The sequence below is a fragment of the Microcebus murinus genome, chromosome 2 (assembly GCF_040939455.1).
Source record: "Microcebus murinus isolate Inina chromosome 2, M.murinus_Inina_mat1.0, whole genome shotgun sequence".
NCBI lineage: Eukaryota > Metazoa > Chordata > Mammalia > Primates > Cheirogaleidae > Microcebus > Microcebus murinus.
This window is the reverse complement of record NC_134105.1, coordinates 21,975,200-22,041,577: the sequence shown is the minus strand read 5'-3', so window position 1 is coordinate 22,041,577 and position 66,378 is coordinate 21,975,200. Positions and strand designations below refer to the sequence as shown.

General features: G+C 50.2%; 1 protein-coding gene and 1 pseudogene across 1 annotated transcript; one reads left to right on the top strand and one right to left on the bottom strand.

Moving 5' to 3' along the window:
• Positions 1-30,533: 30,533 nt before the first annotated feature.
• LOC142862962 (lipoyl synthase, mitochondrial pseudogene) lies at positions 30,534-31,923 on the top strand (annotated as a pseudogene).
• A 14,950-nt stretch (positions 31,924-46,873) lies between these two features.
• On the bottom strand, positions 46,874-66,024 carry SERINC2 (serine incorporator 2). The gene is made up of 10 exons (XM_012765471.2): positions 65,873-66,024; positions 56,226-56,387; positions 55,039-55,232; positions 54,507-54,586; positions 53,971-54,108; positions 53,389-53,558; positions 50,883-50,973; positions 50,442-50,583; positions 48,229-48,438; positions 46,874-47,404 (listed from the first exon to the last, which is right to left on the bottom strand). The coding sequence occupies exons 1-10, from the start codon at positions 65,909-65,911 to the stop codon at positions 47,269-47,271; spliced, it is 1,362 nt and encodes a 453-aa protein (XP_012620925.2). The 5' UTR covers positions 65,912-66,024; the 3' UTR covers positions 46,874-47,268.
• Positions 66,025-66,378: the final 354 nt, after the last annotated feature.

Sequence of the window (66,378 nt, the reverse complement as noted above, 5' to 3'; positions counted from 1 at the left end):
CGTGAAGATATGCACACAGCACAAGAACCTGGAGGAAGGTTCGTGGAGGTTCGTGGAGGTCAAGGCAGCCTCAAAAGGAGATGATGTTTGAGCCGGGACCTTGCAGGAGAAGGCAGCCGTTCCCAGAGCCCAGGGGAGGGGATCCAAGAAACTGATCGGCATGAGCAAGAGCCCCGAGGCTTGGCACTAGCTGGTCTGTCTGAGAAGCAGAGAAGGGCCCAGAGCCGCCAGACTGCGGTGAGCGAGGTGGGCAGAGGAGCAAGATGAGGCTGGGAGGAGTAGGGGCCGGCTCGTGCAGGTGTCAGTGGGAGCTTGAACTGTCTTCTGATCACTGAGATTTAAACATGAGACTTAAGTCATCTGAAGTCCAAGAGCAAAAGCCCATGCTGGCTGCACTGAAAGAACAGACAATTATAGCGTGGAGGCAGATTCAGAGAGGCCAGTATAGGCAATGCTGATACCGGGCTAGAGAGGCTGAGGCTTGAATGAAGCTGATGCAGTGGCCATGAGAAGAGCTGTTTGAGACATATTCTGCAGGGGGGATTGACAAGACTGCTGAGGATCAGACTTGGTGGGCGAGAGAGGAGAAATCAAGGAAAGCGTCTGGGTTTCTAGCCTAGTGGGCTAAAGATGGCTGCGATCCTCTGCTTCTCCGCCCAGAAGTGGCCGAGACGCTTCTCCTCCCCTCGAGTCTGGGTGGCTTGGGGACTGCTCTGACCAGTAGAGCTCTCGTGACCCGTGCTCTCACAGTTTCCAGCTTGGACTGGGAAGGAGGAAGGAGGACTGAGGAGGGGAGGCCCCCATGCCGGATGGAGCAGCCAACCCCACCGTGCAGGAGCGGGCAGGGAAGTGGGGGGCGGGCCAGGGGAGGGCAGTGGCAGGAAGAGAGTGTTCAAGAAGGAAGGAGAGGTGACCTTCGTGGACAGCTGCGGAAAGGTTGAGTAAGATGGGGACAGAGAAACATGTGCTAGATTTGGCAACAAGGAAGCTGGGGCAACCTTGGCGGAGGCTGGATTTGAACAGATGGATCAGCAAACGGGAGCCGGTGACTCAAGGAGCACAACCAAACCAAAGGCAACTGTTCAGAAAGTTTTAGTGCAAAGGGAAGCAGAGAAATAGGGCATTGGCTGGAAGGGGGGAGGTCAACCGTGTAAAGTACAAGCCTGTGTTTCTGTGCTGATGGGGACGGCCTGTGGAAGTTGATGACGCAGAGAGAGGGGGTCTTTGACATGGGGAGAGGGTACCGAGCCAGCGCAGAGGAGGCTGGAGCTGGCCTCTGAGAGGAGCAGGGACAGCTGTCCGAGAGACAGGAGAAAGAAGAGAGGAGTTTGTAGAATCAGCCGTGCAAAGATAAGGGACCTTCCCAAGGCCTGTGAGCAAGTGGCAGCCAAAGCAAGGTGGGAAGTGAGGAGTGGATGAGGCTTGGGGTGTGAAAGGAAGGGGTGTGAAATAGTTGTCACTATCAAGCCCCCTGGGGAATCAGAGTAGGATTGCAGGATTTATGGCAGTGCAGGGTGACCATTGGAAGTTGCTGACCGTGAATTCGGAATGATCTCAGCCAGACAGTCTGATAGCGTATTATCTACTACACATAGCATGTGCCAAGCATGGGCCTTACCCCAGCTAACCTGCTCTCTCCACTTTACAGATGAGCAAGGCAAGACTCAGAAACACAGCTGTCAGGGACAGAGCAGGACCTCAATCCCAAGCCTGAGGGCCCGGCACACTGCTTCAGCTGCGGCCGCGGACCAAGTCTGCTCACACCCGGTAGGGTCTGTGGTTGTTCGTTGTGGGTGGAAGTGGGAAAATAAAGAAAAGAGAAACACGACTTTCCCTTTTCTGTCGTATTTCTGGATCACTGGTTTTTGAGCCAGTTGAGCACAGAGGGCCCCTGACTGCTGTTCCCTCGTGAAGTCTGTTTTCTGAGTGGGGACACTGTTCCTCCTCCTCCTCCTCTGTCTCCAGATCGTAGCTTCTTTCAAACTCTGTGCTCGGAGTGCTAGGATATCGAGGCCAACAGCTTCCCCTCATCTCTTAATTATTTGCCCTCCTTCAATTCAGCTTCGCTTTCCCTAAAGAAAGCTCTCCCAGGGGTAATGAGCTTGGCACTATCACCAGCAACATCTTAGAAAGCGGACCGCCCTTGAGTGCCTGTTTACAGAAACAGCTCCAGTCTCACTTGACACTTCCAGGAAGTCTTGATCTTTTCAGCCAGGAATACTAAACACAGGGGTCTCGGAAAGTGCAAGAGGCTCTTGCATGGCTGCAAGCACATTTCACACTTTCCCCTTTTGATCCCTAAGCAGATAAGACCCCAATAGATGGGTGAATACCAATGAAACAGGAAGAATCACTTTTAAGAGCTGGATCCTCAGGGGACAAATACAGTGGGCTGACCTTAATAGTTGTACTGAGTTGCGTGGAAGCCCCAAAAAAGACATGTCCATGTCCTGATCCCCAGAACCCGTGAACGTGACCTTATTTGGAAAAAGAGTCCTTGCAGATCTTGAGATGAAGAGATAATCCTGGATTACCTGGGTGGGTCCTAAATCCAGGGACAAGGGTCCTTATAAAGTATCCCAGAGGACACAGACAGAAGAGGGGGAGGCGCTGTGGCCACAGATGCAGAGATTGGAGTTCCGCGGCCACAAGTCAAGGAGCTCCTGGAGCCAGCAGGAGCCGGAAGACGCAAGGAAGAGACTGGGAGAACAGCCCCGCTGACACCTTGGTTTCGGACTTCTGGCCTCCAGAACTGCAGGAAAATAAACCCCTGTTGTGTTAAGCAGCCAAGTTTGCAGCGGTCTGTTACAGCGGCCCCAGACAACTGACGCAGGGAGGATTCACGAGGCCCCAGGACCCTGTGTCAATTGGAACGTCCCCAAATCAAGGCTGTGTGTGGGTCAAGCCAGCAAAAGCAGAACAAACTGGCCCGGACGCTGTCACATCATCTCAAAGTGGTACAGTCACTCTGCAGAGACAGCGTGGTAGCGAGCTAGGTGCCAGGTTCATGGCGGGTCATCACACAGGAGCCCAGGAAAGCAGGTTCACAGCCTGGCTCCTCACCCAGCAACCATGCAGACTGGGGCGAGTTTCTTAAACTCTGTACCTCAGTTTCTCCATGTGTACAATGAGGGCAGTAATATAGTTGTGAGGATTATATGGACTCATACATGCACTAGCACTTGGAATCAACAATACCGACATTTCACAAGTACAAAGTAAAAGTGCCCCCTATTATTAAACTAACCCAAATCAAAACAGAAACAAATGAACCCAGGATCGTCAAGTAGACACAAATACATGCAAGCTGAGCACACCAGTTAAAACTAGCTGAAGCTAGTGCGAACCGGCTCAAACCTCTTGGGTCGACCCGTACTAAAACCAGATTAAATCAGTCAAAACAGGATTAGAATAGTCCGTCTGAAATCAGTTACACGCACGCCTGCACATCTGAGGGGTCTCTGTCCTCTCAGCTCGAATGGTCACCAACAGCCCCTCCTCTCCCCCCAGTGAACAGCAACGTGCAGCAGGGGCCCCCGCCACGCCCGATATGGGGAAACACAACTGCTGCTAAAAGCAGCACTCGAATTCCTTATGTCGGGTCAAGGCTCAAATATCAGAGGCCAACTTCACGCTAATTAAACAAGAGCGGGGGTATGGGGTCCGAGACCCTGAGGAGCTCATGAAACCCAGGGGCGAGAAGTGCAGTCAGAGCCCACACACGGCAGCTGCTGCCACCACAGCTGCGGGAAGGTCGGAGCCCCAGGCCTCCCTCTCTGGGAAAGGAAGCGACTCCCTCAAGGCCAGGAGTGGAGGAACACCAGGAATGCGTTCGTGTCACTCTGTGCCTCCTGGTGGGAGAGACACCAGGCTGGGTGGGCAGCAAACCTTCCTAGTAACAGTCAGAACGTGGGAAGGTAGGGAGAGTCCCGGGCACAGAGTCTGCCGTCTCTCCACGTGGCTGCCTGGACACAAACGTACTTGGGCAGAGAGAGGCGTGCAGGGCAAGGGCCTGGCTGGGAGCCCAGGGCCCTCAGTCCTGGCTCTGCCTCTCTTGACATGCCCTGTGACCTTCTGCAAGTCGCCACCAAGTCTGGGCTTGGCCAACCCGTATCTGAAATGAAGGTGTCCTCCGTGGTCGCCGAGAGTTTGAAACGTGTAAATCAGAGAGAGCTCATTCAGTCCAACCTCTCATTTGCAACTGAAGGGACAGAGACACAGGGAGGGGGAGGGAGAGGGGGAGGGGGAGGGTGTGGGGGGGAGAGAGGGGGCCACAGTCCCACAGTACAAGAGAAGCAGAGGGAGCTGTCGTTATCATTTATCACCACCCCACACAGTGTGCCTGAGAAACTCCCTCTGCCTGGATGGAATGTTCTTTCCCACGTCCAGCCAGCGCAAATGCCGTGAGTGTCTGCTTAGGGCTGGCACTTCTGTGGGCTGGACACTGGCTGTGGAATATCTCATTTAATCCCCCCACAACCCTGTGAGATTTTATCATCCCCATTTCACAGGTGGGAAAACTGAGTCTCAGAGAGATGATTCCCTCAGACACAGCTATCTGAACCTTGTTTCTAGTTGCCCTAGAGCAGCAGGGGGATGGGGGGGGTGCCAGAGGTCAAGGGTTCCATGAAAGACATACCCCAGAATCAACCTGTGGTGGCACGGGAGTGAGCTCAGGCCAGAAGCTGAGAGGCCAGTACCCCACTGATTCATTTTAAATCAATCATTTTTATTTGATTTTCAAAATTCATTAGTATATTCTCAGGGTTCAAAAACATATATAAAAAGCATACAGGAAAAAGCCTCACTCTGACCTCTGTCCCACGTTTGCCCGGTTCTGACTCCTCGTCCCCTCCCTCCTGTAGGTCACCACTTTTTATTAGCATCACATGCACCCTTTCATGGCTTCTTTACACAAGTACAAAAATATTATACACTCTTAATGCCGATTTTCACGAAAAAGGTAAGAAGCTACCTATACTACCATGCAGTACCTTTTTTTTTTTACTAATCACGCATCTTAGAGATCTTTATCAGTAATTAGAGAGCTTCCTGATTCTTGTATGTCACTGCATAATATTTTACTATATAGATTAAAATAATTCATTTAACCAGTTTCGTACTGGCGGACATGTGAGTTGTTTCTAGTGCAGAGTTTGTTTGTTTTGGGGGTTTTATTTCTGGGGGGGTAGTATCATAAACAGTGCTGCAATAAATATTCATGTACATACTCTGTCTCCTGTGTGTGCAAGTATATTTACAGGATAAATTCCCGAACTCGGATTGCTGAGTTGAAGGTATTGTATTAGTTTTCTACTGCCGCATAGCAGATGACCACAAACTCAGCAGCTTAAAACAACACCCACCAATTAGCTCACGGTCTGCAGGTCAGAAGTTAGCAGCTGGCTGGGTTCTCTGTTCAGGGTGAAACCAAGATGTCTGCAAGGCTTAACTGTCATTTGGAGGCTCTGGGGGAAAATTTATTTCCAAGCTCATTGCTACTGTTGGAAGAACTTCTTGGTTCCTTGTGGTTCCAGAACCAAGTTTCTGGTTTCCTATGGGCAGCCAGCGGGGGGCCTCCCTGAGCTCCTAGAAGACGTACATAGTCCTTACCACGTGGCTGCCTCCAACTTCAAGCCAGAAATGGCACAATGGATCCCACCCATGCTTTGAATCTTTGACTTCTACCAGAGAAAGCTTGCTGCTTTCAAAGCCTCACCTGATGAGGTTCAGACCACCCAGCGCAATCTTCCTACCTTGAGTCAACTGACTTTGGACCTGACTTAGATCTGCACAATCCCTTTTGCCATATCCGGAACATAATCATTGAGTTCGTGTTCTCATCATATTCACAGGGTGCATGTACACACAAGGACGGGATCACAGAAGGGTGAAGGCCAGTGAAGGTCACCTTAGAATTCTGCCTAACACAGGCGTTTCAAAAAATTTGGTAGCTATTGTCATCTCGTCCCCCATAGGGCTAGTGCTGAAGGAGCTCCCCGACCCCAGCGGTAACACACATGCCTGCTTCTCCACATGCTGCCTAAAGAACCTTATGAAACTTTTAGATTTCTGCCAATGTGATAGGTGAAAAATGGAATCTCAATTGTATTTTAAATTTGTGATCATCTTCTTATGAATAAGAGGCTGAGCTTTTCTTCAAAAGCATAAGAACCATTTATATATTTTTTCCTGTATGGCTTCTGGTGTTGGGGCACAGAAAGGTCTAACTCCAAAGCTAGTCAGAAACTCCCCTGTTTTCTTCTGGTGCTTTTATAGTTTCGTTTCTATTTATCCACCGGTTCTTGGAGCTGGAAGCTTCTTTTGTCATTTTCTCAGCAGTGAGGTGACAGAATCACCCTTCTGTGATCCCATCCTTGCGTGTACGTGGACCCTGTGAATATGATGAGAACAGGAACTCAATGATGATATTCCATTATGTGGCGGAAGGGGTTTTGCAGATGTGAGTCAGTTGACCTAAAGGTGGGGAGATTACCCTGGGTAATCAGTGAGTGCAAAGCTGGGCCCCCCAAAGCCCGGGGTTGGGTGGAGGAAGGAGCTGCCCGGTGGGGCCCTCGGGGTGCTGGGTGTGACCTCCCGCCCTGCCGGAGTCCCAGCCCGCAGGCCTTCCACTTCCGGCTCTCCAGCACTCGCGGGACCCTGGGCTGGGCAGACCTGGAGTTGAGGGGACCCCGCCGCCCGAGGAGCTTCCGGTCTGGAGGGCGAGGCAAGCACGGGGCCGGACCGGACTGGGAGCCGCGAGAGACTCAGAACCGGGGCTGGCCACACGAGGGCTGGGAGGTAGGACTCTGACGGGGTGCTGGGAGGCTCCAAGGAGGAGGCGGCATCTGAGCTGAGCCTTCAGAAAGAGGCACAATGCGATGACAGCGATGGGAAGGTGAGGCACTTCTGTGCGGGGGACAGCGGGGGCAAAGACGAGGAGGTGGGGAAATCTGCCAGAGACCCAGCCCGGAGAGGAGAGGACTGGGCGGACCGCAGGTCCTCAGGGGTAGGGACATGGCGTCGCTTATCTCTGCGCCCCCTCCCCTGCGCCAGAGGAGGCATCAGCCAGAGTCTGACGAATGAAACGGAGCGGAAGGGACACGGGAGTTGGAGTAATAGGCTAAATCATTTTCTCTTTACTCTGACAGAAGCAAAGACCTCCGTGAAGAAACAGCGCTGGGCCGGGCCGGCGCCTCAGAACCCGGCGCTCTCTGCGCACCACTGCCCCCTTGCGGCCGGCCTGGGAATTGCCTGTGACTGGCCTCACATCCGTTCCACCGGCTCTGACACCCGGGGCCCGCAGCCTCGCCTCTCTGAGCCACAGTTTCTGTCTCTGTAAAACAGAGTCTGGCACCTGGCAGACCTCTCTCTTCTGGTAATGCCAGGCGAAGAGATCAGTTCTCTTGTGGAAAACATCTAAAAATGCTCGGTGAGAAGTTACCAGAACAAAACTAAAGGAAAGGCCGGGCGCAGTGGCTCACGCCTGTAATCCTAACACTCTGGGAGGCCGAGGCGGGAGGCCAGCTCAAGGCCAGGAGTTCGAGACCAGCCGGAGCAAGAGCGAGACCCCATCTCTACTCTAAATAGAAATAAATTAGCCAAACAACTAAAAAATAGAAAAAATTAGCCAGGCATGGTGGTGCATGCCTGTAGTCCCAGCTACCTGGGAGGCTGAGGCAGGAGGATCCCTTGAGCCCAGGAGTTTGAGGTTGCTGTGAGCTAGGCTGACGCCACGGCACTCTAGCCCAGGCAACAAAGTGAGACTCTGTCTTAAAAAAAGAGAAAATACAATAGAAGGAACAGAGCATAAGATATGAGGGACACAGAAGGTTTAACGTTTGTATCATTGTAATTCCAGAAGGTGAGAAAAGAGAGAATTGGGGAAGAGGCAATATTTGAAATGACATGGCTGATAATTTTCTAAATCTGTTGAAATACATTAACCCTCAAATCCAGGAAGTTTAGTAAACCCAAACCCAGGCTAAAAACAAAGAAAACCACATTTAAATATAATTGTCCGCATCACTCGGAAGTAAAAAAAAAAGAAACACAAAGTAAAAAGAAATTATAAAATAAATAAATAAATATCATTGTCACAGCTGAAAACTGAGACAGAGAAAATTTTAAAAGCAGCTAGATACGAGCCATTATCTTTACAGCAACAACAGGACTGATGCATTTCAACAGAAACTATGGGATCCAAAAGATAATTTTTTTTTTTTGGGAGGGCACAAGATGGACAAAAGATAATTTTTAAAGTTCAAAACAAAAACCTGCTAAACTAGAATTCTATACCAAGAAAAAAAATCCTTAAGAATTAAGGTGAAACAAAGACATTTCTGTACAAAGGAAAGGCTGAGAAAGGGCTTGCTAACATACCTTAATATTTCTTATAGAAATAGTTCTCATAGAAATATTAAAGGAAATTCTTGGGGCTGAAGTAAAATGATCCCAGATGAAAGCACAGACCTTCTGGAAGTAATAAAGGGCACTGAAAAAATACATGGATAAACATGAAATTAATAAAACAATAACAGGAATGTCTTGTAGGGTTTATAACATATGTAGAAGAAAAATTTATAATAATAGCACAAGGGTGGAAGGAGAGTGAATGGAACTGAACTGTTGTAAGGTTCTTGCATGGTCAAAACAGTGGGGAACATATCAGCTTCATACTACACTAAGCCTGTAATACTGTAATAGGTCAAAGATGCATATTTAGATCACTAGCGTAATCACCAAGAAAATTTAGCAAAAATGTATGAATGGATTCTAATAGAGGGAAGAAATGAAATGAAAACAATTTGATTATCCAAAAGAAGAAAACAATGGAAAATTAAATGAGCAAATAACAGATGAGACAGAAAAATAACAAGATGGTAGACCTAAATACAACTATATCAGTAATTACATTAAATATACATAGCTTAAACAAACTGACTAAAAGACAGATATTGTTAGAATGGTTTTTTTTAAAAAAACCAATTATATTTCATTTTTAAGAAACACAATTTGAATATAAAAAACAGATGAAATAAAAGGATAAGAAATGATATAATATTCAAGCACTAATTTTTAAATAGTTGGTGTCAATACATTAATATCAAATAAAATAGACTTAAGAGGCCGGGCGCGGTGGCTCACACCTGTAATCCTAGCACTCTGGGAGGCCAAGGCGGGTGGATTGCTCGAGGTCAGGAGTTCGAAACCAGCCTGAGCAAGAGCGAGACCCTGTCTCTACTATAAATGGAAAGAAATTAATTGGCCAACTAATATATATAGAAAAAATTAGCTGGGCATGGTGGTGCATGCCTGTAGTCCCAGCTACTCGGGAGGCTGAGGCAGGAGGATCCCTTGAGCCCAGGAGTTTGAGGTTGCTGTGAGCTAGGCTGATGCCACGGCACTCACTCTAGCCTGGGCAACAAAGCAAGACTCTGTCTCAAAAATAAAATAAAATAAAATAAAATAAAATAAAATAGGCTTAAGACAAGAAGTATTACTAGAGACAAAGATGGACATTGTCTAACAATAAAAGATCTATTCAATAGGAAGATATAATAATTTTAAATTTGTATGCACCAAATAACACAGCTTAAAAATATATAAAGCAAGAGTTGTTGAGGCTAAAAGGAGAAATAGACAAATGCACAACTACAGTCGGAGATTTTAACACACTTTCTTGGAAACTCAATCAAACAAAAAAAATCAGCAAGGATACAGACGATTTGAACAAAGTAGTTAGCCGACTTGACTCAGTTGACACATATTGACTATATATACAGAATACACATGATTTTCAAATTCATATGAATGATTTACCAAAATTGGCCACACTCTGGGTCATAAAGCAAGTCTCAACAAATTTCAAAGGATTGAAATCACACAGACTATGTTACTGATCACAATTCGATTAAGCTAGAAAATAATAAAAGAAAAATACTAAACAAAAAAATCACCAAATGCTTGGAAATTAAACAACATACTGCTAAATAATTCATTAGTCAAAGAAGTCAGAAGAGAAATTAGAAAATATATTGAATTGAGTGATAAGATTATAAAAATTTATAAATGCAGATAAGCAGTGCTTATAGAGAAATGTATAGGTTGAAATGACATTAGGAAGGAAGAAAGATAAAAGAAACGAAAGACTAAAAGAAGAAGAGCGAATTAAACCCAGGGTAAGTAGAGAAAAGGAAGTTATGAAGAATAGAAAGCAAGCGGTCGCCATGGAGCTGACGGGCAGCAGCAGCAGCTACCGGTGTCCTGTGGGGCCTAGGTGACACCTACCCTTTCCGGCTGGCCGTTGTGGGGAGTGGCCCAGAGGAAAAATTATCTGCTTACATACTAAGGCTGGAGCCTTTGTCACAGAAGCTGATATGGAGAGGAGCAATTGAGAGAGACGTTGTGAATCAGGCCCGCTTAGACCAAATCGTTGCTGGGGCAGTCCACAGAACAGTTCGCAGACAGTTTGATCTGCCAGAGGATGGCCCAGCCCCTGGCTTCTTGCAGTTACTGGCACGGATAAAGGATGGGGAGGCAGTTGAGGATGAGGAGGAGGCCCTTTTCCAGGCAGGATTAGGAGAGCATTTCACCTGAACCTCAGGAAACCAGGAAGGGATGTCTGTCAGTGAGTGGAGCATGAAAGTGGAAGAGTCTGTATACTCCAGTGACAGACATTAACCAATCCCTACCTGTGCTGCCAAGTAACCTAATTTTTGTGCAGTTCTCGGTATAAACCCTTTGTCATTTCTGTCCCTATTTAATGTCTCCTAAGTGTGTCACTGACTAGGAAGGGTGTAGTTCTGCACTGCTATTTATTTAAAACCGCTATTATCTATTTAAATTAGTCCCTGTGAATTTTTTATCATGCAAAATTGTACAAAGGGTCTGTCACTACATATGTGTAGTACTCTGAGAGGACACGGAAGACTCAGGTGCATATGCTGACCAGATCTCATGAGGTGTCAGCTTGTTTGGTAACAGGTGCAAGTGTAACATGTCACATGTGATGATGTTACAGCAATAGTTTTTAGGTGTATATCGCCCTGCATTTATGATGAAGATCATGAGCAGTGGTTAAATGCTATATACACACCTGATTGTGTATATAGTAAACCGTGTGGAAACGACCCTTCCACACCCCCACACCCTGCCAAAAAACCTACTAAATTTAAAAGTGAATTAATCAAGGTCACAGGATATAAAGGTAATATACAAAAATCAATTTTTTGTATGTAAGCCATAATCAATGGAAAATGAAATTTTAAAAAACACTATTTATAATAGTAAATATAGAGTATTGGGTTTTTGATCAAGGTGCCAAGTCAATTCCATGGGGAAAGAAAAGACTTTTAATGCACGGTGCTGAAGCCACTGGGTATCCAGATGGAAAAGTGTAAATCTCAACACTTTTTTCTATAGATAAAAATTAATTTTCCATGGATAATAAACCCAAATGAAAAAGCTAGAACTATAAAGCTTCTAGAAGAAAACACAGAGAGTATCTTTATAACCTTGGGATCTGCAAAAGTTCCTAAGAACCCAAAAAGCACTATTCATAAAGGAAAAAAATTATAAATTAGACTTCCTGAAAAATTACAAACTTGTTTTCTTAAGAGACACCTTTAAGAAAATGAATAGGCACAGACTTGGAAAAAAACATTCACAATACTTATCTCTAACAAAGGACTTGTATTCAGACGATATAAAGAGTTAATGCAGGCCGGGCGCGGTGGCTCAAGCCTGTAATCCTAGCACTCTGGGAGGCCGAGGCGGGCGGATTGCTCGAGGTCAGGAGTTCGAAACCAGCCTGAGCAAGAGCGAGACCCCATCTCTACTATAAATAGAAAGAAATTAATTGGCCAACTAATATATATATAAAATTAGCCGGGCGTGGTGGCACATGCCTGTAGTCCCAGCTACTCGGGAGGCTGAGGCAGAAGGATCACTTGAGCCCAGGAGTTTGAGGATGCTGTGAGCTAGGCTGACGCCACGGCACTCACTCTAGCCTGTGCAACAAAGCGAGACTCTGTCTCAAAAAAAAAAAAAAAAAAAAAAAAAAAAAGAGTTAATGCAAATATACAAGTTGAGAAAGAGAACATGATAATCCAATTAGAAATGGATTAGAAATGACAAAAAAAGGCAATCTAATTAGAAATGACAAAAGATGGTGGTAGCCTTACACTGGTGGTCCCCAGGGAACTATGATCCCAGTATGCATGCCCTTGGGTGGTCCCTTCCCACCTGACTCTGGGTTTGGGCATGTGATTTGTCTTGGCTTGTGGGGCATTAGCTTAGCATGATGGAGCGAAAGAACTTCCCGATGTGCTTGGTTCAGATCACAGAATAGTGAGCAAATAAATCGCTTTGTGTTAAGCCACTCATTTCTGTGGTGGCATGTTACACAGTAACAGATAAGTGAAACAAGACTTGGACAAACATTTCACAAAAGAAGCTATACGGGCCAGGCACAGTGGCTCACGCCTGTAATCCTAGCACTCTGGGAGGCCGAGGAGGGAGGATTGCTCAAGGTCAGGAGTTCGAAACCAGCCTGAGTGAGACCCCCCATCTCTACTATAAAGAAATTAATTGGGGCCGGGCGCTGTGGCTCACGCCTGTAATCCTAGCTCTTGGGAGGCCGAGGCGGGCGGATTGCTCAAGGTCAGGAGTTCAAAACCAGCCTGAGCAAGAGCGAGACCCCGTCTCTACTATAAATAGAAAGAAATTAATTGGCCAACTGATATATATATATAAAAAATTAGCCGGGCATGGTGGCGCATACCTGTAGTCCCAGCTACTCGGGAGGCTGAGGCAGGAGGATCGCTTGAGCCCAGGAGTTTGAGGTTGCTGTGAGCTAGGCTGACGCCACGGCACTCACTCTAGCCTGGACAACAAAGTGAGACTCTGGGCCGGGCGCTGTGGCTCACGCCTGTAATCCTAGCTCTTGGGAGGCCGAGGCGGGCGGATTGCTCAAGGTCAGGAGTTCAAAACCAGCCTGAGCAAGAGCGAGACCCCGTCTCTACTATAAATAGAAAGAAATTAATTGGCCAACTGATATATATATAAAAAAAAAAAAAATTAGCCGGGCATGGTGGCGCATGCCTGTAGTCCCAGCTACTCGGGAGGCTGAGGCAGAAGGATCACTCGAGCCCAGGAGTTTGAGGTTGCTGTGAGCTAGGCTGACGCCACGGCACTCACTCTAGCCTGGACAACAAAGCGAGACTCTGTCTCAAAAAAAAAAAAAAAAAAAAAAAAAAAAAAAAAAAAAAAAACAAAGTGAGACTCTGTCTCAAAAAAAAAAAAAAAAAAAAAAAGAAATTAATTGGGCCGGGCGCTGTGGCTCACGCCTGTAATCCTAGCTCTTGGGAGGCCGAGGCGGGCGGATTGCTCAAGGTCAGGAGTTCAAAACCAGCCTGAGCAAGAGCGAGACCCCGTCTCTACTATAAATAGAAAGAAATTAATTGGCCAACTAATATATATATTAAAAAAATTAGCCGGGCATGGTGGCTCATGCCTGTAGTCCCAGCTACCCGGGAGGCTGAGGCAGAAGGATCACTGGAGCCCAGGAGTTTGAGGTTGCTGTGAGCTAGGCTGACGCCACGGCACTCACTCTAGCCTGGACAACAAAGTGAGACTCTGTCTCAAAAAAAAAAAAAAGAAATTAATTGGCCAACTAAAACTATATAGAAAAAATTAGCCGGGCATGGTGGCGCATGCCTGTAGTCCCAGCTACTCAGGAGGCTGAGGCAGTAGGGTTGCTTTAGCCCAGGAGTTTGAGGTTGCTGTGAGCTAGGCTGATGCCACGGCACTCACTCTAGCCTGGGCAACAAAGTGAGACTCTGTCTCAAAAAAAAAAAGGAAGAAGAAGAAGAAGATATACGAATGGCCAATAAACGCATGAAAAGGTGTTCACCATCATTAGTTGTTAGGAAACTTCAAATTAACTTCAAATTAAAACTATAGTGAAATAGCATTTCATGTCACTAGAATGGCTAAACTTTTTTAAAAAAGGATTAATAATACTAACTAAATATTGTTGAAGATTTGGAGTAACTAGAACTTTCATACATTGCTGGTGGGACTATAAATAAGTATACCACCTCCAAAAACTGTTTAACAGATTCTTAGCAAGTTAAACACTTATCTACTCTATGAACTAGCAATCCCAGTCCAGCTATTTCCCCAGCATATCTGGGCTGATTTCCAATCTGGGGCAAGAAATGTACAAGATGAGAAAGAGACCACGATAATATGAACCTCCTGTTGATGACCATGCATCACCTGTAAGAGCAGGCTTGTCAAAAATAAACCAAACAGGAATCTGAGCAACCTCTAGATCCAACTACCAGTAAGGAGAGAGGAACATCCTACATACACCATGGGGATGCGATTACCAGGTTATGGGAAACTCTGTAAGACAAGTGATCTGGTTTCACTAACGTATGAATCATAAGTAACAAATGGAAAGGGAACCAAAGATTAGACGAGATTTAAAGACATGTTAAAACAAAACAAACTGACAAAGACCAGACAAAGCAAAAGCACATGAAAACACAACCATACCAATAAAACGCAGGCAAAGCCAAAGTCAGGACAATGTTTGCTCTTGGGGGTGGCAGGGCAGGGGTTACGAGTGGGAGGGGCACACGGGAAGTGTCTAGGGTGAGTGGCAAGGTTCTGCCTTCACACCTAGGTGGCAGTTGCGGGGGTGTTTGCCGTGATGGTTCATTAGTTTGTACAAATATTTGCTTTATGTGGTTTTTTGCATTTGTAGTTAATCATTTAAAAAAAAAAGATTAAAAAAAACAGAATCATGCAGATGACTTATGAAATATGCAGATTCCTAGGGTTCAACTCCCAGAGATTCAGTGTACCTGCGTGACGACTCCAAACGGCCACCTTTAAGAAACTCCTAGATGTTTAGATGTAGCAGTCCAAGGATGCGTTTTGAGAAACATTAGTGAAGGTATTGAGGACCAGGGAAAGATTTTGTGCAGAGGAAAGACAGGCTGAGTTTTCACTTTAGAAAGATCCGTCCCAGGCCCTGGCATGCATCTGTAGTCCCAGGACTTTGGAGGCCAAGGCAGGCGGGTGGCTTGAGCCCGAGAGTTTGAGGCTGCGGTGAGCTACGATCACACCACTGCACTGCGGCCTGGGCAACAGAACAAAATCCTGTCTCTAAAAAAATAACATAAAATAAAATCCCTCTGGGCAGTGTGAAGGACTGATTGGAAGACCCTGAAGGCTGATTCACAGAGTCAGAAAAGAGATGACAAAGGCCTGGCAATTAGGGCAGTGGCCTTGGAGGTGGGATGAGATGCAGATTCCAGAGTTGTTACAGAGGTGCAATTTCAAAAAATGTTTCCAAACACCAAATAGATGATAATCTTTGGGATTTGGGTATGAGAAATTAGAATTCCAGGAAATTCTCAGGAATTCCTTAAAAACAAAAACAATATTTTATGTGTTTTGAAAAATGATTTGACCATAATAAAAAATAGTGAACATTTTTTCTGTGACAGGGTTACACTAAAAAATTCAGAGGGTTTTTTTTTTTTTTTTAGACAGAGTCTTACTCTGTTGCCCAGGCTAGCTCACAGCTATCCTGGATAGTTACTCTGTTGCCCGGGCTAGTTGGTGTCAGCCTAGCCCACAGCAACCTCAAACTCCTGGGCTCCAGCAGTCCTCCTGCCTCAGCCTCCCAAGTAGCTGGGACTATAGGCATGCACCACTATGCCCGGTTAATTTTTTCTATATATTTTTAGTTGTCCAATTAATTTCTTGCTATTTTTAGTAGAGATGGGGTCTCGCTCTTGCTCAAGCTGGTTTCGAACTCCTGACCTTGAGCAATCTGCCCGCCTCGCCTTGGCCTCCCAGAGTGCTAGGATTGCAGGTGTGAGCCACCTCGCCCAGTCTAGAGATTTTTGATTTAATGCATCATTTTTATTACATGAGCCAATATATTATGACAAGATGATATATTTCAGTAACTTGTAAAAATGACCTCTACCTTATAACAGATATTTGATAATAGAAAACATTAAAAGAAGAAAACAACTCAAAGTCAATGCCAAATAACAGTCATTTAAAATTGGAACCATGATATCACCAATGTTTATTATTTAGAAGTTACTCTTTTTTTTTTTTTTTTGAGACAGAGTCTCACTCTGTTGCCTGGGCTAGAGTGCTGTGGTGTCAGCCTAGCTCACAGCAACCTCAATCTCCTGGGCTCAAGCAATCCTTCTGCCTCAGCCTCCCAAGTAGCTGGGACTACAGGCATGCGCCACCATGCCCAACTAATTTTTTTCTATATATTTTTAGTTGGCCAATTAATTTCTTTCTATTTTTAGTAGAGACGGGGTCTTGCTCTTGCTCAGGCTGGTCCTGAACTCCTGAGTTCAAGTGATCCTTCTGCCTTGGCCTCCCAGAATGCTAGGATTACAGGCATGAGCCACCACACCCGGTCTAGAAGTTATTCTTAAAATGAAAATTTAAAACACATAAAGTATTAATCACCCCATCCAATAGTCTTGATCTTTGTGTTTGGAATAAATACTTCAGATGCAGAAAATTTTATTTCATTTTGCAGTAAGGCTAGTTGAATTGGTAACAATGTGTCTAAACACAGCTTCAAGCTGGGTATTAGGGTACATGTTGCTTCCTATAACTCCTTTTTTTTTTAGAAGAGTCTCACTCTGTGCCCGGGTTAGAGCACCCTGGCATCAGCCTAGCTCACAGTAACCTCAAACTCCTGGGCTCAAGAGATCTTCCTGCCTCAGCCCCCCGAGTAGCAGGGACTACAGGTAGGCACCATCAAGCCCAGCTAATTTTTTCAATTTTTAGTAGAGATGGGGGTCTCACTCTTGCTTGGGCTGGTCTCGAACTCCTGAGCTCAGAGCACTCCTCCTGCCGCCTCTGCCTCCCAGAGTGCTAAGATTACAGGCGTGAGCCACCACACCCGGCCCTATAACTCCTTTTTTTAAGGATGAAAATATTTTGCTTTACAAAAAACCAGAGCCTATAGCAAATATTTATACACTGGAAAAAACAAGCTAACATAATTGTGTAGCATTTGAGTAGCGTGTTAAAATTGCCAAATTAGGGACTTATTTTGCTTCCTCAACTTATTTCTTGGAACACCACGCAGGATTTGAATGAAGCATATTCATACTGTGTATGTAAGCTTATAAATATTCATCTTATTTGCAAAAATGGCTCACCATTAGCAGCAGACAGGGCCACGAACACATATGTAAACCACATGGCAACAGCTACAAGCAAGACTGATTTCCATCTCCACCCATTCCTCCTACCTGCTCCTGCACCTGACCCAGTCCTGGAAATGTTGACCTTCACCATTGACTGCACACGCTGTCAACGGGTTCCTTCGAACGAGTAACATCTCTATATTGACCATTAAGTTTTCATTTTCACAAGAGAGTAATCATAGTGTTTCCTACCCGAGAGGTTGGTGTCACACAAGTCAAGAGAGGAGAGAGTTCCAAGGAGGGAGTGGTCGGCCGTGTGGGGGACTGGGAGGAGCCTGTAGACTGACTGAGGGCAGTGGCACGACCCTTGGAGAGAACATTCTACGTGGATCTCCACGGATCTCCACACTTTACACAGATAGCTGTGGGTTGAGGTGTGCGCTCCACCTCTCTGGCCACCTTCCTGTTCCTGGAACCTGCCAAAACCTTTCAGCACCCCAGGGCCTTCAGGCAGCTGCTCTCTCTCCCTGGGGTGTCTTTCCCTAACCCTCCCACTACCTCCAGGTTTTCCTCTCCAGGGTCATCTCCCAATCACCCTCTCCAGGTACTCTCTGAATTCTTTGTGTTGGCACCCAACACAATCTATCGTTTTTATCTCTCGTTGATCTCCTCTGTCCCGCATGGGAATGTCAGCTCTACAAGAGCAGTGATCTCTCCTCTGTCTTATCTCCTGCAGAATCCCAGCACCTGGATCAGTGTCTGGCACATAGTAGGTGTTCAAGAAATATTTACCGAATGAATGACTCAATGGATGGAGTAGGCAAGTGTAGATGACTCCTGGAAGCCACCTGTCTGGATTCCCATGTTCTGATTTGACAAAGGGGGATAAGAACGCCGGCCCAGCCCTTCCAATCAGGCACAGTTAGACCTGGACAGTGAGCAAACCCTACGGGTTTCAACTGGGTGCAACACTGAGAGTGGCCAGTGGGTGGCAGTAGGTCACTATGGTTGAACCCAGGTGAGGCCTGGACCAAGCAGCGTGCAAAATATTTATTTTATTTATTTTTTATTTTATTTTATTTTATTTATTTGTTTATTTATTTATTTATTTTGAGACAAAGTCTCGCTCTGTTGCCCGGGATAGAGTGCTGTGGGTCTAGCTAACTCACAGTAACCTCAAACTCCTGGGCTCGAGCGATCCTCCTGCCTCAGCCTCCCAAGTAGCTGGGACTACAGGCATGTGCCACCATGGCCGGCTAATTTTTTCTATATGTCTTTAGTTGTCCAGATAATTTCTTTCTAGTTTTAGTAGATACAGGGTCTCACTCTTGCTCAGGCTAGTCTCGAACTCCTGACCTTGAGTGAGCCTCCTGCCTGGGCCTCCCAGAGTGCTAGAATTACAGGGGTGAGCCACCACGCCTGACCTTATTTATTTTATTTTTTATTTTATTTAATTTTATTTTTGAGACAGAGTCTCACTCTGTTGCATGGGCTAGAGTGCCAGGGCATCAGCCTACCTCACTGCAACCTCAAACTCCTGGGCTCAAGCGATCCTCCTGCCTCAGCTTCCTGAATAGCTGGTGCTACAGGCATGAACCACCATGCCTGGCTAATTTTTTCTTTTTTTTTTTCTGAAACAGAGTCTCACTCTGTTGCCCAGGCTAGGTTGCCTGGTGTCAACCTAGCTCACAGCAACCTCAAACTCCTGGGCTCAAGCAATCCTTCTGCCTCAGCCTCCCAAGTAGCTGGGACTACAGGTATGCACCACCATGCCTGACTAACTTTTTCTATATAGTTTTAGTTGGTCAATTAATTTCTTTCTATTTTTTAGTAGAGACAAGGTCTCTCTCTTGCTCAGGCTGGTTTCCAACTCCTGATCTTGAGTGATCTACCCGCCTCGGCCTCCCAGAGTGCTAGGATTACAGGCATGAGCCACCACACCCGGCCCAATTTTTTCTACTTTTAGTAGAGATGGGGTCTCACACTTGTTCAGGCTGGTCTTGAACTCCTGAGCTCAAGCAACCCTTCTGCCTCAGCCTCCCAGAGTGCTGGGATTTTACAGGCATGAGTCACAGCACTTGGCCCTAGGGTGCAAAATATTTAGGTCACTAAATATGAAGTGTCCAATTTTGAATCAAAAGTGTCATTTATTATATCTCAAACAAGAAGCAGTAAACTTAATCAAAGTATGCACCTAAACTCTTGACATAGTTTTACTATCTCAATTGTAGCTTATTTATGCCAGCAGCTAAGAAGCTTGGAAAGTGGGTGGTGATGAAATTGTGAAAGGCGTTTTCCACAGCTTGTTGAGAATTGAATATTTTTCCTTGCAAGAAGTGGTCCAAAGCCTGGAAGAAGTGGCAGTGAGCTGATGCAAAGTCTGGTGAATACGGTGTATGACAGAGTTTCCAAGTCCAGCTTCCGTAATTTGAGCAGCGTTGTTTTTGCGACATATGGTTGTACATTGTCTTGCAAGAGGATTGGCCTGTCTCTATTGACCAATCTCAGTTGCTTAATCACAAGCATCCTCACCATTTCATCCATTTGGTTGCAGTAGACATCCTCTACAATGGATTGACCAGGTTTCCTGAAACTATAGTGGATAATACCAGTGCTGGACCACCAAACAGACACCGTTAGCTTTTTCTGATGATTATACTTGGTTTTGGACTGTGTTTCTGCACTTCCTCTTTATCCAAGCATTGTGCCGAATGCTTGAGATTGTCAAAAAGAACCTGTTTTTCATCACACATAACAATATGGTGTAGAAATGTTCACCTTTATGTCATGACAGCAAAAAAAGGCAAGCTGCAAGACAATTTCTCTTCTGACACTCGTTTGACTCATGGTACCCATCTATCCAGCTTCTTTAACTTGCCCATTTGCTTCAAATGATCCAATATTGTTGGAATAGTAACGTCAAACCTTTCTGCTAATTCTCAAGTAGGTTGAGATGGATTCATGTCCCCTACAGTTTTCAGCTCATCATTAGGTAGATACCTTGGTCTCAGGTTGCCCAGGTGGCTCGTTTTCAAGATAAAAGTTACCAGAACAGAACTTCTCAAACCAGATGTACTGTGCGTTCATTAGCCACATCCTTCCCAAACCCTTCATTGTTATTTCGAGCTGTCTGCGCTGCGTTGGTTCCATGACACGGAACTCATATTTGAAAATAATTTTTGGCTTATCCATGGCTCCACAAAAATTGCTCTTAAAAAAATCCAAAAGATAATCACAAGCCAAAGTATGCATTTGAAAGACTGAGGATGTACCTTCACAAAAGTAAAACAAGAAGTGTCAAAATGAAATGTGTTCCTGCTGGCGCATTCCCGGATGAAAGGAGCTCAGGGGTGACGCGGTGAGCTTGACCCAGAAGAAAAGTCTAGGCCAGTGGGACTCAGGAGGACACGAAAAGATGGGGACACAGCGTTGTTGCACTGTCTGACTTAGTCCTCTCAACAACCTTGCCAGAGGATACTAACATCATCCTCACTCCATAGATGGGGAAACTGAGGCTCGGACCACACTGCTAATATGTGGTGGAGCCTGAATTTATCCCAGGCCTGTATAACCCCAAAACCAGTGCTCTTACCCACTAGAGGAGGCACCGATAGTTCACGGAAACTCTCTCTGGAACAACACAGGGAACAAAAGGACTTCCAGGTACCGGTCAGTGCAGGGCGCCGGACATAGCCTGCCGGGGGCACTCGCAGGGACACTGCAAATCTCCCAGCCCTACCCACCCCCCACTGTAGGGTTAGGAGCAGGAGGGTGGGGTCAGCTGCCCCGAACAGCCACCCTGTGCTTCAGGCCCAGTTCAGGAGAAAAACAAAAGTCGCCTCACCTGTTCAGAAGCACCTGGATCCCTGCTTCCCGCATGTTGCTCTGCTCCACCTGCTGCCCCCAAGCTTCCCTGGGTGGGTGCATGGAGGTGTCTGGAGCTCCTCCATGCCAGCCACTTCCCAGGCCTGAGCTGCTGCCCCCAGTAGGCCCCTGGGAAAAGGCTGTGCCAGTTGAGGGTGTTGTTTGGCTGTGCCAAAGGCTGTGCCAGTTGAGGGTGTTGAGCCCCCGGTCAGACAGGGAGGGGACCCCACGCAGGGGCTGTAGGGAGGCTGGGCTGGTGGGGAAGAGACAACCGAGGAGAGAACCCCAAAGCCAGCTGCAAACGACCAAGCTGAGTAGGGCCTTGATGGGGCCCCGGGGCTGCCTGATTTTGCCCCAGCAAGAACATCCACACCTCAGAGCTGCCAGAGCTGCCCAGGCAACCTTGGACTTACCTGGGAAGAGGCTGTGGCAGGTCAACCCCATAGGCAGAGGCCAGTGTCAAAGTTCACTCAGACACTTTGGGCTCTGCTGGGGCCAGTGGGGATTGCAGGATATAACCAAGCCTGGGACCTCTGAAGCTTGGCCACCAGCTCTCCTAGCCAAGCCTGGTGAGAGGCCCTCAGTGCCCTGTCTCTCACCCCACCCCAGACACCTGAGTTGGGGGCCCATGGCGTAGCAGACGGTGGCCACCAGGAAGCCATTGACGGCGTAGCTCATGGAGGACGTGTAGGCCCCATGGAGGGAAGATGAGCCATTGCTCACGTCCAGCTCGGACAGCCACAAGAAGAGCCGGTCCAGGGTGTCACGTGTGGGGCCATAGAGGGTGCAGGGGAAGAGCAGCTCTGCCCAGAGCTCCCGCAGTGACGTGGGGAAGAGGAATCAGAGGAGCCCCACCCACTCCCTAGGCCGGCAGGGCAAGCCCTCGGGCACGGGGAAGCACCGGCCAGGATGTGTCGTTCACCCTCAGTAACGGATTATCAAGTGGCTGCTATGCGCCAGGCACTGTGCTTGGCATTTGGGATACACACTGAACTAAACAAGGACCTTGCCCTCAGGGAGCTTATATTCCAGTGACACATTCCAGCCCTGCCAATCCACACGTGCAGACACACATGGGATCCCAGTTTACCCGTCTACAAAATGGGAAGACTTTATTCAATAGTCACTCGGAGTAGTAGGTCTCAAAGTTAGCCACACATTGGAATTGCTGGGGAGTTTTAACAAAGGACCGACGCCAAAGTCTCAACCCCTGAGAAACTCTGATTTAAGCGGCCAGGACGTGGTAGGGGTGGTTCAAATCTTCCCAGCTGATTCTCACGTGAAGCAAAGTTTGAGAAGCTCTACTTTCAAAGTCTCTCGCATCTCCAACCTGCAAGGATTCTGGAAACACAAATGCACACATAGTGCATACAGAGAGATGCACGTGGAAACGCCCACTGCCAAACAGATGCACACGCCCACCTACACAGCCCCGTGTACCTGCACGCCCACCTACCTGCACAGGTATAAATCAGCAGGCCATACAAGGGAAGGAATGCACGCATACAGAGGAGCGCACGCAGGTCCTTGTGTACACGTGTGGTACACTAATCTGCAGAACCATCGATAACCTGAGATCCTTCCCTTCTCCCTGCCTCTCAGGGCAGGGGGCCGGACTCGGTGGTCTCCGGGTTTGGGAGGTGCTGGAGCCACACAAGGGCCCCTTAAACTCATTGATACCTTCACCACGACGGCCACCCTGGAGGCTGGCTCCCTGAGGAGGGTGCGGAGGCGCCGTGGCGGCCCTCGCTGAGCTATCACACCAGACTCCGGTGGCCTCCTGGGAGCGGCCAGAGGACAGGACTGAGCGTGCCTGGCCAGCTCTCACCACTGGCCCTCAACGCCTGAGCTCCAGCACCCGTGGGAGAGGCCAGAGCCTCTGCACAGCACTGGACAACTCCTGCTACCTGCTCGCCCACCAGAGCACTCACAACTAACAGACGGAGGCGATAGCTCAGGCGTCATTCTAACTCTGCACACGTATTCATTTATTTAATCCTCTCAGTGACACTCAGAGTAGGTACAACCCACTCTACAGTCTATCCTAAGCCTGCCTAGCTGCTTACACTGCCTCGCCCGTCCCTTCCCTCCAAAACCACAGTGAAGGTTCTCGCTCACTTGTCCCCTTCTCCTCCTGCCTCCCGGGGACCTGGTGCTTCCCCACGTGGCCCTGGGGGCGGTGCCATGCCTCCGGTTTCTAGGAACTGTGAGTATAAACGTCTTCCTTCATGACAGTCATTTCTGTGTCTGCGTGTCTTACCACGCCTGATTGAAACAAGTCCTGGGTACATTTTAACACTGCGCCAACTCTGACAAGCACAGAGCACTGCGCGACCCTCACCTCCCCTACCCTAAACACTCTGCCTCTGTTGATGCCGCTGAAGTAAGAGCGTGGCGGCTGGCTCCCTCCACCGCACTCTGACGCCCCAGGTCCTGTGGACACGACCTACTGCCACGCCAGTTTCTTCACAGCCACTCCTAGTCTGTCCTCAGAACATTGCTTCTTGAATCTAAACTCGGGATTTTACACTAATTTCTGTTAACATTTGGAGCATTTCAGCTACCACCTGTGAGGTTTTTCAGCAGCGAAAGAAACAGAGAGACTAAGAGTGGGGCCAAACCACGTGGCTTTATTTAGCACTCCTGGGTGAGGTTCTGGGGTCCCAAGAGAGGAGGCCCAAGAAGTCACATCCATTTCAAGAGGATGAGGCCTTTTATACCATTTGGGCCAGGCTAGGGAACTTTGGCGGGAAGAGCTGGGGTGACCTTTGGTGGTCATTGAGAAATAGGAGGGGCTGGCGGTATTTATGGAATCCAGGAGCCAAAACTGTCTTATCCAGGTGGATATCTAAGAGTGGTTGTTTTCAGTGGGGTCTGGTAGTTTGTCCTTGGTGGGTGAGCCTTTTCTTTTTTCTGATCTAGGGAGGGGGGCCCACCACCAGCCTTGTACCACCTAGATGCCTGGATCTTTCTGAACATTGATTTTATCCCCCGCACCCCCCTCCCTGGTCTTTCCCGGTGTTGGTGCTTTCTTCTCCCCTCTCTCCTGCAGCCACAGCAAATTCAAGTGCACCTGCGTTCAGGTCAGATGGACCCGGGGCCAGCTGTGCCACTGACCAGCTGTGCTGCCTTGGACAAATCACCTCCCCTCTCTGAGCCTCAATATCTCCACTGTTAGAAGGGAGGGACCTACAACCACCTCGCAGGACTGTTGAGGAGAAATGAGATGAAATATGAACTGCACACATACTTAATGCTAAGTGATGGGCAGCTTTTGTCATGGTAGACATAAAAAATAATGAGCCTCAGACACTATAACTTAGACTTTAATGAAATGATGGCTGAACTCAGATGCTTTGCATCACAACACTCTTTAACGACGCTCTGTGAAGAAATGAGAGCAGTTGACATAGAGCCTTTGGGATTACAAAGCTGTGGGCCTGTCATTTGTCAAAAGGGTGAGGAAGGAGACCAAAGTGATTTGCAAATATTCCTATGTCAGTTTCCATAAAGCCACAAAGAGTGAAGAGCAGCGACCCAGTGGGTTAGAGCTGGTTCTATTCTCTATTTCATCAAGATGCTGAGTTTGGTCAGTTTGCTTTGTGAGAACTGCAATCCCACCCTACTCACATTCACGCAAAATAATTAACAATTGAAAAACTCTCCAGCGGTGGTCAATCTCAATTATCAAAAGGTTAGCTGTTATCCTGTGGATGTTACCCTTGACCTTCGGGTATGATAGTAACAACATTGCCTTTGTATATTTGTCACATGCACCCATTGGTTCGGTAGTTATAAGAATTTGTACCTCTTGCACCTGCCCACCTGCTCAAAGAATTTACTGGCTTTAGTTATAAGGTGCACACTAGCACAGTGGTGTTTGGGACCTCATGGGCTGTGTTCTGTGATTTCACCTCCATAAATGCAGTATAAATTCACTGGACACTCAGGAAAAATGATACCATTTGTCTCAGTTCTCTACCTGCCAGCCTATTTGAGAACAAGAAAATAGGGACACTTAAAGGTTCATTCCTCTACCCAAGTCTAATCTTGTTTCCTGCTAACTAGGCACCCAGGGGTGGAGCCCAACCCTCTGCCTGTCCTCTCCACCCAGGGCCTGGGGACGCCTGGACAGTGGCCTCCCCGTCCAGCGCTATCCAGGCACACCCACTGGGCTCCAACACGGCCTTCCTGGCAATGTGTTGCCAGTGGTTTTGCAGACAGACTCCACATAGAAGCAGCCAGGCTCTGAGATCACCTTGACGCCACTGCCCTCGGGGAAGTCCTGGAGGCATTGACCACTCTCACCATCTGTGGGGACAGACCCAGACCCTACTCTGGCCAGTCCCTATGCAAGGGGCTTGACCTGCATGGGTTCCCTTCCTCCCTATGAGGTATTATCACCCCCCTTTACTGGGGAGGAAACAGGCAGAAACAGTTGCCCAGAGAGGGGAAGTGACTTCCCCAAAAGCACACAGCAAGTATATAGGTTATAACACCCTGGGAAATGTGAAGTTGGAAATATTTAAATCAATACATGGCCAACAAAGATGGAGCTGGGTGTGGCAGCTCATGCCTGCAATCCCAGCAATTTGGGAGGCCGAGGAAGGAGGATTGCTTAAGGCTAGGAGTTTGAGACCAGCCTGGGCAACATAGTGAGATACCATCTTACAAAAAATTTAAACATTATCTAGGCATGGTGGTGCACACCAGTAGCCACACTGTGTGCGGCTGTGGGCAAGTTAGTGGACCACTCTGACCTTCAGTTTCTCCATCTGAAAAAAGGGATTTGGGGTGGTGCCTCAAGGGGCAGTGATGAGGATTAGGGTATATTAAGCTAATATGTCTCTAAAATGTCTCACTATCACTGTATTTTTATTTGCAGTTTTTTCTTTGTGAATTTTCCCTGCCAGATTGTGATGGCTTAAAGACAGGAACTGTTAATGAACCCCCTGGGGGGTTTACTGTTGCTCTCTGCACAGAAAAGCCAATTACTGAGACAACAAGATTGTCAAAGAAAAAAGGATTTATTGCAGGAGACACATCAACTGGGAGGTGGGATTTGAGGTGGTGCCTCAAATCCACCTCCCCAACCACCATGGTCAGGGGTTTTTCTGGAGGCGAAATGAATAATGCATGAGGGGAGTGGGCATCATTATGTGTTTGGGGTGGGGCGCAGGGCACGCAAGCACAGTAAGAAATCACACTAGTATGTACAACCCATGATGGAAGAATGGCGGATGGTCCCTCCCAGGGCGGGGATTTTAGTGGGATAAGGAGCTAGGTGTCAACACTGGCCGTTCTTTCAGCCTGTGTGCAGGTGGGACAAGGGGAACAGACTGCCCAGGGGGTCCGTGGGCAGGATCTGCGGGAGGCTGTTGCTTGTCTTGTCTTCTCTGGACAAACAGGTGCTTTAAGACTGTCGTTATGGCTGCAGGGAGGTTCTGTGTTTCTGGGAAAGCAACTCAAAGTAATGCGTTAGTATAACAAAGCCAGAAAGTTCTGGTCATCAAATCTTACTGAGAGCTATTTCCTGTCTACCTTGAAACTGCAGTTGCTAACTTATCAGTGTTGAGGTCAAACTCACTGCTGAGGTACCACCGATTCAAGGCCACTTAGAGCAGCCAGCTCTAGGCACAATGCAAAAACTGAAAACTCATTTGAAACATAAGGGAACTAAAAACACTATAAAGAAAACATTTTCTTGCTTATGGAGCCAATTACAAGACCACGTCTTCCACATTTCTGGGCCCCCAACACCTAGTGTAAAACTTGGCACAGAATTCACTTCTGTAAATATTTGTAAGATGAATAAATAAATGGATGTCACAGGTAATCCATGTGAGAGCTGGGATTTAGACCAAGGTGTGTCTGACTGCACACCCTGTAGGATCCAGAACAGGAACAGCAGTGGGGCAGGACTGACGGCCCAGGAACAGAGCTGAGAATAGAGACCAGAACATGTCACCAATCACCAGGGAAGGAAGGGGTTACAGACAAGTGGTGCTGGGACAACAGGTGAGCAGTTGGGAAAGTAAAGTCTATTTGGAACCTCACTTTTCACTAAAATAAATGTGACATGGTTTAAAGAGTTAAATATATATTTTTAAACAAGCTATTAAAAAATCTTAAAAAAAAATAAATTCTTTTATTTTTTTTTTTTTTCTGAGACAGAGTCTCACTCTGTACCTGGGCAAGAGTGCCATGCCGTCAGCCTAGCTCACAGCAACCTCAAACTCCTGGGCTCAAGTGATCCTCCTGCCTCGACCTCCAGAGTAGCTGGGACTACAGGCATGTGCCACCACATCCGGCTAATTTTTCTATTTTCAGTAGAGATAGGGTTGTCTCACTCTTGCTCAGGCTGGTCTCGAACTCCTGAACTGTAGAGATCCTCCCGCCTCTGCTTCTCAGAGTGCTAGGATTACAGGCGTGAGCCACCGTGCCTGGCCAGGCCCAACATTTCTGATTCTCATGTTGGGTTAATGAATATTTATGAAATCCCTATAAATTATGCATTGTAAAACGCCACTCGTAACAACCCCATGAAGCACCGGTCATCATCTCTCTTTTACAGATGAGGAAACAAAAGCTCAAAGGTATTTTAAAAAAACAAATTCCCAAGGTTCCTAGGATTCGAACACAGGTTTGTCTGATTCCAGAGCTCAGGCCTTTCCCACCGGCAGCCAACTCATTAAATAGTATTTATAACAACAGAAAGTGAGTATTGTTATGCCTGCTTTACAGATGGAAACCTGAAGCTGAGAGAAGGGCAGCAGCTCACCCAATCCAAATTATCAATCCTTCCAGAACTCACAAAAGTCATCTCAAAAGGCGGCCTCAGATCCGGGTCCGACGTAGACCAAACCCAACAGCCGATCTCAAGAGAACACATGGCGTCTGTCCCTGCCGGTGCCCCCGTTCTACCATGCACCTCATCCCAGAGGACTCCCCGGTCCCATCCACCCCCTCCCTTCACCCCTCTTTGTTCCAAACCTTTGCAGACATTTTTCCTTTTTTCTGAAACCCTCTCCCCTCAGCCCAGCCAGCTGCTGTGCGTCTCCCAGGTTCAGCTGGAACAGCACAGCGTGGTAGTCATTACCGCTGTCCCTCGGCTGTTTCCGAGTCTCCTCCTGAGCACATGATAAAATTACATTTCCCCACTGCGGCCGTCCGTCTAAGCTAAATTATGCTGCAGACACAAACAATCCCCAGATCATATTGCCTATAACTACAGAGATGATTTCTCTCTCATGCTATGTTCCGTGGTGGGTCGGTTTGACTCGGTTCCATCATTTCCCGGGCCCAGGCTGCGGGAGCAGCCCCTCCTGGCACCTTTCTACTCAAAGACCAGTAGTCAGTGCAAGTCACGTGGCTAAGCCTGATGCCAAGGGGAGAGGATTGTAGTCTTTCCACAGGGAGGGACAGCACACGTTTTGGAAATAAAACAGTCTATCATACTCTTCCCTTTGAAATCAGATAAGGCCATGTGACTGGCTCCGACTAATGCAATGTGAGCAAAAGTGATATGTTGGCCGGGCGCGGTGGCTCACGCCTGTAATCCTAGCACTCTGGGAGGCCGAGGCGGGCGGATTGCACAAGGTCAGGAGTTCAAAACCAGCCTGAGCAAGAGCGAGACCCCGTCTCTACCATAAATAGAAAGAAATAATTTGGCCAACTAATATATATAGAAAAAATTAGCCGGGCATGGTGGCGCATGCCTGTAGTCCCAGCTACTGGGGAGACTGAGGCAAGTAGGATTGCTTGAGCCCAGGAGATTAAGGTTGCTGTGAGCTAGGCTGATGCCATGGCACTCACTCTAGCCTGGACAACAAAGCGAGACTCTGTCTCAAAAAACAACAACAAAAAAACAACGTTACTTCTAGCAAGAAGATGTAGGAGCCACATGCTCTCTCGCCCTTTGCAGGAGCAAGCAGCAGAAGGTGGCTACTCCCTCAACCCTGGCCCTAGAGTGGGGACAGCACGGTGCAGAGCCTTGAGCCTTCCCTTCATGGACATGTCATTCGAGTTCACTGCAACCTTCTTGGTCTAAGTACTGAAACGTGAGGGCTGCTTGTCACTGCGGCAGGCCAGCTCAGGACACACCTCCTTTGAGAGAGTCCACTTTACTTACAGGGGACAGTGGCAGGTGCTCAGAACTGGACCCAGCACTGGCCAGTCAGAAAGCTCCCAGAGCACTGGCTTTTAAGGAGGATGACAACACCGTAAGGACTATAACAAGGTTAAGAACATGGTATTGGCAGAACTTCTCTCAGGGAAAATGCTCTATGTGGTTCATTTATTCATTCCTTCATTCAGAAAATATTTATTGAGCACTTACTACGGGCCTGGAGTAGTGTAAACACAGGGGATATGAGAGTGACAAACCAAAGGGTCCTCATGGAATGTTTGGAAAGGAAACGCTAAGTCACTTGGGGGAGGAGTGAGCCCCCAGGCCATGCCTGAGCCTGGGTTAGGGACTTTGGCTCTGCCACATGGGACACAAATGTGGGGGGTAGCTGGACTGTTCCCAACAGAAGGGGGACGGCTGCAGGAACCCCAGGGAAGGTGGGGAACAAGGGCACCTGGTGTCACAATGGTCTCCATGCACTGGACATGTGGAAAATAATAAATAACAAAAGGAAAAATAGGGACAAAGGCTGGCTTCTGAAGTTTGCTCTAGTTTCCTTCAGGTCTTTATCTTCATGGGCTAAAAACACTAGCCCAGCCTTCTTGATCTCAGATCCCCTATTTGAAGCTGATTTTTTAAAATTTCCTTTTAATAATGATATTAGTCATTTCATTGTCATAAATCACTTTAGTGGTGAACTTCAGTTTTCTAGATGCTTTGGAAATACACAATATTCCAATATTACCTCAGTGTTGTAAAACCCTGCCCACCTCAAATCACTCAAGAATGGCAGACAAGGCCCGGCCCGGTGGCTCACGCCTGTAATCCTAGCGCTCTGGGAGGCCGAGGCAGGAGGATTGCTTGAACTCAGGAGTTTGAGACCAGCCTGAGCAAAAATGAGACCCCATCTCTACTCTAAATAGAAAGAAATTAGCCAAACAACTAAAAATAGAAAAAAATTAGCTGGGCACAGTGGTGGCGCATGCCTGTAGTCCCAGCCACCTGGGAGACTGAAGCAGGAGGATCCCTTGAGCCCAGGAGTTTGAGGTTGCTGTGAGCTAGGCTGACGCCACGGTACTCTAGCCCAGGCAAGAGAGTGAGACTCTGTCTCAAAAAAAAAAAAAAAAAAAGAATGGCAGAAAAGATAGCCAATATTCAGAATAAGAAAAATATACTGTGTTATAATATGTGGTTGAATTATAACATATAGCATATATAATTCATATAACACAATATGAAATTCCTCCTTGAATGTTTATGTAAAACTCCTTCAATAGTATATGCCATTTAAAAAATACTATTTGGATTTCACTAAAAAACACAATTTTAGGATCTGTCCTTTCCCGGGACTTAGTGTTCCCTCATCCTTTCGACCCTGCTAGGCCTGAAGAGATGTCTCTACGCTGCAGGGACACCGCCCGCACCCTGGGGCCTTGGGTGAGCGGCGGGGTATTTGGAAGATATTTGTATAGCCCAGTCAGACCATTAAGTTCCTTGCCAGATGAAAAAAAGGAATTTTTACGGAATGGACCAGACCTTCAAGATTTTGTGTCTGGTGATCTTGCAGACAAGAACACTTGGGATGAGTACAAAGGAAACTTAAAACGCCAGAAAGGAGAAAGGTTAAGGCTACCTCCATGGCTAAAGACAGAGATTCCCATGGGAAGAAATTACAATAAACTGAAAAATACTTTGCGAAATTTAAATCTTCATACAGTATGTGAGGAAGCTCGATGTCCCAATATTGGAGAGTGTTGGGGAGGTGGAGAATATGCCACTGCCACAGCCACAATCATGCTGATGGGTGATACATGTACAAGAGGTTGCAGATTTTGTTCTGTTAAGACTGCAAGAAATCCACCTCCACTGGATGCCAGTGAGCCCTACAATACTGCAAAAGCAATTGCAGAGTGGGGTCTGGATTATGTTGTCCTAACATCTGTGGATCGAGATGATTTGCCTGATGGGGGAGCTGAACACATTGCAAAGACTGGATCATACTTAAAGGAAAGGAATCAAAAAATCCTTGTGGAATGTCTCACCCCTGATTTTGGAGGAGACCTTAAAGCAATAGAAAAGGTTGCTCTGTCAGGATTAGATGTGTATGCACATAATGTAGAAACAGTTCCAGAACTACAGAGGAAAGTTCGTGATCCCCGGGCCAATTTTGACCAGTCTCTACGTGTACTGAAACATGCCAAGGAGGTTCAGCCTGATGTTATTTCTAAAACATCTATAATGTTGGGTCTAGGTGAGAATGATGAGCAAGTATATGCAACAATGAAAGCACTTCGTGAGGCAGACGTGGACTGTTTGACTTTAGGACAATATATGCAGCCAACAAAGCGCCACCTTAAGGTTGAAGAGTATATTACTCCTGAAAAGTTCAAATACTGGGAGAAAGTAGGAAATGAACTTGGATTCCATTATACTGCAAGTGGCCCTTTGGTACATTCTTCATATAAAGCGGGTGAATTTTTCCTGAAAAATCTAGTGGCTAAGAGAAAAACAAAAGCCCTCTAAAATTTAGACAAGACTTTCAAGATCACAGAAATTTTAACATTGGATTCCAGCTGGCATCAGAGGCGGTGCCATAATGTCCAGATTTCAGTGGATGTACCGCAACACTTTTTGCTTTAAGACAAATGTCAGTAATCTGTATGTATTTATGTATAGTAATTCCCTTAGCTTTTAGCATACCTTTGTCCCAATAAACAGTTGCTGCTAAAAAAACAAAACAACAACAAAAAAAACAACACAATTTTAAAGTCTCTTGGGATTTTGTCCCTTTTCTTTTCCAAGACTTTAACCCTCTGTAATAATGATTACCTTTAATGTTTTCATTAAAGTATCCTCTGATTTTATTTTAGTTTTTGGTGTTAACCTGTCAGTGCTAGCCCTTCGAGGTAAAATGTTTTCTGCAGAAGAACTGGTTACTATAATTCTCACAATACAAAATGCAAGATTTGAAAACATTTGAATGTCTAGTAACACTTGAATTATTTGGAGTCACCCTGTTGCCCAGGCTGGAGGGTGGTGGTGCGGAAGCCTGGGCTCAAGACAACCTCCTGAGTAGGTGGGATGACAGGTGCGCCCCACCACGCCTGGCTAATTTTTAAAAACAATTTTTTGTAGAGACGGGGTTTCATTATGTTGCCCAAGCTATGAACAACTTGGGACTCACAAATCTGCCTGGGGCACACGGAGTCCCCACATTCAACTTGGCCAACAAAGAGGCAGGTTTCAAGGTGAAGTTCATCACCACTCACGAAGTATTTATTCTTGCCGAGGCTGTTCTGCTTGCATCTAATCAGGCTTATAGACAGACATCCTAATTCATAGGAAATACAGGAGATGGAGGGGCAAATTAACTGATATCAAGTGGAAATAATCAGGCCAATTCAGAACATGTGACAGCTCGCAATTCAACCCTCTCAGCCTCACAGGAGGAAGTGGGAGGGAAAACCATTAAAGAGAATTCAAACACATAACAATTACCTACAATGTGTGGTTCGAAATTAGAGCATAGTTTGAAAACATCAGCTCTAGAAGACATTTTAGGAGAAATTGAGGAAATTTGCATAGGAACTATGTCTTACATGATATTAGGGAATTCTGTTACTTTTTTAAAGGTAGAATAAAGATATTGTGGATATAGGAATGTGTTCTTGTTTTCAGAGATGCCTGCTGAAATAATTAGGAGTTTTATGACAGGATGTCCTTACTTTGAAATGTTCTAGGAAAAAAAATTTAGATAGATAGATGATGAAATATGGCAAAATGTTAATGAAAATTTACCTTCGTGTTTTTGCTTTTCTATCTGCTTGAAATTGTCATGGCAGAACATTAAAACATTTTTAAAGCCTGTAATCTTAGGAATGGATCCAAGTAAGTATCTTTAATAATTCGTAAGTATCTTTAATAATTCGCTTGTGTGATGATGCCTTCCCAAGCAAATGAACATTTCTGACACTTTGAAACATCTCGCCCAGGTTGCTGTCATCCTGTGGACACCAATCATGGTGTTTCTATGTTGGGGAAACTTTGCTCAGAAGACTGTCACTTGACCATGAGACAATGTACATTTTTAAATGGTTACTCATAGCCTGGGGAACATAATGAGATCTCATCTCTACAAGAAAAAATGTTTTAAAAATTAGCTGGGCATGGTTGCACATGCCTGTTGTCCCAGCCACCCCGGAGGCTGAGATAGGAGGACCCCTTGAGCCCAGGAGTTTGAGGTTGCAGTGAGCTATGATGATGCCACTGCACTCTAGCATGGGCAACAGAGCGAGATGCTGTCTCAGAAAGCAACATAAAATAAAATGAAATAGTTACCTTACTTGCATTTTAAAACCTCAACTTATAAAAGTGTGGTTCCTCAAGTTGTTCACAATTTAAAAGCATTTTTTTGTTGTTGTTAAGGGAGCCTCTTCTTTCAGCCAAAAACATTCCTCAGCTTCTCTGTAACTCCCCTTACCTCCAAGATCTTCAGCATTTTGCAAATTTCTCTTGCCAAATCAAGACTTAAAAAAAAAAAAAGCCCTCTTTTGAGACCCAACATTTTTTTTACACTGACATATGGAAGGCTCTCTGTAAACATTTTGCCTGATCATGGGACGGGGGAGTCTTTGGAGGTATGGAGATAGTCTTCCACCCCTCCATGACCAACCGTCCCCTGGGGAAGTAGCCAGAAACCAGGACACGGTCTCGCTCTGCCAGTCTCCTCACTCCCCAACCAGGGGTCCATGACAGTTGTCCCCCTGCCATAGCCAGGTCCGTTGCCCTTTCAGGGAAAGTACCTGTCTGTGGTTTGAAGACCTGTTGTTCACAAGGAGATGCCACTTCTTCTTCTACAGGATGGCTGTTATCAAAAATAAATGAATAAATAAACAAAATAAACAGAAAATAGCAAGTGTTGGTGAAGATGTGGAGAAATTGGAATCCACGGCCATTGCTGGTGGGAATGTAAAATGCTACAGCTGCTGTGGAAAACATTATGGCACTTCCTCGGAAAATTAAACCATAGGACCCAGCAACCCCATTCCTAAGTATATTCCCAAAGAGCTGAAAGCAGGGACTCACACAGATTATGAGAACGCCAGCGTTCAGAGCACAGGCACACCAGCCAACAGTGGGAACAGCCCCGAGTTCCACCAACATGTGAACACGTAAATAAAATGCGGTGAAGAGGGACAGTGGAAGATTATTCAGCCTTAGAAGGAGATGGAGTAGGCGCACCTGGGTCCTCCTTTGTGAAGTGACAGTTGAGGAGACTCTGGTGCTCATCATGGCCAATGACAAGCCCGAGGAAGAAGTCAAGACAGGACAACGATCACACGCATGAGAAGGTGGCAGGAGGATGGCTCTGCGGTGCAGTTTAAGACTAAGAGGCACACACCTCTTAGAAAACTAAGGGGAACCTACTGTGAATGACAGGGTTTGTCAGTGAGGCGGATCAAATTCTGTTTTGTTTTGTTTTGTTTTTTTGAGACAGAGTCTCCCTCTGTCACCCCAGGTTGAGTTCTGTGGTGTCACCTAGTTCACAGCAATCTCGCATTCCTCAAGGGATCAAGGGCTCCTCCTGCCTCAACCTCCTAAGTAGCTGGGACTACAGGCGTGTGCACCACAATGCCCGGCTAACTTTTCTGTTTTTAGTACAGACAGGGTCTCTCTCTTGCTCACCCTGGTCTCGAACCCCTGAGCTCAAGGCGATCCCTCCGCCTGGGCCTCCCAGAGTGCTAAGATCACAGGTGTGAGCCACCGCGCCCGGCCTCGCATTCAATTTGACAGGCAGCCAATCAATGAAACAGACACAGCTGCGCAGGCGCAAATAGAGGCTGCGGATGCCGTTAATGCGTGCCAGCGGCAGACAGGCGGCGTCTACCACAAAGGGAGCCTGCGGCTGTGCTCCAGAACCCTGTTCCTCCAGGCCAAGAATGCATTCTCCCCTACGAAGCCACAATTCGGTTCCCTCGCATCCTACCACGGTATAGTTTTCCCCACGCGTTCATTTTTCCTTTCCCCATTCCTTTACTGTTGTACCTAAAGTAACTGGCGTACATGCAAGAATATTGCTTTCCTTTTTTTTTTTTTCACTAAATGGCCAATGGTATGTTCTGATGGACATCAAATGGAGACAGGATGGGAAAACTGCTGGTCCCCACAAAAATATCCTCTTCTTCCGCTAGCGGCGTGCTCATTTAGCTCTCGTCTTTACATTCCAGTAAGTTATTTTGCTCCCACTATTTTACCAAAACACACACACACAGAGCGCGACACACACACAACATAAAAATCCTTGCATACTTTGTTTGATTAGGGAATTTTAATGTTTTTCATTTGTCATTGTAAAACCAAGGACAATTTCATAAATTTTTTTGTATGGAGCTGTTATATGAAGGGCAATCTCTCTTCAAGTAGGGATAAATTTACTTGAAAAACACGAAACCTAGTTTTTCCCTTTAAGTTAAGCATCTTGTCGTGTAAGTAAACTTTTTGTTGTTTTTCTTAAAAAAGGTATGAAGTCCTGATATACTATACAACATGGAGGAATCTTGATCACATTATGCTAAGTGAAATAAGCCAGACATCAAAGGACAAACACTGTGTGATTCCACTTCCATGAGGTCTCTGGAGTGGTCAAATTCCTAGAGAAAGAAAGTAGGGAAGGGAGTTATGTGATGTGTACAGGGTGATGGAAATGGTCAGCTGATGGGTGGCGGTGACGACTGCACAACAATGTGGCTGTACTTAATATCCCTGAATTATACACTCAAAGAGGGTTAAAATGGCAAATTGTATGTTTTGTATATTTTGCTACAATTTTTAAAGAAAAACATTGGTCCACTTGTGGGGCAATGGGGCAGAGACAAACCCTTCCTCCCATGGACAGGTGGCCTGAGCCTCCACCCTCCTTCTTCTGACCCTGGGCTCTTATTCCCCGACACCAGCCTCAGCTGTCCATGGCAGCAGAAGGTGGCAGAAGGGGCCATTCCCCACTGATGCAGCCCAGCATGCCATCAAGAATCTGACCTGGCCGGGCATGGTGCCTCACGCCTGTAATCCTAGCACTCTGGGAGGCCGAGGTGGATGGATTGCTGGAGGTCAGGAGTTTGAAACTAGCCTGAGCAAGAGCGAGACCCCGTCTCTACTAAAAATAGAAAGAAATTAATTGGCCAACTAAAATATATATATATATATACAAAAAATTAGCCGGGCATGGTGGCACATGCCTGTAGTCCCAGCTACTCGGGAGGCTGAGGCAGGAGGATTGCTTAAGCCCAGGAGTTTGAGGTTGCTGTGAGCTAGGCTGACACCATGGCACTCACTCTAGCCTGGGCAACAAAGTGACCTGGTGCTTTCTCAGCCCATGGTTCAAGATCTGTTGGGATCCCAGACCCAGCAAACATAATTCCAAATGTTTTAGGGTCAACCAAACAGGGACTAACTCCCCCTTGGTACCAGACCTTACTTTGTTTTCAATTCCAATGAACCAGAAATCATGAGATTCCAGGAGCCTTTTATTCCTTCTCCTTTCTTATCATAAGGGAATTTTCCAACTACTGAAGTTGGGTAACCCTTACCCCATGTCTAGGCGGGGTGGCGATGAACGACTTACATCCTTGACCTGGGGGCCACAGACAGAATTCAAGGGGTCCAGGAACTCATATAGGAAAGTAACTGCATCTTTATTTTCACCAGCCTTGGGCTGAAATGTGTTGTTTTCTTCCGTTATGACTATAGATAGCAAACCGCAGTCACGTTAGCAGTGCTGGTGTCTTTGTCACCAGTGGAGGTCACGGATGCCACACGGCAGTTGTTGCAGACATCTCAAAAGGCAGGTAATTATTACATTCACTGCTGGATACATGCGATCAAAGTCTCTCCATCTGATGCTCCTGCAACGCTGCCAACATCAGGCAGCTCTGTGCCCAGGACGTGATCAGCCCTGCACAGTGACGTCTCCCTGGCGACCCAGACACGTTAATTGCTCTCCAGGATCCCCCATCCACGTGGTTTATTAATCAGTAAGTGGAAGCAGGAGAGTCAAAGAGCACCCGGCAGATCCTTTTGCAGTTCATAAGCCTGATGAGCTACACGCACGTGTTGTAACCTTGTTACAACTCAGCACATTATCTGTCCCACCAGAGGAAAAAAAGGGGACACTTCACAGTTTAACATTCTTATTAAAGCTAAGCAACAGTCACCCTCACTGGTGTCATTTTAAAGCAAAATTACAACTTTGACTTGCCCATGTCTAAAATATATTGTCTTATTAATTAATGCACTAATTTAAAACTATACATTACTCCATCTAATGTTTGTTTATTCATTATTTTGATAACTGTATTTTAATATAATTTGTTTCCTTTGTGATCTTATATATTTTACTTCTTGCATTTAAAAACATTCTGAGAAGGAGTCCTCAGGTTTCCCCACATTATCTATCAGAGGCCCAAGGTGCAGAAGGGATTAAGAACCACTGCTTTTCTCCTTCTCACAGCCTGTTTGATTTTTTTTTTTTTTTTTTGGAGACAGAGTCCTGTTGCCCAGGCTAGAGTACCATGGCATCAGCCTAGCTCACAGCAACCTAAATCTCCTGGGTTCAAGCAATCCTACTGCCTCAGCCTCCCAAGTAGCTGGAACTACAGGCATGCACCACCATGCCCGGCTAACTTTTTTTATATATATATATTCTTTTTAGTTGTCCAGATAATTTCTTTCTATTTTTAGTACAAATGGGGTCTCACTCTTGCTCAGGCTGGTCTTGAACTCCTGAGCTCAAACGATCCTCCCACCTCAGCCTCCCAGAGTGCTAGGATTATAGGTGTGAGCCACTGCGCCCAGCGGATTGTTTGGTTTTTATTAATCTTATTTTATCATTTATTATTTTATTTGTTTTGTTTATTTTTCATAGCATTTCTCACCTTTTAATATACTATATATTCCTCATTTTTTTTTATTTATTTTTTTTTGAGACAGAGTTTCACTTTGTTGCCCAGGCTAGAGTGAATGCCGTGGCATCAGCCTAGCTCACAGCAACCTCAAACTCCTGGGCTCCGGCAATCCTTCTGCCTCAGCCTCCCAAGTAGCTGGGACTACAGGCATGTGCCACCATGCCTGGCTAATTTTTTCTATCTATATTAGTTGGCCAATTAATTTCTTTCTATTTATAGTAGAGACGGGGTCTTGCTCTTGCTCAGGCTAGTTTCGAACTCCTGACCTTGAGCAATCCACCCGCCTCAGCCTCCCAGAGTGCTAGGATTACAGGCGTGAGCCACCACGTCCGGCCTATTCCTCATTTTAAAATCATCTATTCATCTCCATTAGAAAATGAAATCTATGAGGACAGGAATTTTGGTCTGTTTTGTTCACTGCTATGATCCCTGGAACATGAAAAATGCCTGCTACATGTCAGCATTTAAGAAGAAATGTACCAGCCTGAGCAAGAGCCAGACCCCATCTCTACAAAACATATAAAACTTAGCCAGGTGAGGTGATTCACACCTATAGTCCCAGCTACTTGGGAGGCTGAGGCAGGAGGATTGCTTGAGCCCAAGAGTTTGAAGGTGCAGTGAGCAATGATGACGCCACTGCACTCTAGCCCTGGTGACAGTGTGAGACCCTGTACCAAAAAAAAAAAAAAGAAGTACTTATTGAAAAAATGAATGAGTGAATGAGTGAACATACATAACATAAACATTACCTCTCCTGGGTAGCTCCCTCTCTGAGGGAAGCTGGAGACTGATAAAACACTCGGGAGGTTTCATAATTCTAAATATTCTTTAAGACCTCAGTTCCCTCACTTATAAAAGAAAAAATTATATAATACCTACTTAACAGGGTTATATGAGGATTTAATGAGATAAGTTTCATAGAGAGAGCTCATCACAGTGCCCGACACTTAGAAATTACTCAATAAATGGTAGCAATTATTATGTCAAAGTATATATGGTATTTGTTATAAGTCTATAGATTTGGTCATAAAGTCCTGAATTTTAAATTAAGAATAAGAAATAAAGCCAACGCCAAGGAAGTTGGACCACAGAGGACAATAAATCGGGCCCTTGGTGACACGGCTGAGCAGCTTCATCAAGCCTCATCTGATGCCAGACCTGCCTCTGACCTTCTTAGTCATGTAAATAAATAGATCCTGTTTACTTTTTAAACCAGTTTGAATTGGGCTTTCTGTTGGCTGTACCTGAACAAGCAACCTAAGTGACATACAAGGGCAAAAGCACATGTTCAGTCAACCTGTACAGCAAACATTTCACCAGCACCTACGCTTCACCCCGCCACTGGACAGACCCAAAGGTTACTAGAGCCCTGCCCTCCCGGAACTCACCCCATCTGCCAAGAAAGACAGAAAGAACACAGGTACCTATCACCCTACTTCTTGCGATGGACACAGTGGGTCAGCACCGCTCCTCCAGTGTGCCGTCCCAGGGCCCCTGGCAGCCTGGACTCTGGAGATTTAGGTTTGGACAATCGGATTCACTCACACAAGATTTAGAAAGTGGAAGAAAGACAGAGGCCACCTTCCTGTTGCTTTTGCCATTTCTGCAGCACAGTTAGTAACGACGTGGTTTCCTGGATGGGTTGACATCAAGACTAAGACATGCGCACCCAATCGTTCCGCTGCTGAGGGCTACAGCAGGCATTGGGTGGCACCTCAGTGGCAGCCTCCCAGTAATGGTGGCTTCCTGGTGGTGGCAGTGATGTGATTCGGGAGCTGGTGGCCTTCTGATGAGAGCAGTTCTCATGAGGGTCTAGCCCTGGGAGTTGTTCCTGGAACTTCAACTTAATTAAAGTCTGTTTCTTCAGCCTACCCAGTGCTTCTGTGAGTCATTCAACACCCTGACAACCTCCCTTCTGTGTAAACCGGGCAGCAGGGATTATGTTTTATGGCACCACCATTTGACCCTTTCAAAGCTACACCCTTTGGCCAGGTGTGGTGGCTCACACCTATAATCCTAGCACTCCAGGAGGCCAAGGCTGAAGAATTGCTAGAAGTCAGGAGTTTGAGATCAGCTTCAGCAAGAGTGAGACCTTGTCTCTATAAAAAATAAATCAGCTGGGCAACTAAAAGTAAAAAGGAAAAAAAATAGCCGGGCATGGCGGCACAGGCCTGTAGTCCCAGCTACTTGGGAGGCTGAGGCAGGAGGATCCCTTGAGCCCAGGAGTTTGAGGTTGCTGTGAGCTAGGCTGATGCCACGGCACTCACTCTAGCCTGGGCAACAGAGTGAGACTCTGTCTCAAAATAAAATAAAATAAGCTACACCCTTGGAGAAATTTTTGACAGCCCCTCTCACCAGCCTGCCCCCACCTATTTCCAACCCATCACCAAGCCCTGGTGTGGGCTAAATACTTCACCTCCTACATATCACCATCCATCCTCTTCTCTTCCTCTACCATCGCTTCCTTTGTCCAGGTCACCACATCTCTGCCTGGACTGCCACTAATCTCCTACACATCTGCCTGGATGCACTCTGCCACCGAGCCATCGGCCACAAGGATCCAGAGCGAGTTTCTGAATCCCCGGAACAGAGAGCCCAGCTGCAGCTTCACACACACACACACACACACACACACACACACACACACACACACACGTCACCTGACTCCTGACACCTCCCCTGTGGGGGGAGGCTTGTACTGGGTCGGCCAGATTGCCCTGTGGACAAATACAAACTTTGACTTCTGCTTCACACTGTACACAAAAAGCAATATGGGATGGATCATAATCATATACTTAAGTATAAAAAGCAAAACAATAAAGATTCCAAAAGAAAAACTAAAATAATGTATGACGGCGGAAGGCAAAATTTTCTTAATGAGGGAAAAACAAGCACCTTAAAAGATTAAAAAATTGAACTTCATTAAAATTAATAATGGCTGTCCATCAGAAGACAATATTAAGGGAGTGAAAAGATAAGCGAGAGATCAGGAGAGATATTGGAAAATATATAGCCAATAAAGGACTCGCTTCCTGAGTAGCCTCCACAAACCAATAGGAAAAAGACGGACCTCCCAACTTAAAAATGGGCAAAAGAGTTAAACAGGCACTTTTCACAGACCAAAATAGTCCAACATGAAACAGTGCCCAATATCACTGTTCATCAGGGAGATGCAAATTAAGATTACAAAACATTTCTACATTCTTGCTCCAGACTTCAGCTCAAGGAGCCCATCCTCAGAGTTCCCTTCCAGGCAGGCTGGATCTTCCTGTCATGGAAGCACATGGCATTGGCTACCTTTCCATCACACCCCATGCTGGCAGGCGTGATGTCTGCTGCTGACCGTGGTGTAAACGAGGCCTGACATAGAGTTAAGTGCATGACACACAGTTGGTGGATGAATGAATGAATAATGAGGAAGGCATGATCATTGCCATTTTATAGGTGAGGAAACCTAGCCTCCCTTTGTCCAAGAAATTTGTCTAAAGTCACATTACTCATCTGTAGTCATTAAGGCACCTTGGGGTTCAGTTCCTACTAGGGAGTGCACGAGTCGTCCTGCCTTGGTTACTGAACCTTCTACAGACCCCCAGCGGGGTGGAGGCATCTTAGACTGTGATGGGTGACCTGAGCAGAAAAGCCTGGCGTGTATAATATGCGGTCATGGCCCAGGCTGGCCTGTCACCAGGCACAGGCCAAGTTAAGGTTTTGTTGTGGTTCAATTCAGAGGAGAGATCTACATAATGCACATTCTGTCTTTCTGCCCAGAGGAGAGGCGGGACACAGGAGGTCACGGTGTCTTGCCTTGTATGTCTCTGTGCAGCCAGTGGCACAGTGTAGCCTCATATCAGCATGGGACATCTGCATATTCACAAGCACAATTTTAGATCCTCTCCTAGATATTTACCCAAGAGATATGAAAACAGGTGTTCAGGGCCGGGCGTGGTGGCTCACACCTGTAATCCTAGCACTCTGGGAGGCCAAGGTAGGCAGATTGCTCGAGGTCAGGAGTTCAAAATCAGCCTGAGCAAGAGCGAGACCCCATCTCTACTATAAATAGAAAGAAATTAATTGGCCAACTAATATATATATAGAAAAAATTAGCTGGGCATGGTGGCACATGCTTGTAGTCCCAGCTACTTGGGAGGCTGAGGCAGAGGGATTGTTTGAGCCCAGGAGTTTGAGGTTGCTGTGAGCTAGGCTGATGCCACGGCACTCACTCTAGCCTGGGCAACAAAGCAAGACTCTGTCTCAAAAAAAAAGAAGAGGCCGGGCGCGGTGGCTCACGCCTGTAATCCTAGCTCTCTGGGAGGCCGAGGCGGGCGGATTGCTCAAGGTCGGGAGTTCGAAACCAGCCTGAGCAAGAGCGAGACCCCGTCTCTACTATAAATAGAAAGAAACTAATTGGCCAACTATTATATATAGAAAAAATTAGCCGGGCATGGTGGCTCATGCCTGTAGTCCCAGCTACTTGGGAGGCTGAGACATAAGGATCACTTGAGCCCAGGAGTTTGAGGTTGCTGTGAGCTAGGCTGACGCCACGGCACTCACTCTAGCCTAGGCAACAAAGCGAGACTCTGTCTCAAAAAAAAAAAAAAAAAAAAAAGAAGAAGAAAAGAAAAAAGAAAACAGGCATTCAAATAAAAACTTGTACATGAATGTTTATAGCAGCATTGTTCCTGATAGTTAGAAAGTAGAAACGACCCAAATATTCATCAATGGATAATAAATGGACAGACAAAATGTGATTATCTGTACAATGGAACATTACTCAGTCATAAAAAGGAATGAAGTAGTGTTACATTCTACGGATATGGGTGAACCTCAAAAACATTACGCTAACATTACACAAGAAGCAGACACAAAAGGTCACATATGCGTGATTCCATTCGTGTGAAATACCCAAAATAAACAAACCCACAGAGACAGGAAGCAGATTAGCAATTGCCAAGGGCTTGGCCAGAAGGGGGTGGCACAGAGATGGGGAGGGACTGCTTAATGGGTATGAGGTTTCCTTTTGGGGTGACGAAAATGTTTTGGAACTAGATAGATGTGATGGTTGCTTACATTGTGAACGTGGTAACCGCCACCAAATTGTACCTTCCGAATGGCTAATGTCACGTTATGTGACAGAAACCCTGGCTCTACCTCAGAGCCCCCTGCAGCATGGGGGGGGTCAGTGGATGTTGAATGGCAGTTCCTCAAATGCATCACTGTGCACACACGTGCGTGCCCGTGTGTACACATGCTTTGTACGTGTACTATGTGCACATATGCGTGCATGCATGTGTGTGATGGGAGGGAAGCTGGGGGAGTAACAGGCCATCGAGACCAGAGAGAGGGAGACATTATCAAAAAGAGCATCACAGACACTTCCTCCGCGAGGACCTGGCCCAGAGCGCTGAGTCCCATGTGGCCATGGCAGGAAACAGGCTTTAACTGTCAAACGTCTAGAACTACCCCTTATTGTACTAATGGGAAAAGCCAGGCGGGAAGAATTCTATCCACTGCCCGGGTCACACTGCAAGTCAGTGGCACTGTTCTAAACCCAGCCGGGTCCCTGGTGGGTAGGGCCCGTGTTTTCCACCAGTCCCAGGTGTGACCAGTCCCAGGAAGGGTTTCACGTGGAGGATCCTCCCGCACTGGACACCCAGCCCTGAGGACACCCGGGGTGCTGGGCCTCCACCGCCCTGCGGCTGCCCGGCAGGTCCTGGATTCTGGCCACTCAGGGCCATTTTCCCATGAACTTCTGTAACAGTGAGCATTGCAGACACCCGCTCTCGGCCAGGCCCTGGGGAGTGGAAGGCAAAAGGAATAGTGGAAGGCAAAGGAAATAGGCAAAGGCAAAGGAATAGGAATAGGCAAAGTTAGGACTCCTGCCTCGAGCAGTCCCTCGGCTTGTGGGGGCGTCAGGGAACAATCCCAACAGAGTCAGAGGCCGACGAGGAAGGAGGGCCCCCGAGAGGGCGTCCTGACTGTTATCAAGGACGAGGCTGAGACTCAGAGGACCGCTGGCCTGGCCAAGGTCACACGGCCTGGAAGTCACACGGCTAAGCCCAGAATTTGAACCCAATATGTTTGAATCCAAACCTGTGCTTTCAGAATATAGAAGGTAGCAGAGAGTGTGGACTTAGGTGTCACCCAGACCTGTGTCCCATCCTAGACTCAGCCCCTTACTAGCTGTGTGCCTTGGGTGAAATCTCTCCTGTAGTCCCAGGTACTCGGGAGGCTGAATCAGGACCCCTGGAGCCCAGGAGGGGTTTTTTGTAGCTACTCGGGAGGCTGAGGCAGGATAGCGTAAGCCCGGGAGTTTGAGATTGCAGTGAGCTGTGATGATGCCACTGCTCTCTAGCCCTGGCAACAGAGAGAAGCCCTGTCTCAAAAAAATAAGACAAAAAAAAAAAACCAAAAAACTGTCTTGTCACAATTTCTCCTGCTAGTAAACATATATGTGCATCATATCAACATATTAATATACACATCTATATGGGGGGGGTGTTTGTGGACGCACTACACTAATGCTACCCAACGGTTTCGAGTAATGGCGACAAGCTCCTTCTGTTATTTTTATTATCACTAAAATTAATGACCATCTCTCATGTTATATCAGTTAGTAATACAATCAGCTGCAAAGAACTTACTACCCAACTCACAGGGGCTTAAATATACTGGGGTTTGTTTTCCTCACATAACAAAAGTCTGGAGGCAAGGATAGCAGAGCTGGCAAAGCGACTCGAAGATGCATTAAGGACCCAGACCCCCAGCCTGAGCAAGAGCGAGACCCCGTCTCTACTAAAAATAGAAAGAAATCACCTGGACAACTAAAAAAATATATATAAAAAAATTTAGCCAGGCATGGTGGTGCATGCCTGTAGTCCCAGCTACTCAGGAGGCTGAGGCAGGAGGATCGCTTGAGCCCAGGAGTTTGAGGTTGCTGTGAGCTAGGCTGATGCCACGGCACTCTAGCCCGGGCAACAGAGTGAGACTCTGTCGCCAAAAAAAGAAAAGGACCCAGAATCTTTCATCCTTCTGAACCACCATCCTCACCATGTTGGCTTTTCATCCTCAAACTTGTTGCCTCATTGTCACAAGATGGCTGCTACAGTTCCATGCATTGCAGTTGTGTTAAAATAGGAGAAGTGGAAACAAGCACTGCCTTGTAACAGGAAAGCAAAAACTTCCCTAGAAACTTTCCTAGATCACATTTCCACTTAGATCTAATTAGCTAAAATGTTGTCAGGTGCCCGCTTCTAACTCTCAGGGAAGCTGCAAAGTGACCGTCTGGCTTTTCTAGCCTTTGTGCTGGAGGTGGCAGAGGACAGGGAGCTGGGGGCGCCAGGGCCCTCCTCTGCACCGCACTGCCTCTGCCGCCACACACATCCACGGGCCTCGCACTCACTCTGCCCACATTCTCATTCCACAGCCTGGGGCCCAAGATGCCCCAGGACAGGCAGGACTGCGGCTGCCCCTGGTATCTCTGCAGCGACAACAGCCCAGGCCGGGGCAGGGACAGCAGGTGTCCACGGGCAGAGGGGGGCCCTCAGGCCGGAGGGCAGCGCCTGCCCCATTCCGAGTCCAGCAGGAAAGCCCAGCCTGTGGGGGCTGGCAGACAGAGAGAGTGGGCTCCCACAGGCCGACAAGGGAGGGGAGGTGACAAAGGAGACAGGACAGAGGTGACAGAGAAGAGGGGATGGATGGAGGAAAGAGGGAGGCGACTGCAAAGACGGAGGGCAGGAAAGATTGGGGGGGAGAGGAAAGGAAGGAGGGAAGGAGGAAGGGCACGTGGAAGCCAGGATGCTGGGAGATGAGGGGGCCGGCACACAGGCGGGCGTCCTGGAGCAGGGCGGGCGGCAGGTGAGCCCTGACACTGACCGCCAGGTTCGTGAGTCCGGCCAGTGCCTTGCTGGAGGGAAGGACGGGGCGGAGGAGACACCAGGAAAGCCCTACCTGGGGGCTCGAGGCGGCCTCTCGGAGGCGGTGCCCCCACACTGGGCCACAGCTCCCAGCCAGGATTCCTCAGCCTGGGCCGGGCCTCCGTCCCCACCCACGTCCCCGTCCCGCTCCATCCCAGCCCGGCGCAGACCTCACGCTCAGCACGTTTGAACCCGCAGAGCAACGAGGCCACAGAAAATTGCCCACCAGGACCAGAGCCTGCCCATCCCCTCACAAGGCTGCAGAGACAGGAACGACATCTACTGCAACCTGCCGTGAGACCCGCCATGGGACCCGGCACTTCGCATCCTCTGAGCCTGGGACTGGCGGCAGTGTTCCCGTTTGGTGACTGAGGAGACAGGGCCCCGAGAGGGGAAGGACTTGCCTGGAGCCCTGCACAAGCCCACCGTTTCCATGGTGCAGCCGGTCCAGGCCACTGGCCCGAGCGTGAGCTCTTCGCCACCGCCTGGCTGCAGGAAGGGGAGGGTGGTGCAGGGCAGAGGCGGGCAGGACCTCGGGCGGGCACTCCCCCTGGTCCTACTGTGCCCAGTCCCGCTTCTCTGACCCCCAGACTCTCTCCCTCTGTCCGAAGGCCTGGTCTGCCCCTGCCCCAGGCTCTCCACGACCCAGGGGCCAGGCCCAGGCCCCTCTGTCTGGCCTCTGAGGCCCCTCATGGCCTGGTCCCAACGTGCCACCCCCTCGCCCTGACAGTCATTCCCAAACCCCACACTGGCCCGCGTGCCACGGGGCGCGCTGAGGGTGAGGGCGCCAGACCGAGGGGAGGTACACGCACTGGCTTGTTTATTAGGCAAGGTCTCGGAGACTCATTAAGGCACAGAGTCCAGGAGGGGCTAGGAGTGCCCGGGCCTCAGCACCCCGTCGCGGTGAGCGCTGCGCTCTGTGAGGCTCTGAGCAGCCCTCTCCTTCAGCCCCGGCTCCTGGGGGCCTGAGAACAGGGGGACCCTTTTGTCCAGGGGGCCGAGTATGGGCAATGGCACAAGGGGGCGGAGGGACAGCTCCGTGGGGGAGTCCTCAGACCCTGAAGGCACTAAGAATGGAGTGGCCCCGCACAGGGGCAAGTCCTGGAGGTGGGGTGGTCGGGGTGGGCTGGGGGTCGCTGAGCACGAGGGACCAGGCACCAGGAGGCACCGGCGGGCAGGCTGCAGGCGCTGTCTCAGCTGAAGTCGCGGTTGGGCAGGAGGAGGGGGGCGACCAGGGTCCACAGGTAGAGGAGCAGCCCTGCCCAGCTGGCGCAGATCTTCACCCACACGGCCGTCCACGTGCTGACCATCTTCAGGGTCTCGCCGGGCCTGGAACACACCACCCTCCCTGTGAGCCCTGTCCTGGCGCCTGACCTCAGGACCCAGTGTGACCTCTGACTTCAAGTCTGGCTCCTACGCTGTAACTCGAGTCCTAACCTCTGACATTTCTGACACTCGGCCTTGTGGCCTGGACACAGCTCTGGACCTTGTACCAAAGACCTGACCCTGACCCCAATTCCAGTCTTGACCCTAGTCTGAGACCATAAAATTGTGACCTGACTCCTGGTCTCTAACCTTGTGATCCTAATTCTGTGACCTCAGTCCTAGTGTCTGACCTTGGGACCCTGGAGCTCCTGACCTTAGTCCTGGCCTCTACCCTTGATCCTGTGACCCAGGCATGGCCTCTGACCTTATTATTACCTACCTTGATCCTAGCCCCTTGACCTTGCCACTTCGATGGCTTTACAGCCTCCCAGCCCCAATTTTAGCCAAATGACCAAATCTGTTCACTCCATATGGCCCAATGCCAGCCCTAGACCTCATGACTCCACACCCTAATCCCAACCCTCCAACCGTGACTCCCAAATCTGACCCCAGGACCTACCCCTGATCTGTCAAGCCAGTCGGCCCGGCACAGGCCCACCCCCACCTGTGAGCCCACCCCCACCTGTGAGCCCAGTCACCCAGCGAAGGCGCCAGGAGCAGAGCAGACCAAGGTGCCGGCAGGGAAGCTGGGGCGGGAAAGGGGCAGGCTCTGGGAGGGTCCCAGACAGCCCAGCCCGAGCTTGAGCAGGCGTCAGGGAGACCCCGAGGGGCCAGAGGAGAGGAGGCACGTCGCACCCAGGCCACCCTCGCCCCGCCGCTGCACGCACTGGTACCAGTTGGTGAGCGTCATCATGACGTGCAGGGAGGCCAGCACCAGGCAGAAGTGGAAGAAGGAGTAGCTGTAGCTGACGCCGTCCTGCTCGTTGTCGAAGGCTCGGCCGTCGCAGGCCACCACCTGCTGCTGCTGCTCCAGGATCGGGGGGCACTCCTCGGTCTGCATCAGGGTGTTCACCTGCTGGTGGTCCGAGGAGCGCAGGCTGCGGGGCAGGGGAACAGCCAGGGCAGTGGTCATGACACTGGACACAGCGGGCCCCAGAGCCACGAAGGCCAGTGACCTGGGGGCTGGGCCCCGGGCACAGCGGTTAACAAACTGCTTTGACTCTACCCTCACCCCAGCCCCACTCCCTGTGTGACCTTGAGCAAGACACTTAACCTCTCTGAGCCTCTGATTCCTGTCTGTAAAATCAGGGACCTGCCCCGCAGGGTTGCTGAGAGGGTTAAACAGAATAAGGACGTGAAGCCCCCAGCGCTGTGCCTCGCAGAGTCTAAACTAAACAGGCACTGTCACCATGCTCGCTCCCTCGCCACCTCTATAAACACGCACTGGGCACTCCTACTGCACAGCACCTACCAGACGCTGTAGTCTTTAATAATGTTAATAATTAATAGCGCTCATTTGCTATTAATTCTGTTTTCCTTTTATTAGTCTTAGGTAATTCATTTTACCATCTGTCTCCCCTTTGTGTTTACGCTAAAAACAGAAAATAATAATAGTAAAGATTGTACGTCGTTGCTTTTCTAGGATGAGGTCTTAATGTTTTTAACGGGATTTAATAGTTTGAGACACTTATACAATTTTGAAAAACCAACTTGTATTTATTTTGGAAAACAAGGAGAGCTGGATTCCTGCTGGATTCCTGAGCCTCACCCCAGCAGATGGAGGAATTGCCCCTTGCCAAGCTTCAGCCGACCCTCCTCTCCTCCCCAGCGACTGTGGCTACAAACGCCTGGGAGCAGAGCCCAGATCTGGGCCATCAGAGCCACCTCTGGGCTCTCTGCGAAAGCAAGTGCCACCCAGAGACCTCAGGCCAGGGCGCTGTGGGGCACAGCTGTGAAACTGCCAGGGGCAGGAAAAGAGTGCCACGCTCCTCAGCCACTGCATGCTCGTGGCCTCCTCCCTGAGTCTCAGTTTCCCCATCTGTCAAACGAGAGGTAATTTGGGCCTTTCCAGGTTGAAAAGCAATCAAATGTGACAAAGGAGAGAGACACTATGCACTATCCAGACTTGGCAAAAATGTTTTGAAAAAGGCCAAAACCAAACCAAATATGAAACGGCCATAGAATGTTCTAGCCCAGGGGCTTGGAGGCAGGTGTGCTGCCTGTGCCCGGGCTGGGTGGATGGGGAGAACAGGGGTGCAGGGCAGCATTCCCTGTGGGGGAAATGCCGGGCCACAGGGAGGCAGACTCTGAGCCAGTGTAAACAATAATTAAACCTAACATTATGATCTGGTGACTCACAAAACAGCTACCCACCTCTACCTAGTTGTGCAGATGTTCACAGTTATGTGCAATAATATCCAACGCTTATTTGGCACCTACGTGCCAAGTTCCTTTCTAAGTGCTTTAAGCATATTGATTCATCTATAACCCTTCAACAATCCACTGTGGGAGGCACTATTTTTATCCCGATTTTACAGATAAGGAAATCGAGGCCCAGAGAGGCTAGGTGACTTGCCTGAGATCACACAGCTAGTAAGTAGCAGTGCCAGGCTCAAGCACAGGCTGTCTGCCTGCAGGGTCCACGCAGATAAGCACCAGCTAAGGTGCCCCTTTGAAAAAAGGCTTCCGTGTAACCTTCATCATATGCTCAGGGAAAGTGTGGGGTCGCAGCCACTTCCACCGCCATGCAGGTTGTGATCCTCCTCTTACTGAGGAGGAAACTAAAGCTCAGAAAGGCTAAGCCACTTACCCCAAGCCACACAGCAGGTGAGAAAGAGCCTAGACCCACTGGCGCCAGTCTGGGCTCCTTCCCTGACCCCACAGCTGCCTGTGCCCCCCGCTGGGCGTGCAGGAAAGGGCCCTGAGCCAGCAGGCAGTGTCTGGCCCACCTCTGCTGCCCACGCACGCTGTGCCCGCTGAGGGACTCAGCTTCCCTACAACTCGAGGGCAGCTTCCAGCTTGGTGTCTGGGCTCCCACTTCCTCCCCTCACTCGGCTCTGGGCCCGTCAGGACCCTCCCCAGAGTCCAGGGCCCGCCACACCTGATGAAGAGGGTGCACAGGATGAAGACGATGAGGCCCACGATGCTCGGGGTGTCCCACCACTGGGTCTCGTAGCCGTGGGGGCCTGCCAGGACTGTCTCGTTGCTGAGCCGCGTGGGCAGGTGGGGGTTGCACTTCTGGTCTGGGGATGGGAGCACAGTCACCCTCTGCCCACTCGGGCTGGTTCGGGTAGCCAGGCAGCCCTGAGGATGGCCAGAGAGCTAGCCCAAACGGACGGACACACACATGGCCAAACACGTCCCAGTGACAGAGCGCCTGGCAGACAAAATGGCCAAGGGGCAACCTGGGAACAGAGGGGCCCTCCCGCCTCCCTGGATGGAGCCAGGATGTCCCTGTCCCTTGTGAGGGTGCCCAGCCCCCTGGCAGGGAATGCTGGCCCAGGAACAAGGCCAGGCCTCCTTGAGCCTGGCCCGTACTCACCAGGGACATTGGATAGGGCCAGCCAGGTGACAAACATGGTGTACAGCGTGATGACCGAGGCCTGCAGCAGGCCCGAGTTGGGCTGTGCGTCCTGGCAAGAGCCGTTCATCGGTAAGACCCTGCTGGGCCCAGAGACACCCACTGCCGCCCAGCCCACTCCCAGCAACCGGGACCTCAGAAACCCCCTCCGGCCCCAGGGACGTCCCACCCCACCCCACTTTGGAAACACACCCCAGCCAAGCCACCCACCACACACCCCAGCACCCAAAGGTAGAGTCCTGATTCTTCTTTCTCTTAAACAGGACTCTCAGTGAGGCCCTGAGAACTGCTGGTGGCAGCCTGGCCGCACCAGCCTGGCCCCTCCAGCCCAGCCCCTTCAGCCCATCCCCACCAGCCCATCCCCTCCAGCCCATCCCCAACAGCCCATCCCCTCCAGCCCAGCCCCTCCAGCCCAGCCCCAACAGCCCATCCCCTCCAGCCCATCCTCAACAGCCCATCCCCACCAGCCCATCCCCTCCAGCCCGGCCCCTCCAGCCCATCCCCAGCAGCCCATCCCCTCCAGCCCATCCCCTCCAGCCCATCCCCACCAGCCCATCCCCTCCAGCCCATCCCCTCCAGCCCATCCCCACCAGCCTATCCCCTCCAGCCCATCCCCAACAGCCCATCCCCTCCAGCCCATCCCCAACAGCCCATCCCCTCCAGCCCATCCCCTCCAGCCCATCCCCTCCAGCCCGGCCCCTCCAGCCCATCTCCTCCAGCCCGTCCCCTCCAGCCCGTCTCCTCCAGCCCATCCCCAACAGCCCATCCCCTCCAGCCCATCCCCTCCAGCCCATCCCCACCAGCCCATCCCCTCCAGCCCATCCCCTCCAGCCCGTCTCCTCCAGCCCATCCCCAACAGCCCATCCCCTCCAGCCCATCCCCTCCAGCCCATCCCCACCAGCCCATCCCCTCCAGCCCATCCCCACCAGCCCATCCCCTCCAGCCCATCCCCTCCAGCCCATCCTCTCCAGCCCGTCTCCTCCAGCCCATCCCCTCCAGCCAGTCCCCTCCAGCCCATCCCCTCCAGCCCGTCCCCTCCAGCCCATCCCCAACAGCCCATCCCCTCCAGCCCATCCCCAACAGCCCATCCCCTCCAGCCCATCCCCTCCAGCCCATCCCCTCCAGCCAATCCCCTCCAGCCAGTCCCCTCCAGCCCATCCCCTCCAGCCCGTCCCCTCCAGCCCATCCCCGTCCCCTCCAGCCCATCCCCGCCAGCCCATCCTCGCCAGCCCATCCCCACCAGCCCGTCCCTTCCAGCCCATCCCCAACAGCCCATCCTCGCCAGCCTGGCCTTGCCAGCACACCCGTCTCCTAGCCCACGCCCTCGTCCACTTTCCACGTAGCACTTGCTACCCAGAATGACCTCGTCTGGCCCAGCCTCCTACTGCGAGTCCTCCCCACCCTCACCACACGTGCACCTAAAAATGCGAATCTGAACTGTGCGACCATGAGCACAGGCCCTGGAGCCAGCCTGCCTGGGTTCAAATCCCAGCTCCGCCACTTCCTAGCCGTGTGACCTTGGCCAGGCTTCTTTACTGCTCTAAGCCTCGGTTTCCTCATGTGTGAAGTGGGGATGATGATGGTGTGAGGACCACATGTCACAACAGAGGCCATTAACTGCTGGCTATCGTCATTATTCCTCCTCCTCCTCACGCCTGTACCCCCAACACCTAGGCGAGGGCCTGGTACACAGTGGGTGCTCAGGAGGCATTTGCTGAATGAATGCTGATTGTTGTGTGACCTGGGACAGTGGCATCTCCCTCTCTGGGCTTCAACTTTCTCACTGGGAAATGAGGCTCTCTGTCCAGAAGGGAGGTCCCCAACCTTTCTGCTAAAGGCCCCCAAAGACTACCTAAGCGACCTTTGAACCCTGCTATCGAGATCCCACACTGAAGAGCCACGCATTCGAAGTGGTGCGTGGCACTTTCTGAAGAACACTGGCTTTGGGCGCCCCCGCCCATTATCCCAGGTGTTCTGGACTGGGAACAGTGGCACTGCATCTGCCAACACCACGTTCTTTTCCCCTGCCTGCCCCCCAACACCACTTCCTGGATGTTTAGGGATTCTCAGTGACTCTCCCTGACCTGTTCTCCTGATTTGCATAAAACCAAAAATAACAGTAATAACTGTACTAATGGCTAATGATTGATGGATATCTATATGCCAGGCATGCTGAGTGCTCACAAATAGGACCTCCATTCTGAGAACAACTTCAAATAGTAGGTCTTATTAATCTCATTTTCATTCGAGGAGAGAGAAGCACAGAGAGGTTAAGGCACTTTCCCAAAGACACCCAGCACACAGATGCAAGAGCCATGCCTCTTAACTAGCAGAGGCTGACCTGGGAGCCCACACACTTAACCCAAGCCCCTGCGACTGACAGTCCCCGCCCCAGGACACCGGTTCCTACAAGAAGCCCCACACACCGAGGGGTGGGGCCCAGGCCGGGAGAGGCGTGCATGCTCACCTGGACCTTGGGCAGGACGGCAGTGATGGACACGCAGACGCACAGGGTGAGGTTGAGGCCGATGAAGACCTTGCCCTCGTAGCAGGCGTCGGGCTGGGTGTAGTAGATGAACAGCAGCACCACGGCCGCGATCGCCAGCGAGTAGAAGAGGAGGGTGAAGAAGAAGAGGCCTGGGCGGGAGGGGCAGCGAGGGGTGGGCCGGGGCAGGAGGCACAGGGACCCCTCCTTCAGGGGACTCACGGGGCAGCCCTCCGGCCTGGGGCAGGGCAAGGTGAGCGAGGCGTGGGAACCACACCGCACGGGGAGCCTTTCCTCTTCGCGTATTCAGAAGGGCGAAAGAGACACGGGGACTTGCCCTGCCTGGGTGTCAGTGCCCGGGTGTCACTTGAAGTAGGTCTGGGCACCACTGGGGCCTCGCACACGCTGGCCCGCCCTGCAGGCCCCTCCAAGGCCCTTCCGAGTCAGCTCTCCTCTGACCCCCCGAAGCCGCCCCAGGATGCCCCAGCTTTTATCCAGCCCCAGGGCCCCCCCCTCCCCCCCGGCAGCCCAGCCTGCCCACGCCGCCCGCGTGGAGGCACCCACCTGCGTACCAGGCGCGGGAGTCGCGCTCCTCGGCCCTGCACAGCCACCGCTGGTTCCAGGAGTGCGCGAAGTCGATGAGCAGCACCAGCTGGATGAGGAGGAAGAGGAAGGAGCCCACGACGCCAAAGTAGAACCAGACTGGTGGGGAGAGGGGAGCAAGGCAGAAGGTCTGGCCGCGGGGACAGCAGCTCGGGGATGTGGGGCAGGCACACTCCCCGTGGTCTCCCCCTCACTCACATGGACTCAACCAGTCAGCATGGGTGCCATGCCCGGGACAGTCCCGCCCTCGACACACACGCAGATGCGCATGGGGTGGCAGGGTGACAGGGTGGCGGGGTGGCAGGGCGGGACCCCACCCCCAACCTCGCTGCCCAAAGGCAACAAGCCGAGCACCACGGTGCCGTCTCCTAGGTGGGGGCAGGGACCCGGCCAGCTGTCGGCCCCTGTGTGTCAGGGCGAAGAGCAGCCCCACTGTGCTCCCGCCCTGAGACGCCCCTCCCGCTCCACGGTACCCTGCCCTCCCCCGAGCCGCCTACTGTCGGAGAAGGAGCCGTCGGGGATGTAGAAGGCACCCACGGTGATGCCAATGAGGACCAGGAACTTGAAGAACCAAAACCTATGGCGGGGGGGTCAAGGAAGCACACAAGGAAGCTGAGTGGGGACAGGGGACAGACCAGGGCTGGCCCCAGAGCCCCCACCCACAAAGAGCAGGTACTGGGAGTGGTGAGGATGGACTGTCTGAAGGTCTGACGGGCACAGAAAGTCTGTCCTGGCCCTGGAAAAAGCCCTAAGGGACAGAGGGAAGGACCAAGCAGGGTGAGGGCGGTCACCCAGGTTCCAGCCCTACTGTGTCACTAAAGTGCTGTGTGGCTTTAGGCTTGCTGTTGCCCTTTCTGAGCTTTATTTCTTCATCTGAGAAATGGGTATAACTAATGAGCTGTGCTCTGTGCTGCACCCTCCGAGGGGCTCTTGAGTCTGAGGCTGGGGTCTGGAGATCCCTGGAGACGGCGGAGGAGTGGGAAAGCCACGGGGGAAGGGACCAGGTACAGGCAGGGCCCCGTCCCTCACCCGTTCTGGATGGCGGCCCGCGGGTCCCGGCTGCTGCGCACGCAGCCCATGAGCAGGGTGAAAAGGAAGAAGAAGGCGGCCATGGCGAAGCACATGCGGTAGACGGCGCGGTAGCCCAGCAGGGAGCCACAGTCGATGTGGCCCTGCAGGACGACCAGGGTCCCGCCAGCCCCCTCCTCACACACCCAGGGCAGCTGTGGACACAGAAGGAGCAGCATGAAGGCCCCACCTGTCGGGGCCGAAGCCCTGAGGGAGCTCCGGACAGCGACGGTGCAGCTCCGCCCTGTCGCCGTCTGTTCCGTCATGTCCCCGCGGGCTCAGGAGCACACTGCACCCTCCGGCAGGTCCTGCAGTGTGCTGCCCGCCACCTGCTCCAGAGCCACCTGAGATGGGAAAACGGATCCAGGCCCTCCCAGGGAACAGAGTTTCCAAGGTCTTTCCAGGTCGGCTCTCCTCCCACCTCCCTGAAGTCCAATAATCTGCATTTCTACAAACTCCCCAGGGATTCGCGCCTTGACACACACCAAAAGGTGAGAGCCACTGGCCTAAATGTCACCCAGGGTCTGTGCCAGGCTGTGAAATGCTGAGATAGGAGGAAGAGGTAGGAGCCCCAACCTGGGCTTGGGCATTAAATGGGAGAAGAGTGGCCAGGGGCAGTGGCCGCCGCCTGTAACCCCAGCACTTTCGGAGGCCGAGGCAGGAGGACTGCTTGAGGCCAGGAGTTTGAAAGCAGCCTGAGCAAGAGTGAGACCCTGTCTCTACTAAAAATAGAAAAATTAGCCGGGCGTGGTGGTGTGCACCTGTAGTCCCAAATACTCGGGAGGCTGAGGCAGGAGGATCGCTTGAGCCCAGGAGTTTGAGGTTGCTGTGAGCTAGGCTGATGTCACGGCACTCTAGCCTGGGCAACAGAGCGAGACCCCGTCTCAATAAAAAAAAAAAAAAGGGTGTGTGCAGAGAAGAGCATCCCTAGGCTGGTGTCTAAAGGGGCAATAATGACTAACACGATCTTCCAAGGGGACCACAGCCTGTGAGAAACAAGAACGCCCTGTGGGGTCCAAGCCCTCCTCCCGCTTCCAACCTCAGCTCGTGGGTGCGCCCAAACACTCCTGCCAGGTCTTCTTGGCCAGCTGCAACCCGAGCCGGGCCCTCTAGTCGGAGGCCCCGCAGGCCGCTCCCCAGCCGCTCACCTTGTGGAGCTGACTCTCCACGCCAGGGCTCAGCATGATGATGCACACCAGCACGCCCAGGAGGAGGAAGGTGGTGAAGACCAGGCGAGTGACTGTGGAGTTGCGGCTGGAGGGGCAGCAGCCGCACAGGATGCAGGGCGCGGAGCCGCAGAGGCAGGACGCCTGCAGGAGGGCGGGACGGCACCCTTACTCTCGGCCTCGGCCTCTGCCCCCGACCCAGGCACGCAGCACCGCCAGCGTCTCCAGTCTGCCTGAGCTGGCGAGGCGGAGCCCGCTCTTCCCCAGACGCCCCCGCTCAACGCTCACGCCCCAGGGGGAGGCTGGGTCACGTAGGCACGCAGCCAGTAGGCCCCAGGACCAGATTCAAGCCTGGATCTAGCCCAAGAGACACCGTGGCTTCAGAGAGAGTGACAGCTGGGGTCACACTTTTTCTCACTTTCAGAGTGGTTTTAATAAAAATCAGTTGTCACTGATTACCTGTGTGACCTTACACAACTCACTCGACCTCTCTGAACCTCTGTCCTCTCCTGGAAAGCAGGAGTCCTAGTGGTGCCTGCTCCTCACACAGCAGTTGGAGGATGAAATGGAAATCTAAATTTAACCCCCTTGGACGCCCTTCCCCTTCCCCACTTAGTTTTTATCCGTGGGACTTACTATCACCTAATAGGCTTTATAGTTTGCTTATGTTTGCCCCCTCCTTGCAGCAGGGCAGGGAGTCCTGTGTTTGGTTCACTGGGGTACTGGCACAGCGCCTGGCACATAGTAGGAGCTTAGGGACTCTCTGTTGAAGGAGGATAAAGTGTCTGGCATAGTACCAGACACAGCTAAGACCACAAAAAGCAGCAGGCGCGTAATAAACATCAGCTGAATGAATGGAGATTTCGAGCTCTGGGGCTATGCCAGTCCGGGCCAGCAGGTGGCAGTGCAACCCTTTCCCTCTGCAGAGTGCTCGGCCCCAGCTGCCACCCGCGCGTCCCCGGCGCTGGCCGAGATCGTGCAGGGGCTGCCGTCGCCGCACAGTTCACAGCTGCTGCCCCGAAAAGGAGACTCGGGCCTCTGGGGGCCCGGTTCACAGGCCTCACATCCAGATGCCTCTGGCAAAGTGTCTTCCCCGAGACCGCCCCAACTCCCCACCTGGGCATCTGAGAGCCTAGAAAGCAAGAGACGCGAGCCCCGGCCTCCTGCAGCCCCCGGGCAGGAAGGACACTGAGCAGGTAATTGCACGCGTCACGGAGCGCTGCGAACAGGCTGGGCGTGTCGGGAAGCCGTCCCTGAAGAAATGACGTTTAAGCTGAGAGCACAGGGATGAGGAGGCACTGCTAGACCCAGGGGAGGAAAGAAAGTTCCAGACAGAGGCTGGGGCATTTGAGGAATGGAAAGAAGACCGTTTGTGGGCAACGAGGGGTGAGCGTGAGGTGGGACAGGCAGACCACACGGGGACCACAGCCAGGAACGGGACCCCGGTTTTCATCCAAGAGCAATGGGCGGACACTCAAGGGGTGACAGCTGACGGACAAAATGACCTCAGGTTGAAAGATCAGCTTTGCAGAGAGCAGGGTGACAAGGGCCCCTGCTCCTCTGGGGCCCCTGCCCTTCCTTCCGGACTGGTCACAAGGCACACGGCACACTGTGCTCGGGTGTAGGTGCTTTCCTGTCTCTCCCAGACTAGAAATGCTCTTTCTTACCCACCTCTCACCCACATGGATGCTAAATGGAATGCTCAGGAAATGAAATGATTCCTTTTGGTTCAAATCAAAACAGTCCACCCATCCAGCAACTTCTGGCTACACTCCGCAGCTGCCAGCCCAAGCCCTCCTGCCTCCCATCCATGGCCGTCTTTGGTAGGTGAGGGGATAAGAAAGGCCAGAAAAATGTTTTGTAGACTATAAAGAACATTCTGGTTGTCAGAGCAGGTTATTAGTCCCATTTACATATGTGGGAATTGAGACCAGAGAGGTTAAGAAACTTACCTGAGGTCACACAGCAAGTCAATAACAGTGCTGAGATGCAAGTAATAATAGTGATAGCTACTATTTATGAAGGGTTACTCAGTCCCAAGCACCTTATCTACAGTAAGCCTCACTGATGCTATGACTTAAGTGTGTTATAACCTTCCATTTATAAATAGAGAAACTGAGATAGGTGACACAACTAAGGTTACATGGCAAATAAGCCAAGGAGTTGCGATTCAAATGCAGGTCTGTGTGCACTAAGGGTCAGGTCCTGTCATGAGAACCACAGAGCGACACTACTTCCCAGCCCACTAATTTGACTTAAAAACATCCCATGATGAAAACAATCCCTCCAAGCCCAGAGAAAACCAGGGGAGGCCAATGGGACTGACCTTGGGGGCCAGGTGCCCACTGCCTGGTCACATCCTGACTGTGGCTTCTTACCACTTCCATTTGAGACACAAAAGAACTGTTCCACTTCCAGGGAGCTTGGCCTTTCAACTCACTCTGGCTCTTCAAGATCAAAATCCAGGTATTCCTGTTACCTGAACCTCAGTTTTTCCAAGGGCCTTGCCAGCAACCAGAGGGACCAGGTCAAGGAGGGGAAACACACACCAGCTCCCAGCTGTTTGCACAGCATCTTTGGAAATGTTCATGCACTTGGATCCATTCATTCCACCTCTGGAACAGCTAGAAGGACCTCTTCCTACAGAAGAACTAGCCCATGCGAGTAAGGGCAGACATGTGCACATGCACAAATACGTGGAAGTCCACTGTGGCACTCATTGTAACGGGGAAACAATAGGGGAAAACTGAAAATAACAAAACGCCCATCAATACATCATGGTGCTCCATAACAGGGATTTCTCTGCTGAATGGGGCAAATACATAGGTAACACTTAACTTGGGAACATTTAATTGTATATAAATTATACTTCAATTAAGCTGATTTTATAAATACAAAATTAAAGGTTTTAAATAAAGAAAAAACCTGCCAGGCATGGTGGCTCACACCTGTAGTCCCAGCTACTCAGGAGGCTGAGGCAGGAGGATCGCTTGAGCCCAGGAGTTCAAGGCTACAGTGAGCTATGATCATGCCACTGCACTCCAGCCTGGGTGACAGAAGCAAGACCCTGTCTCTAAAAAAAAACAAAAAACACAACAAAAATAAGAAAAAAACTAAAGTAGGCAAAAAGCTTTAGGTTTTGTGAGCTTATTTAGAATCCCAAAAAAACTCTGTCTTCCATGTATGAATAGAAAAAAAAAAGGAATCCCGAGAAACTGCAAATAACCTAAATGTCCAACACACGGGGACAAGTGGCAGCCCGTTCGTCCCACAGAATGTTACAGAGGCACAAAGTTGAAGTCTTGGACTGATGCTCCCGCTGCAGTGGGAAAGGCCAAGACAGACTATAAAACCAGTCCCGCACAAGATTGCAGCCGCGCTCCCTTCACCTCTCAAGCACTCAGGGGAAAGGCAGCGACGGAAAGCACCAGAACACCGACGGTGGCTGAATCTTAGCACCAGCCAGGCTCTCGGAATGGAGAACATGGAATTTAAGAAGCCCTGAGTCTCTGAGTCTTAAAGCTGTAAGGTTCCTTGGCATTCAGCCAACCCAGTCTGCTCCAGTGCCGAATCACCCAGAAAGCAGCCAGCCGAGCTCTGCTGCTTGCACACTGCTAACCACAAAGAGCTCACTGCTTCCCCAGGCAAGCCAGACAGCTCTGGGACCCTGAGTGGTTTGGTATGCTGTGAACAGGCTCTCACACTCTCCTGGTTTCCTGGAGCCAGGGACAGAGGTCGTTAGACTCTCTCCTGGACACCAGATGGGGAAGAGAGGGAGCTGAGGGCTGGAGTCACAGTTTTTTGAGTTTTTTCCTTAAAACAAACTGGCCCTGGTCTGGCGCGGTGGCTCACGCCTGTAATCCTAGCACTCTGGGAGGCTGAGGTGGGCGGATGGCTTGAGCTCAGGAGTTTGAGACCAGCCTGAGCAAGAGTGAGACCTCGTCTCTACCAAAAATAGAAAAATTAGCAGGGTGTTGTGGCACACCTCTAGTCCCAGCTACTTGGGAGGCTGAAGCAGCAGGATTGCTTGAGCCCAGGAGTTTGAGGTTGCTGTGAGCCACCCCATGGCACTCAATCTAGCCTGAGCAACAAAGTGAGACTCTGAAAGAAAAGAAAAGAAAAGAAAAGAAAAGAAAAGAAAAGAAAGGAAAGGAAAGGAAAGGAAAGGAAAGGAAAGGAAAGGAAAGGAAAGGAAAGGAAAGGAAAGGAAAGGAAAGGAAAGGAAAGGAAAGGAAAGGAAAGGTAAAGGGGAAAGGGGAGGAAAGGGGAGGGAGAAGGAAGGAAGGAAGGAAGGGAGGGAGGGAGGGAGGGAGGGAGGGAGGGAGGAAGGAAGGAAGGAAGGAAGGAAGGAAGGAAGGAAGGAAGGAAGGAAGGAAAGAAAGAAAGAAAGAAAGAAAGAAAGAAAGAAAGAAAGAAAGAAAGAAAGAAAGAAAGAAAGAAAGAAAGAAAGAAAAGAAAAAAAGAAAGAAACTGGCCCTCCACTTCTGGGTATACATGGAAAAGAACTGGAAGCAGGGGCTCAAACAGACATTTACACACCCATGCTCATGGTACCATTATTCACAGTAGCCAAAAGGTAACAACAGCCAAACGAGCCAAGTGTCCACTGATGGATGGATGAACAAAATGTGCTGTGCACCTACCATGGAAGATTATTCCCCCTTAAAAAGAAAGGCAGTTCTGACACGTGCTACCACATGCATGAGCCCTGAGGACATTGTGCTAAGTGAAATAAACCAGACACAAAAGAACACACTTTGTATGACCCCACTTACATGAGGTACCTAGGGTGGTCAAATTCATAGAGAAAAATGGTAGAACGGTGGTAACCAGGGCTGGGCAGTGACTGATTCATGGGAGTTTCGGGCTCAGGAAGATGAAGAAGTTCTGGAGATGGATGGTGGTGATGGTCATACAACAACGTAAATATGCTTAACACCACACCTAAAAATGCTTAAAATGGTACATTCTATGTTATGCATGTTTCACCAAAGAATAAAAAGGAAGGGGCAGGAAATTTTCAAGGAAGAGCAGGAAGTCGGCTAGGTGAGGAGAGAAGGGCACTCCCAGCAAAGGGAATGACGCCTGCAAAGCTACAGGACGCTGTATTTCCAGGGTGGCTGAAAGGGCGAGAGAAGCTGAGAGGTAGGAGCAGTGGTGACCAAGGTCCCTGCAGGCCGCGCCAAGGAGTCTGGACTTTAACCTGGAGGCAGTGAGAAGCCATTGTGAAAGCAGAGGAATGACATCAGGTGTGCGCTCTAGAAACACACTCTGGCCACAGGATGGAAGGCAGACCAAGCACGTGGTGCAGTAACCGGAAGGAGAGAGAGCTGGGGCCGTTTTCAGTAATCCAGGTGAGAGCCGAGATGAGGAAAGAGGACAGATTCTAGAGTTGCCATTGTGTGGGTTCACCGACGCCACTCCCTCCTAACAGTGCCATTCATTCAGGATCCATATTACTAGAGCTGTATTTGTTAGACCTCCACTTTTAATATATCTGTCTCTTAAAATAAATTGCAATCCCTTGAAGACTTTTTAAAAAGGGTTAAAATGATGAATTTTAAGTTATGTATATTTTGCCACAATTTAAAAACAAAAACCCAAAAAGGCCAGGTGTAGTAGCTCACGCCTGTAATCCTAGCACTTTGGGAGGCCAAAGCAGGAGGATCACTTGAGGCCAGGAGTTTGAGACCAGCCTGAGCCACATAGTGAGACCCCCATCTCTACAAAAAATTTAAAAATTAGCCAGGCATGGTGGTAGGCACCTGGAGTCTCAGCTACTTGGCAGGATGAGGCAGAAGGATTGCATAAGGATCCTGGCTGTGTGGCAGTCACCTTCCCTCTCTGATCCAGTTTCCTCATCTGTAAAATGGGAATAGCATTAACTGCCCCACTGGGGTCTTTGTGAGGATTAAGTGAAAGGAGATTATATATATAAGGATTGCATAAGCCCAGGAGTTTAAGGTTGCAGTGAGCTATGATGATGCCACTGCACTCTAGCCTGGACAATAGAATGAGACCCTATCTTAAAAAAAAAAAAAAAAAACTAGCCCCAGCAAGAATGCACCTTACAGTCTTCATGAACTGGCTGAGCCACCCAGGACTAGTCAAAACAGGAGAGAAGAGGTCAGCTGGAAACTTCTTAAGGCACACTTACTTCCCCCATGCAGTGCCAAGAATGCAGATCCTGACACTGGCTCTACCATCAGACCTTAAGCAAGTCTCTTCTCCCCTCCACGGGACTCAGTTTCCACATCTGTGAAATGGACCCCTGGGGCAGGACAGTGGGGTTGCTCAGAACCCAGCCTGTATAGTCAGACAGCCCCGGGTTTCACCAGCTTCACCACTTCCTCACAGGTGGTCCTGAGCAATGCTCCGCTCTGGGGTGTCCATGGTGCAGCCACTGCACGCCAGCTTTGCACTAAATATGCAGATGTGGGCTGGTTGAGGTGGCTCACGCCTGTAATCCTAGCACTCTAGCAGGCCGAGGCAGGAGGATCACTTGAGATCAGGAGTTCATGACCAGCCTGAGCAAGAGTGAGACCCCGTCTCTGCTAAAAATAGAAAAAAAGTAGCCGAGCATGGTACCACGTGCCTGTAGTCCCAGCTCCTCGGGAGGCTGAGGCAGGAGGATTGCTCAAGCCCAGGAGTTTGAGGTTGCTATGAGCTGGACTGACACCTCAGCACCCTAACTCAGGTGACAGAGCGAGACTCTGTCTCAATAAATAAATAAATAATAAATAAGTAGATGTGCATGCCTCGGTCCCATTTAATCCTCAGGATGTACTAAGTGGCTGGCACCACTGTTCTCTCCACTTTGCAGACAAGGAGGGGGCAAAGTGACTTCCCCCATTCCACAGTCACACAGATGAGCCAGGATTCAAATCCAATCAGTCTGACCAAAGGCTTTTCACACCCCCTCGCACATAGAGGGCCCTCCCTAAATATTTGGCCCTCCCTAAATATTTGCTGACCGGCCAAGTCACCATGTGCTGGCTTGCCTGGTGACCCCAACCCCGTGGGCCCATCTTATCTCCCCATCTGGGCAGGACTCACCTTCAGCCCAGTACAAATGCTGAGAGGCACAATCTGCAGATGGGTCACAGCTGGGAGGGTACAAAAGTCTCCCCACGTACCCAGGTACCCAAAAACATTCCTCCTAAAGATGCCTAGGGACCCCCTCCCCCAACTAGAACTTTCCTCCTGTAAGGCAACTTCACTGAAACAGGATGTCATTGGTGTCCAGTAGTGCCCAACTGCACCACTTAATGCTGTGTGGCTGTGTGGCAGTCACCTTCCCTCTCTGATCCAGTTTCCTCATCTGTAAAATGGGAATAGCATTAACTGCCCCACTGGGGTCTTTGTGAAGATTAAGTGAAAGGAGATTATATATATATAAAGTGCTTACTACAGTGCTGGGCCTGTGCCATTGCTGGACAGCTCTATGCCATGAGTGCTAGGCCTATAGTAAGGTCACAGTAAACGGTGGCTGTTGTTAGTATAATTATCTGTAAAAGGGGATAATGATGTTAAAGGGCTGGAGGGAGAACCCATGAGATGGCATGGGTGAGGGGCTCGGGACAGCACCTCGCTCAGTAAATGTCAGAGGCCCGAACCCCAAGAAGAGGACACTGAAGGGAGGGGCAGGTCCCTTGTGGACATTAGATACTCACTAAGTTACCTCCCAATTCTACCCTGGGCCAGCCCTGTCCCCAGGGAACCAGGATGTGGGGAAGCGAGGGAAGGTGTGGGCAGAAGCCTGGGCCAGGAATCAGCTTTGATCCTGACTCCGCCCTTTCACTGTGCTACGTTAGGCAAGTCAGCTGACCCATCTGGGCCACAGTTTTCTCATCTGTAAACTGAAAGTTTGAGCAGACCTGCCTGGGCTCAGCATTGCAGGATTCTATGACTCAGAGACCAGCACTTGGCTCTGCATTGTCTCCAAATGGAATTCTCCACCCACCTTTCCTCAGTCATCACCACAGCTCCCACAGTGAGCACTCACTGGATGCCAGGAGCTGTGTTCCATCCCCATCCCATTTAATCTTTCCAACAGCTTTGTGAGGGAGGCACTGTCATCGTCCTCAACTTACAGATGGGGAGACCAAGGCACAGAGGGTTGGCAGGTTGCCTCTCCACATCCCCGACCGCCAGGCCAGCCCAGCAGGGCCTGTGTCTCCAGGTGCAACCAGGTGGAAATCTGGTCAACTGCAAAGCAGCTGTCCCTCCCCCCTCCCCAGGCATCGAGCCCTTGTGGGTGAGCCCGGCCCAAACCTTGAATCCACTGGGCCGAGAGGGATTCAGGGACCAGCTTGATTCCTCCTCCTGCGCGTGCACACACACGCACACACAAGCACACACACACTCTCTCTCTCTTCTCTCCACAGTTGGGACAAGGAGGCCCAGAGAGGGCAGATGTGTCCAGGGACCCCTCTACAGCCTGCGCGCGCTGATCTCACTCTCAGGAAATGGCTGTGAAGTTTCTCTCCCGATCCCCAGCTCTCGCCCCACGCCCCTCCCAACACCCACACTCAGGGACAAAGGAAAGCAAGTCCTGAGATCCAGCAGCCACTGGAGTCCCGCTCCCTCTCAGCGTCTCTTTGTGTGGGGCCAGAGGGGGAGGGGCCGCCCGACCGAACCTCGGATTTAAGGAGGGGAGAGGGAGGGAGAGGGGCTGGGAACCGGAACTAAGGGGCCTCGCAGCCGGGTCTGGCGGGAGCCCCTCCCCTACACTGGCTGCAGCCAAGGAACAGGGGCTGGCGCCCCGGGTCCCGCACCCCAGCGACCAAGCACTGTCCCCCACACGAACCTCCCGCAATTCCTGGTTTCCCAACTTGAAGTGTGGCCCAGCGGTCGGTGCCGGCCGGCACCCACCTCCCCCGAGCGCGGGAGGGGTGCGCCGGGGCTTCCTCCCACCCCCACCCCACCCCCACTCTGGGGCCCAGGGGGCGCTGGGGACCTGCTAGGAGTCCGTGAGCCGGACCGAAGGAGGCAGAGACCGGGCGCAGAGCGATGCAGGGGAGGACGGCAGACCGACGGACGCCGGCCGAAGAGGCAGACAGAGGACAAAGAGCGTTGGACAAACCAGCGGACGTAGACAAATGCGAACGGACAAGTGAGCGGGCCGAGAGGCACAGGCAGACCGCCGGGCCGCCTGCCAGAGGGACAGAGACGGGCGCGCAGAGAGGCACCGGGACGGACAGGGCACACAAAGAGAGCGCCGGGGGCGACAGGCGCACCCCGAGGACCACCCCAAGTTGGGCGGGGGCGGGGCTGCCCGCTCCCCTCACTCCGGGCTCCAGGCCTCAGTCTCCCCAGTCCCCGGGAGGGGCGCCAGCCAAGGGCACTCCCGCCCCGCCCGGCGCGCCACCCTTCCCCGCGGTAACCCGAGCCGCCGACACCAGCTGTCCCGCGCCCGCCGGCCGGGACAGGGTCGGGGTGGACCGGAGCTGGACTGGGGGCGTCGAGTCAGAGCGGCTCGAAGGGCGAGCAGGCGCGGTGCCGGCCCAGAAAGACAAGTTCGGAGGAAGGAAAAAGAAGAAACTATTTAAAGGAAGAAGAAAAGAAAAAAGTGCGGGGCCGCAGCAGGAGCGGGCGGCGCGTGGCGGGGCGCCGGGGTCAGGACTCACGCAGCTGAGCAGGGAGCAGGCTCCCAGGCAGGCCCCCATGGCTGCGGCGCGGGGCGCGGGGCGCGGGGCGCGGGCCTCGGGATCCGGGTGCCAGTCCTGGCCCCGCCCCGGCGCCCCGGCCCCTCCCCGCCCCGGCCCCTCCCCGGGCCCGGCCCCGCCCCACCTGCCGAAGCTGCTCGACGCTCTCCGGCTGCGCTCGGGGCCTCCCCGGACTCACCTGGGGCAGGTGCACGGGGCGGGACCATAGGGGAAGGCGGCGGCTGGGGACTCCTGGCGCAGCCGGACCCAACTCTGGCCCAGGCGCGTACCTGCTCCAAAGCGAGCGTTTGGAAATAGTGAGACCTGGTTTGAGTCCCGGAGTGGCCGTTCGGGACATGGCCACCCCTGGGGACAGAAGTCAAGAGGTGGTCACAGCCGACTCCTCAGTGCTTGGCGCAGAGCCTCTGCTCCATTCGTAGATGTCCAATGACGCATGACTGGGTAAAGAAGTTTGGGCGAGTCGCTTC

Coding starts and splice junctions, on each gene's coding strand:
- SERINC2 (XM_012765471.2), bottom strand. CDS start 65,911: ATGGGGGCCTGCCTGGGAGCCTGCTCCCTGCTCAGCTGC. Junction 54,109..54,506: donor CGACGGCTCCTTCTCCGACA/GTAGGCGGCTCG, acceptor TCTCCCCACCAG/TCTGGTTCTACTTTGGCGTC. Junction 50,584..50,882: donor GGCCCTATCCAATGTCCCTG/GTGAGTACGGGC, acceptor TCCCATCCCCAG/ACCAGAAGTGCAACCCCCAC.